This window comes from Phaseolus vulgaris, chromosome 10 (genome assembly GCF_051622355.1).
Source record: "Phaseolus vulgaris cultivar YP4 chromosome 10, ASM5162235v1, whole genome shotgun sequence".
Classification (NCBI taxonomy): domain Eukaryota; kingdom Viridiplantae; phylum Streptophyta; class Magnoliopsida; order Fabales; family Fabaceae; genus Phaseolus; species Phaseolus vulgaris.
Genome location: NC_143507.1, coordinates 12,530,529 through 12,602,617, shown reverse-complemented (window position 1 = coordinate 12,602,617; position 72,089 = coordinate 12,530,529). Strand labels below are relative to the sequence as shown.

Below are 72,089 nucleotides of genomic sequence, written 5' to 3'. Positions count from 1 at the left end.
AATATAAGGTTATTAGTAGAATATGTTTTTTAACCTAAAAGATAATTGTGCGTGGTTTTTAAGTTATGTAAATACATGCATATTGTTGTTGGTTGAAAAGATAAAGTTGTTAAATAAGAGAAGCACTGTGAGTAAGGGTGCACACGTAAACATAATATTTTCCTGCTGTTAGCACCTAAAGATAAGTGGTGCTCCGTTAGCAGGTGGTTTTTCTGTTATTATTTTATGCTTTCAGTAGAGATAAGATTCTCATGAGAGAAAGTTGTTCAAAAGTAGTTATAAAAGGGGCTTGAGTCCCCCGGTAAAGGTACGTTGTTTCTGAGACTGAAACTGAATACTTCTCTTGTTTTGTATGCTTTCATTGACTTGATCATCGGAGTGTGATCAACAGGTAGAGCCCCCTCTGTTTCAACGGAGCCACGTTCCAGTGCAACAAGAAGACGCAGAACAGATTCCAAAGGAGACAGATCAGAAGTGGAGCTTCTCACCAGAGTCAACCGGCGAGAACAATACCAATAGAAAAAAGTTTTAAAAATAAATACTTCTAACAATCCTCTTTAGTCCAATCATGAAAGACACACAATATTATCATTAAATAGTGAACCACATCACCTTCTCTTGATAAATTCACCACATTCTTCCACCATTGGGATGCTTTAGTAGAGCCAATATAATCTAATGGGGTACTAAGATCTCCATATTTTGCCTCAAGAATTTTCATACACAAATAATCCTTATCATGTAACGAGCTCCATCTCCATGTAAAAAAATAAGAGCCTTACTGAAGGACACAATTTTACATACCCTTAACCCACCATAGTCTTTTTGTTGCTACACAAAATCTCATTTAATCCATGTAATATGTTTTCCCTCTTCTTGGCACTAAAAAACATTGTCTTGCAACCTAATTATTAGTAAAACTACCTTCTTGGGAATTTAATAAAGGAGACAAAGAAAAATGGAATAAGCGATCAAGTAGAACTACTTAAGTATGTAAAAAAATAAAAAGATTCTTTTGACTCTAAGGAGGTAATATTTTATGCATCTTCTGAATCACCAACCTCCACACCTTTTTCGAACAAACATTTATACCCATTGGAATACCTAAATAAATCAGAGAGAAAGACAACATTGTAGTTTAAAAAGAGAGGATTGAATTGTGATTTAATAATTTTTTTGGAAACTTTTCGCAAGCATTGTCTCAATGTTCATCTTTAGACGAAATTTTCAATTTAGATATCAAATGTCAAGTGTTTGGTTTAATGAGCTTATGTTGATGCAAGTTTGAACTATGCAACTTTGTAGTAACAGACTAACTTAATGAAGTATATTTTGATAAATGATTTTCAATATGTTACATTTGATGAAATACTGATGCAACCTTAGTAATTTATAACAAATTTACTCAGACAAACATATTTGAAAACTTATTTTGTGCTTAGCTTTTTTGTCTTAAAGGTCAAGACAAATGCAAATAAGCAACTTATCTAGATCACTTGAGTATTCTTTACTCAAACTACTCCTAACTAACACCGAGTATTCCTTTCACATAGCAACTCCTAGCTAACCGAGTATTTTTTTTATTGTAGTCACCCCCTTCCTCAAGCCAATTTTGGTTAAACGACTATTCTTTGCCCTTAGCCACTCCTGGCTAACATAAAAAGGTTGAAGGTTTGAATGATTGTTTGATCATTGTGTCTGACGATAAGTGCAATGTTTAGGTTTTCTCTCCTAGTTTAGATCTTCTTGCACTCTAAGAATGGGTTACGTCTTTCGACATATACAAGATGGAGACTCACTCTTCTAGGTGACTTAATGAACACTTTTAGTGTTCTTCTAATGATCTTTTCTTATCCATAGATATGAAAACTACTTTACTCTCAACTCTAGAATCTCTTTTATGAAGCTTTGAAGATTGCTCAATATATGGACAACATTTTGGCACAACGCAATCTCTATTATATGTTTCTTCTTGATGGTAGGCTTTATATAGGCACTAGAAGAAGATAGTGGTTGAAATATCATTTGTATCGTTGAGCAACTTAAGTTTTGTTACATGTCCACCTTGCACCTAACGAGCTTTAACATGATTATTGCATTTAATGTTCTTCTTCTTCTTCTTCTTTACACAACATCATTGATAGCTGACAATGCTTTTCTCACTAGGTAGCATAACGTTTTTCATAAATTCATGGTTAAAGTGCACACCACACATCACATATAGCTAGGTCAGATTTGAAACGCTCTTTGTGTCAGAAAGATGATGAAGAAAGTTGTAAGAATTGATGGCTTAAACAAGAGGGGGGTGAATTGTTTTATCAAAGATTTTCGCAAACACTTGCTTCAGAATGAATCCTTAACAAATAACTCAGATAAGCACTTAAGGAAGGCAATCAAACAATCCAACAAAACAGTTAAAGAGTTTGAGAGAAAAAGAGATTTACACACAGATTTTATACTGGTTCACTCAATCCCTGAGCTACATCCAGTTCTCATCCAGTTCTCAATCAAACCACTGAGTTCCACTAGCAAAACACCTCAAGACAGAACACCCTCTGCCTTTATAGGATTTCAACAACAAACAATATGTAATATGAACAATTACAAGATATTAAACAAGATAGAAAGCACCTGGATTTACAGAACCAGAGATCCTATGTGATGGAAGAGTGCCTTCATCCGTTGAGATTTCATTGGTGGATAGGCGGAAGCTTCATGGATTGTAGCGGACAAGGAGCTCACTTAGAGCTTGGATTCCTTGAAGGTGAAGGATAGGTATGGAGAGTGATAGGTGAGGCCTAATCACTTGGTCTAGTGGAAAGTTGAAGATCAAACGTTTATCTTAGGGAGGATAGGAGACAAGAGTGTAATTGGCACAAATTTGGCAGCAATTCACTCATTGATTAATCTTGCAAAATGAGAGCCAAGAACCTTAATTTATAGGATAGAGGGCTGAACATTTTGGAGCCAAAAGTTTAAAATTCAAAATAAAACTCTCCAATAAGAAGGTGCCATGTGGAATCATGCTTTTCATGTCTAGCTCACACCTTCCATGCTAAATCCTCTCCACTCCTATGTTGCCATGTGGACGTCCATGTGCTCCATGCCAAGGTATTTTCGTTCTCCAGTATACCCTAGACGTTTTAGGGTTACATTGTGCTCAAAAAAGCCCAATTGTTACCCTAACTAGTCACTTTTATCCCTAACTAGTCTTATTTTACTATTGGCCCAAATACAAGCCCAAAAACCTATACTACTTGCCCCAAATATTTGGTCCAATTATTTTATGCTACTAGGCCCAATACATGGCCCATGAAATCCTAAACAACTTTATACAATTTATTTAAGCTAAAGCTTGACCCACAAAAAATGTTGACCAGTCAGCAGAAACCTAGTCTTCTTGTGTTCTTCTGGCCAAAGCTCTAGTTTATATTTTGATGAGTTGGAGGTCTTCTTGGATATGTTTGTACATTCCTTCAACCTAGAGTTTTCCTCTTGATTGGGCCTACAAAAATAAACAAAAGTCCAATTAAGCCAATATTTCCAATTAAACCAATAAACAACCTCTAGGTCTTCATCCTCCTTATTATATGGTTATGTGAGACTGGACGGTTTCCATCACTATGATCAACACTTGTCACCACACAGCAAATCTTGAAAGCACTCTTTCTTTTTAAAACTCTTTCTCAAATCTGAATGAATACTTGTTGTATTTCTTGTATCTTTTGATTTGAAAACGAAGCTATATTTATAGCCTTTGAAAAGCTACCGTTGTAGGTAGCTTTGTTTCACTAAATCAGTTTAAAACAGGTTTTCAAAATATTGTTATGAAAACACACATTTATCTGGTTTAAACCACGATTTAACCGGTTGAATGAGTCAAGCAGTTACACAACTGATTCAAAAAGCAGTTTCAAAACATCCAACCAGCTAAGTGACAAACAACCTGTTATTTCGACAAATCAATTGGTTGTTTTTCCTTTGCTTGAAAAAAAAAACATAGTTGTTTATAACATTTAATCAAGCTTTGTGTAGGCTTTCAAAGACTGATCTTACAAAGATTCAAAACACCCTAATCTAAGCCCAAACCTAGAAAGCAGCACAACTTCAGGCTTTATGTGGATTTGATATATCAAAGCTCCTATCTTCAACAATCTCCCCCTATTTGATGGAGACAAATCCTTGGGATGCTTCAGGAATGTTCTTTGTTTAGAATATGTTGATCCTGCATTCATTGAACAAACACGAGGTAATCTAATCCAAAACACGTAAGCACCAGAAACTAGTTCTCACTAAGTGACTTCTAGAAGGAACATCAACAAAATCATATGAGAAGCCAACACACATACACAAGTGCAGAACATATAAACAATCGGTTATTTCGCAGGAATAACCGGTTAAAATTTCGTAAACCAGAAATAACATACTTCAATTTTAAACCAGTTAAAGCAGTTTATAAAAGCAATAAAAGCACAAATAAGAACATTACAAATTCCAACAACACTTCTCCCCATATTTGTCTCATCAAATAGACAAATGGTAGGATTAAAAACATTATAAAGAAAAAAAAATGAAAGCAAAATAAGCTAGAATGAAGGACTATCCTCCCTTTCAAATTGAAGTTCCAAAATTTGTCTCTGGACTTCTTCAGTTTGCTCATCCAGTGAGGAAAAACGTGTGTCCATGTTGTTGAACCTTGACTCACACATGTCGTAGAGGTTCCTTTGATTGTCAGCAAAGGTGTCCATGCGATTAATCATCAGCCTTAAAAAAGGTGACATTGTAGTCCTCCTTTCTCCCATGTTGGTGTTATTTTGATCATGTTCTTAAGTTGCAGCAATTGATTCATCTTGCATTGTTGCCTCCTCAGGTTCATCACTTTCATTTGTTCCACTTGGGCCAGCTTGGTCACCATCCTTGCTCATCCATCTTCCACCAATCTTAGTAAATCCCATCTTACTAAGGGATCCACTGTTGATTTCACTAGAGGGCTTGATTACCTCAGGTAGCTCACCTTCTATGTTCACTTCAAAATAATGAAGAAACTTAGAAATCAAAATGGCATAGGGATAATGAAAGTCACAAAACCTCATGGCTTTTTGCATGTGTTCTTTGATTGTATGAATCCATTTGATCTTCACTTTGTTCATGATACAGTAGATCAAAAGAAGATCTTCTTCAGAGAGGGTTAAATGATTGCTCCCCCTAGGTGTGAGAATCCATGAAACAATGAAAGCCACAAGCCTTTCATCAAGCTTTAGTCCTCCAACAGAAAAATTCCTCACTTTGGAGTGGGGATTCTTGAGACAACCTTTGTAAAACTGGATTTTGTTGAACTCTTCCACTACACCAAGGTTTCCCCTATTGATCCCAGTCCAGAGGATTTCAGCCCCGTCACAGCAAACCATACATCACTTGTGATGACCATATCTACACCCTTGACATGTGAAATAAGTGAGTCATCACTAAATTGAAGGTTAGTGTAAAATACCTTCACTAGATGAGGATATATGTTCCCAAAGAGCTCTAGGAATCTCTTCAATTTCTGTTCCTTGAGGATACTTCTCACAGAATCCATCTTCTTCTGTTTCATCCATGTGAAGGAGACCACTTTTGGTGTGTTCACATTCGTTCTACTTGTTTCAAGTAGATACTTGTTGATGAGAGTAGCATCACCCGAAAACCATCCTTCAAGCTTTCCAGTGCTCTTAACACCCCTTGATTTCATCCTTTTCGCTGAGGGAGGAGTGACAGCCAATGTCTAATCCAAAAGAAATTTCTCCATAGAAAGCTTTTAGAGTAAAAGAGAAGAATAACCAGTTGTATGTGTGAGAATACAGTAGCTGTATGCATTTACTTTATAGCAGAGAAAACCTGGTCAAAGCTGGTTGTTTTCAACACAAAAAGCGAATCAAATCTGAACCATAAAACTGACATAGTTAGTCAAATAAGAAAAGTACAGATTCACATGTGATTTTCCTAAGCATTAAATGCAGTTTTGATTTTCAAGATTTGAAGGAATCCGATCCATTAATAGCAAATGCAACAGAGTTAAACTGTATTCAAAGATGCAATTAATATAATCTTGACCATACACGTCTGGGTTGAATAGAATCATAAACCAGAATTTTAAAAATTAAAAACAGATTTGCCCAGTTTTTGTCAGAGAGAAAACAATTGGTTGTTTCAAAGAAACAATTGGTTGAATTTCTGTTCTGATGAAAACACAAATAGATTTTCAATTTCTCATGTTGCATTCAATCAGTATTGCTTACAGGATATCAATTGTATATAAAGCAGATGAAATACACAGTAATTATGAATCAACCATAGAGTATAACTACTGAATTGAATTTAAGAAACAATTGTTCTTAACAAAGAAGAACTAAGAACTTCATTCTTAGATTTCAGATAAATGTATGTAGTTCATGAAATTAGCACAAGACATTGGTATGTACAGAAATTCTCTTAAGGTCCTGTCCTTAATGATCCTTCAAGTAAAGTCAGAAATCCACAAAACAACACTTTGTCAAATTACAAGGTTTGATCCCTTAATGAATTTGGGACCTTCTGTGTTAGATTTGTCTTTTGAACCAACAATACATCTAGGAAACCACTTAAAGATGCCCTTAGGTACAAGAATTTTACGAAACCTGCAGTACTTGACAGAGTGACCTTTCTTCATGCAATAAAAGCATGTTACAACCGGTTGAAACGACTTTTTAACCGATTGTTTTTGTGGAGCATGTGAAAAAGGTTTTGAAACTTTATTTTTCTTGCTCTGAAGGTAGAAGCCTAAACCTGATTTTCCAAAAACACAATTTTGAGATGCAAGAACCTCTTCAAAATTGGACTTTCCAGTTGTAAGCTTGTCCAAGGTTTTCAAAAGGTAGTGGATCTTCTTTTCAAGAAGTTCACAATTTTCACAAGCTTTTGTCTTACAACTACAAGAAGAATTTTTGTAAACTAACTCCAAATTTTCAAAATCTTTTTTTGTCTTGCTTAACTCTTCCTCTAGAGACTTAACTCTATTTTCCAACCAGTTATTCAGTCCTTTCAACCGGTTGAGAGAAAGTGCCAATCGGTTGGCTTCATCATGGGTTTCATTAAAGCATCAAGCAATTGATAGTAGGTGGTACCTTTACTTGATGAAGTAGAACTCATGCTGCTTGTTACTGATGCTAGAAAACACATATTAGTTTCCTCATCATCTAAAGAACTTGAGGATAAGACATCATTATCATCCCATGCTACATATGCTTTCTTAGCTTTTCCCTTTCTCTCCTTCTTGAAGTCTCCCTTTTCTTTGACTTCATTGTTTGGACATTCAGCATTGATATGATCATGTTCTCCACACCCATAGCAAGTATACTTATTAGAATTGAACTCACTAGGTTTCTTTGAACCATACCTTTTAAAAGCTTGTCTTTTTCTCAAGAATTTGCTGAATTTTCTTGATAACAAACTTATGTTATCTTATTCCCTTTCACTGGAATCTGGTTGTTGCTTGCAAGCCTTTAGAGTTATGCTCTTGTTGTGCTTGTCTTCACTCTCTTGGACAACAAGCCTATGAATCTCAATCTCATGCTCTCTAAGCTTACCAAACAGAGATGCCACAGACATTAAGTCGAGATCCTTCGATTCAGAGATGGTAGTGACCTTTGGCTGCCCTGTTCTATCAAGACACTTCAGTATCTTGATGTTAATCTCCTCTTCATCAAACGTCTTACCAAGACTCATAAGATGGTTCACAATGTAAGAAAACCTCTTTTGCACATCAAAGATAGATTCTCCCTTTTGCATCCTAAACAGTTCATACTCTTGAATCAAAGCATGCTTCTTAGCTCTCTTGACATCAGTTGTGCCTTCATGTGTAACATCTAAGATGTCCCACATTTCTTTGGCCGAGCTGCATTGTGAAACCTTGAAAAACTCATCACAGCTTAGAGCAAATGTTATAATATTTTTAGTTATCCAATCAAACTTAACTTTCTTATTTTCTGCCTCAGTCCACTCAGATGAAGGTTTATTAACAAAAACCTCATCTCTCTTAACCTGAGGTATGAAGGGACCATTTTCAATTGATTCCCAAATACCCTTATCAGTTGAGTGTATACAGATTTTCATTCTTACTTTCCAAAACTAGTAATTAACCCCACAAAATAGTAGTGGCCTGTTTATAAAAGCACCTTCCCCAAAAGGCATTTTATCATCCTTCAAAAAACAGAAACAATGACTTGAGTAATTTTCAAAAACCTAGCTCTTTTTGCCAATTGTAAGAATTGATGCCTTAAACAAGAGGGGGGTGAATTGTTTTATCAAAGATTTTCGCAAATACGTGCTTCAAAATGAATCCTTAACAAACAACTCAGATAAGCACTTAAGGAAGGCAATCAAACAATCCAACAAACAGTTAGAGAGTTTGAGAGAAAGAGAGATTTACACATAGAGTTTATACTGGTTCACTCAATCCCTGAGCTACATCCAGTTCTCAGTCAAACCACTGAGTTCTACTAGCAATCAATAACAGATTACAAGAAAACACCACAAAGAGGTGACTTTGAATCCAACAAAGCCTACTCACCCCCTTTGCACACAAAACACCTCAAGACAGAACACCCTCTGCCTTTACAGGATTTTAACAAAAAAACAGTATGTAATATGAACAATTACAAGATACTAAACATGATAGAAAGCACCTGGATTTAAAGAACCAGAGATCCTATTATCAGCACTTGTCACCACACAGCAAAGCTTGAAAGCACTCTTGCTTTTTAAAACTCTTTCACAAACCAAAACTCTTTCTCAAATCTGAATGAATACTTGTTGTATTTTGATGTGAGTTGATTAGAAGATGAAACATCATATGACACTTTCAAGATATGGATCAAGATTCTACAAGAAATTCAAGAACACAAATCAAGAAACCCATTAGAAACCCATTTCAAGAACAAAAATCAAGAAACCCAAGGGAAACCCATTTCAAAAACATGAACCGAATAGAACATTAACAAGTAATTCCAACCAATTGAAACAAGAACCAATGACAAAATATTGATTATAAACATTCATCAGAAACATTTGACCGATTGAAAATCAAGAACAAGAAATAAAACATGTTTTAGAGTTTTTGATATAGAATGGGTATGGAAGAAGAAGATGAAGAGTTGAAGAAACTTATGTGGTTTAAGACAATGGGAGTGATCACGCCACTTGGATTGTGGAAGGCTCCAAGATGAGTGAGAGTGCCACCACTTGAGGATTCCCAAGACCCACAAGATAAGACAAAGAGAAGGAGAAAAAGTCTCACAAAGAAACCACTCAAATTCAAGAGAGTAACTTCACTTTCAATTTCAATATTCAACTTGTGTTTACAAAAGCAAGGCTCCTCTTTATGTAGGCATAGAGGACCGGTCATGAAAATGTAAAAATACATGAAGAGTCATTTGTAAATGAAAAGGCAAGGCATATGAAAAGACAAGGTAAATGCTGCCCCTTTTCAAGTCACTTCCTTATTCTAGAAAAGTGACTTTTCCTACTACTTCCCTTCTAATGTTCTATTTAGAATCTATTCTAAAGATATTACAAAGAGATATTAATTGTCTTGGACCTCATCTTTTGAGAAGACTAATAAGAAGAACTTCAAATGCTTTGGCCTTTGTCCATTTCTCCTATTAATGAGGTCTTTATTTGCTTGTTGAGATGACCCTTCAAGTGTAGCATCCTTGGTTATCTTTATGTATTTTTGGATCACATCATGCCCTCCAAGTTGGAGAAAATTCGACCACGAATTTAGTACTCCTGCATAAGACAAAGAGATAGGCAAACTTGACTTAGCATTTTGAAACATTGGGAGTACAGAAAAAGATGTCCTATAGACAGACCATGTTGGAAAAGATTGTTTGGGAATGAGGATATTCTTTGGAAAAAATCCTCTTAAAAAGTGAAAACCATTAGGAGGTATGTAAAAATCATCCCTAACATTTTTTAACCAAGATGTTGTTGAATTAGGAACCTTGGGTAATGAAAAAGACAAAGAATAAGAATACCTTTGAGGTTCAAGTTGAGGCATAGCACGAGTCAATATGATTGATTTAGTGGATAAACTATTGTGACTCGGTTTAGTACTTACTTCTTTTGCTTTCTCATTTTCTCTTTTAGTTTTCGTTTTTATTTGGTCCTCATGAACCTCTTGGGGAGAGAGGGGTTTTAAGGTAACCTTGCGCCCTTGGAAGGAAAAAGACATTGTATTGGATAGGTCGTCATGTAAAACATGTTTATCATATTGCCAAGGCCTTCCTAAAAGAACATGACTTGCTTCCATGGGCACAACATCACATAAAACCTCATCTTTATACTTTCCTATTGAAAATTTTATGAAGACTTGTTTGTTAACCATGATTTCACCTTCGGCACTAAGCCATTGTAATTTATAGGGCTTGGTATGAGAGATAGCGGGTAAGGCTAACTTCTCCACAACTCTTGTACTAGCCACATTAGTACAACTACCCCCATCAATAATCAAGGAACATAACTTTTTGGTGATAAGACAGCGGGTGTGAAAAATATTTTCTCTTTGGGTATCATCCAAAGGTTTTGGAATTGTGCCCAACATTCGCCTTATCATCAATAAGTCACCTTCACAAGGTATTTCACACTCATATTCACTAAGGGTTTTTGAAGGGGAAGGGGAGTTAGATCTAGATGAGTTATCACTATGTTCACTAACTACTTGACCCTCCTTAACCATCATGGTTCTCTTTGTTGGACAATTTGCGGTTATTTGACCAAAACCTAAACATTTAAAACATTTTTTACTTGAGGTCTTGGTAGGTGATATAGGAGTTGAAGGTGAGGATTTTGAATCTTTTGGTTTGTAAGTGGACTCCTTTTTAAAATTGGAGGGAAAAGTTTAAGTAGAATTTTGTTTATTTGTCCAAGATGTGTCGTAAAAGCCATCATTATGAGAATTTTTAAAAGAGTTTTTCTTTGAAAGTTGGAATTATACCTTGATGGCAAGGTGAATCAAATTTTCTAAAGAAGAATATTCATGCAATTCTACCATATCTTGGATTTCCTTTTTAAGACCGCTTACAAAGTGAGCCATTTTGGACTCCTCACTTTCGTGCATGTTTATATTAGTTAAAAGCGTTTCAAGTTCCTTAAAATAAGCATCCACACTAAGCGTGCCTTGATGAAACCTTTGGAGTTTCAACAAAAGGTCTTTCATGTTAGAATATATGGCATTAAACGAGAGGGGGGGGTGAATTGTTTAAGAGCGGTTTTTGAAAACTTTTTCAGGTTTAACAAAATTCTTTGTGTGAATCCAGATTAAGAATCAAGTTAGCCAAGAATATAAGCAATTAAACAGCAAAGCAACAAAAAAAACAATCTTTGTTTATACCAGTAAAGCTAAAAACAGAAATTAAATGGGTTCATAGTAAGAGACAGATACACCAATAGTTTATACTTGTTCACTCTTAAGCCAAGAGCTACATCCAGTCCCCAGAAAACCACGGGGTAATCCACTAACCAATCAAATCAGATTATAACACACAAATCACCAAAGTAGTGACCTTGAACCCTTCAAGAAACACACTCCCTTTGGCAAAACACACCAAGAGTATTGATCTTGACCACCTCAAGAACACACAACACTCCTTGGCCACAACACACTAGAAATACAGAAGGTTTAGAAGGGATTACACTTGTTCACAGTACAAACTGAAATCAATACAATTGCAATCCTATTCCACTCTCTTTGAAAAACCAAAGCTTGATGTGAATTTTCAAATCTTAGAAACAAAATCTCTCAAACTGAAAAATCAAAATTGTTTCTCCTTATTGTTTGAAAACATAAACAAACCATTTATACTTTCAAAACATTGGTCAAAGCAATTAATGAAGGAGCGTATTTAGTTGAATAACATTTAAAGCAGATTCAACATTCAAAATAGAATTCTGTTAGGATTTTCAAAGAAACAGTCGGTTGAAACCACGATACAACCGATTGTTTGACTTAACAGTTAAGTCAACCAAACTAAAACAGTTTTCAACCTTTTCAAAACTCATAAGAATAAAACAACCGGTTGATTCGACAAAACAACAGGTTGTTTTTCACTTAGTTGGAAAACACTTGATTTCAAAAAGGTTTTAAAACACATCAGTTTTATATTCAACAAAAGAGTGAATCAGATTCTATTCTACCCAGATCCCACCAAGCATAGCAACAACACCAGCCTTTCATCAAACACTTTGGATTTGGATTCTTTAAAGCACTTGATCACTCTTGATCAACAATTTCCCCCTATTTGATGAAGACAAATCCCTAGTTGCTTGTGTTTTTCACCATGTTCAGCATGAAAACCACTTGAGGAACCACCTTGTTCACCACCCTTACTTACCCATTTTCAATTGATCTTTGTAAAACCCATATTGCTTAGTGATCCATTGTTCACTTCAAATGTTGATTTCACCAACTCAGATGTTTCATCCTCAAGGTTCACTTCAAAATATTTAAGAATTTAATTTAGAAATCAAGATAGCATAAGGATAATGATAATCACTTAACCTCATAGATTTTTCCATGTGCTCCTTGATGATATGAATCCAATTAATCTTGACTTTGCTCATTATGAAGTATATGTAGACAAGATCTTCCTCAGTTAGAACAGAATGGTTGCTTCCTCTTGGTGTTAGAATCCAAGTGACAATGAGAGTCAACAATCTTTCATTCAATTTCAATCCTCCAACTGAGCATGTTCTTACTTGTGCATGAAGATTCTTCAAACAACTTTTGTAATATTGAATTTTTTTGAAGTCTTCCACCACACTGATGTTCCATTTGTTGATCCTCAACCCATCATACTTTAGGCCAGTCACAGCAGCTCACACTTCATGAGTGATCTCCATATCCACACCCTTGACACGAGAGACAAGATTGTTACCTTTAAATTTTAAGTTGGTGTAGAAAACTAGAATGACATCTAGATAGATGTTCCCTTTCATCTCCAAGAACCTCTTCAGTGGTTGTTCTTTGAGAAGTATTCTCACATCATCCAACTTTCGACTCTTCAACCAGCTAAAAGAGACAACTTTTGGGTTGTTTATCACTTTTCTACTTGTTTCAAAGCGATATTTCTCAATCAATTCATTGTCTCCTGAAAACCAACTTTGGTTTTAATCCTTTTTTATGATGGAGGAGTGGAATCCATGAAACCAGAATGTGAGATATAGAGAAAACAGAGGAAGATATGAGATGCAACAAAAGATATGCCAATGGGTTGTTTTTGTGTAGAAAAACAAATGCAGAAGGTTTTATAACAAATTAGATATCCTCTTTGATCCTTTGGATGCATTGGGTTCCAGTCTTCAAAGAACAAGAATCTGGTCCAATCTTGCACAGAACCACATCAGCACACATGGTCAGCACATGTTGATTTGACTAGTCATAAAGGCACTTGAATTTCCAAGATATGGAATATATTCCTTTTATGACAAGAAGCAACTTTCTCCTGAACCAAATCAGACCTCATGACTGTTTTATTGACTCATAAACCCTTTGGAAAAGAAATTTGTAACAGATAAATATCATAAAGAGATTAAATCAATTTTATGCAGTGCTGTTAGAGAAGAAAAAATCAGTTGTTTTGAGAAAACAATCGGTTGTTGTTCCGTCCGGTTGACCGGGACGTCTTCGTGCACGACCTCAACAGTCAGCTGGGGACTCCTTCCCGCTGGTTGCCCGTGAATTCCTGCAAAAAAGAGGACAAAGAGGCGCCCTAGCGGCCGTGTGCACTCCGACGCTCAAGTCAGCCAGCAAGAAACACCAAAACTGTCCACCCACGTCTCTGAGCACCGCGTATGGCACACTGAGGGTGGTAAAAGAAACTGTGTATATGTGTGTGTTGTCTCCTTCAGGCAAAAATATTCTCCGGTCACTTGTACGTAACCTTAAAGCACGGGCAAGCCACCAAAGAGTTTCTCGTCAATTTGCCAAAGGTTCCAACCCTTTTTCCGACATTCCCAGCGCTATTTAAACTGCCCCAGCATTTAAAGCGCCTTAAAGCGCTTTTACACTCAAACGTAACGCACTCATTAAAGCGCTTAATTACGAAACGTAGCGCATTTAAGACGTTGAAACGCTTGGGAGCCATAATAGTACCCGAATGCTCGAAAGGGAAACTGTATTGAATATCTTTAATTACCTGGCACCTGACTAGAGGGTGTTTCTATTCCGGCATTGCTGTCATACACGTGGAGGGCCTCACGACGCCATGACCCCATCTGGGGGCGTTTCTGCCCATCTGGGGACGTTTCTACGTGTGGGTCCTCCTGTTTGGGAGTGCTACTGCGCTAGGGGTGGCTTTTTGGGTGCCAACTCATGCCCCCAAGTATCTAGCCACTTACTCTGAGAGCGTATCTGCCTTCCTCTCACACCCTGCACCCGGTTATCCTGGGCGTGACCTTCCTCTTGGGTCGTATCTGTCCCGAAGGCGTCTCTGGGGCAACAGGGGTACTTCGCGAGTCAGGTTGCCCTTCACTGGTACTATCACTATGGCCTTGAAGCCACCTTTTCCTTCTCTTTATCACTTTCCCGAGATATCGGGACCTGAGGCTTTCCCACGACGTCGCTCCCTCAATGGTCTTTCCTACCCATGGGTATCGGGGAACCACACCGTGGTTGCCTTGCTTTTACACTGTTTGATCTGGCGACGCCCTGGTTGGGCGACGCCTCCACCCAGGCGACGCCTTGCCTTGGCGACGCCTCCACCCAGGCGACGCCTTGCCTTGGCGACGCTTCCTCTTGGCGTCTCTACACCTGGGCGACACCTTGAGTTGACTTTGACTTTCTAGTCGTTGACTTTGACCTTGACTTAGTCAACGTCCTGATACGAGACGGTACAGTTGTTTTTCTGCAGCAGCAACAATGTTTGAGATTTAAGCAAAAACATAGAAGAGTTTAAAATACAATTGTTCATATGTAGATGAAGAATTTAGTATGAATTCATAATAGAAAAAGCAAAGATAAAGAAGGTTTTATCCTTTTGTCATGAAGTCCCTTCAATAAGTCATTATTTATGATCAAGAATGCTTCTTTTGGCTTTCAAGACACCTTGAGCTGGCACATACCTTTAAGTTAGTTCCAGACACACTTCTTTTCTTCCAAAAGCTTGATCAGATAACTCAAGACTTCATGCTTCTTTTAGTATCCCTACAACACAATAAATTCAAGCAACAAGATTTGGTCCCCTTACAAATGTGGGTCCTTTTGATTCAGCTTTATCATTAGAAACCTCACAGCCTTTAGGAACCCATTTCAAAATACCATTAGGAACATAATATTTCCTAATTTTACAGAATCTAACTGAGTGGCCTCTCTTCATGCAATAAAAGCATGTAACAATCGGTTGTTTTGATCTTTCAATTGGTTGTTTTTCTAGCACATTTTGGAAAAGACTTTGAAATCCCATTTTTCTTGTTTTGAGGATTAAACCCCAAACCAGATTTTCCAAAAACACATTTTTGGGATGCCAAGACAGTTTCAAAGTTGAATTTTTCCTTTAAAGTTTATCCACAATTCTTACAAGATAGTGAACCTTACTCACAAGAGTTTTACAATTTTTACAAATCTTGGAGTCACACAAGTGAGAAGAATTTTTGCAATGCATTTCAAGTTTTTCAAAATCTATTTTTGACTTTTCCAATTCTTCTTCAAGAGTCTTGACTCTATTTTCAAGCCAGTTATTCAACCGTTTCAATCAGTTGTTTGAGAGAGTCAATGAGTTTCTTTAAAAGCTTGAAGTAATTGACTATAGTTTTTAGCATTTAAGGAAGCACAAGAACTTACACTGCTTGAGTTGCTTGAATCATCATCTCCTTCTGCCATTAAACACAGATTGACTTTTTCATCTTCACTTGATGAGGAGCTTGATGAGGAAACTTCATTTTCATCCCAAGCAATATAGGCTCTTTTTTATTTCCCTTTCTTTTTCTAATTGTTTGACTTATTTACCTTGCCTTCTTTATTTGGGCAATCAACTTTTATATGCCCTTGTTCTCACAACCAAAGCAAGTATAATTGTTAGAATTGAAATCACTAGTTTTCTTGTTTCCATACCTTTCTTTATTGGATTCCTTGTTGCGGTTTCTCTTCAAGAATTTGTTGAACCTTTTTTACAGCAAGCTAAGATTCTCTTCTTCACTTTCATCACTTGAGTCTTTCTTATTCTTGTGCTTGGTAGCTTTCAAAGAAATGTTCCTTACATGTTTGTCTTCACTTTCTTGAACATTGACTCTAGTCATCTCCAACTCATGTTCTCTAATCTTTCCAAACAAGGAGGTTGTAGTCAAAGATGTCAAGTCCTTTGATTCAGAGATAGCCATGACTTTAGGAGACACTTAAGAATCTTGATGTTTAACTCCTCTTTGTCAAAGGTTTTTCCAAGACTCATTAGATGGTTGATGATGTGAGTGAATCTCTTTTGAACTTCAGCAATCGATTCTCCTTTGAGCATTCTAAACATCTCATACTCTTGTATTAGAGTATGTTTCCTTGCTCTCTTCACATTATTTGTTCCTTCATGGGTGACCTCTAGAGTATCCCACATTTCATTAACAGATGCACATTGTGAGATCCTGAAAAATTCATCCGAGTTTAAAGGAGAGGTTATGATATTCTTGGCAATGCAATCAAACTTGGCCTTTTTATTTTCAGCATCAGTCCATTGGGACCATGGTTTTTCAATAGAAGATCCATCCTTTTCAAATTTAGGAATAAAAGGGTCATTTTCAATTGCATCCCAAATTCCTTTATCAAGAGATTCAACAAAGATTTTCATTCTAACTTTCCAAAACTAATAATTCAAACAACAAAACAAAGGTGGCCTGTTAATTGAGGCACCCTCCCCAAAAGGTAGTTTTTCAGCCATAGAAAAAATATTTTTGGATCAAACTTGAATATTTTTCAAGTACCAAGCTCTTGATGCCAATTGTTAGAATATATGGCCTTAAAAGAGGAGGAGGGGGGGGGGGGGGGGTTGAATTGTTTAAGAGTGGTTTTTGAAAACTTTTTCAGGTTTAACAAAATTCTTTGTGTGAATCCAGATTAAGAATCAAGTTAGCCAAGAATATAAGCAATTAAACAGCAAAGCAACAGAAAAACAATTGGTTGTTTCTTCGAAACAATCTTTGTTTATACCAGTAAAGCTAAAAACATAAATTAAATGAGTTCAGAGTAAGAGACAGATACACCAACAGTTTATACTGGTTCACTCTTAAGCCAAGAGCTACATCCAGTCCCCAAAAAACCACTGGGTAATCCACTAAGCAATCAAATCAGATTACAACACACAAACCACCAAAGTAGGGACCTTGAACCCTTTAAGAAACACACTCCCTTAGGAAAAACACACCAAGAGTATTAATCTTGACCACATCAAGAACACACAACACTACTTGGCCACAACACACCAAAAAAACAGAAGGTTTAGAAGGGATTACACTTGTTCACAGTACAAACTAAAATCAATACAATTGCAATCCTATTCCACTCTCTTTGAAAAACCAAAGCTTGATGTGAATGTTCAAATCTTAGAAAAAAAAATCTCTCAAACTGAAAACTGAAAACTCTTTCTCCTTATTGTTTGAAAACATAAACAAGCCATTTATACTTTCAAAACATTGGTCAAAGCAATTAATGAAGGAGCGTATTCAGTGGAAAAACATTTAAAGCAGATTCAACTTTCAAAACAGAATTCTGTTAGGATTTTCAAAGAAACAATTGGTTGAAACCACGAAACAACCGATTGTTTGGCTTGACAATTAAGTCAGCCAAACTAAAACAGTTTTCAACCTTTTCAAAACTCCTAAGAGTAAAACAACCGGTTGATTCGACAAAACAAAATGTTATTTTTCACTTAGTTGGAAAAACACTTGATTTCAAAAATGTTTTAAATCACATCAGTTTTAGATTCAACAAAAGAGTGGATTACATTCTAATTCTACCCAGATCCTACCCAAGCACAGTAGCAACACCAGCCTTTCATCAAACACTTTGGATTTGGATTCTTCAAAACACTTGATCACTCTTGATTAACATTTCCTATAATGTGGAGGCACAAATCTAGCGTGCATGCATTCTTTTAAATTATCCCAAGAAACCACGGGTGGTCTCTTGTTTAGCCCAATGTCCATTACAAGTTTATGCCACCATTGCATGGCATAGTCTAAAAATTCTAGGGAGGCTAACTTTACCTTTTGGTCATCTTGGACCTCATGTACATTAAAAATTTGTTCACATTTAGCCTCCCATCCTAAATACACATTAGGATCACCATCTCCATTAAAACTAGGTAATTTTACAAATGGAAAATAAGGTTTTGCCACATTTTGACGTCTATCTTCATAATGGTGGTGCCTCCTCCATTCGGTTTCTTCATCAAAGCCACCATAAGTGTGAGAACTTCTTTATTCATATCTATGATGATGCCTTCTTTGTCTTGGAGGTCTTTCATTCATCATTTCTAATCTTTGAAGTCTTTCTTCCATTTGTCTCATTGCTTCATCCTTTTGGGCAATTGTCCTTTTAGCTTCCTTCAATTCTCCAATTAGAAAAGCTTTTTGAGGAGAATGTTGTTTAGAGGATTCTCCACTAGAAATATGATCCATATTATCAAAAAAACACGAAACACAATTGAACAAACAATTAGAGAAACAAGGTATATACCAAAAAAAAAAAATGCTCACGGCCTAAATGAAAGAAAAGGGAAGAATCACTCAAGAAAAAAATTCTTTCCTTAACCAAGTCTCCTTGTGGATTGGGTAAAGCTCAAGTGAAAGATGTCAAAGCAAACCACACTTACTCAAAGCCAAATCACCACTAAACTTTAAGGAAGAAGAAAAGACAATCAAGAAAAAGTGTAAACAAGAAATAGCTAAACCAAATTGGAAAAAAAGATATGACAAAACTTGGAATAGAATATTCAATGAAAAGGACAAGCAAAGAAAATAAGGCACTCAATTAAAGATAATCTGAATGAATACTTGTTGTATTTCTTGTATCTTTTGATTTGAAAACGAAGCTATATTTATAGTCTTTGAAAAGCTACCGTTGTAGGCAGTTTTGTTTCACTAAATCAGTTTAAAACAGGTTTTCAAACTACTGTTATGAAAACACACATTTAACCGGTTGAAACCACGATTTAACCGGTTGAATGAGTCAAGCAGTTACACAACTGATAAAAAAAGCAGTTTCAAAACTTCCAGCCAGCTAAGTGACAAACAATCGGTTATTTCGACAAATCAATCGGTTGTTTTTCCTTTGCTTGGAAAAAACACTTAGTTGTTTAAAACAAATTTAATCAAGCTTTGTGTAGGCTTTCAAAGACTGATCTTACAAATATTCTAAACACCCTAATCTAAATCCAAACCTAGAAAGCAGCACAACTTCAGGCTTTATGTGGATTTGATACATCAAAGCTCTCATCTTCAACAAAAGCAACTTTAGTTTTTTACCCAAGAGATAATTTGATGTTGACTTTACCTTACACCTTTTAACATATCTCATTGATAAACGAATGTAGTGGACATTTCCTACATCCAAATAATAAATACGCATGCACACACATATACACAATAACTACATTTCCTACATCTAAATAATATATATGTTCAAATGGTACAATTGTATCTGTACATATTGTTTGATCATATAAACATTTTATCAAACTTAAGAGAAATGTTGCGTTGTATTATTTTGTTTTATATTATATATTTTCCGAATATCAATCGTCTTACAAATGATACATGATCATATTTTATATGCTTAGTAATTTTTAGCATTTAATCAAAATTGTAAAACTTACACTTTTTTTTTAATCGAAACCAATAATATTATGATATTATTGACACATTTTCGATATTAATATGTAACTAATCTCTCCTTAGTTGGACCCTTGTAGTAATGCCAAAGTAACTTTCTTAAACAAACCTCCAAGACCTTAAACCACCAATAAAAATAAAAAAAGTGACGAAGAGCATTTGTATCGAGCACTCATCTATCAAATTACCATTCACCAAGACAAAATAAACATAAAATCTGCTTATTTAATCCAGTTTTCTCGCTAAGACAAAAAGTCTGTCTTTATTATAAATAAAGAAAACTCCAACTTACAATGTAATATAACCCTTCTCAAAGTTCTAAAAATTAGTAAAAACTTTTTTAAATTGTTTTATGCTATAAATAACTTCACTCCCTCCTAGAATATTGTAACCAGGTGTTGAGCCAAACAGACCAATTAAAAAACTTTAATCAAAACAAAATAGGACGAATCTGCAAAGGATAAACCTTTGCAATAATATTTTTATTTTATTTTATACAATAAATAGTTTTAGGAATTGAAATTTATTTATATTTTGTTTGCTTTTACATCATTAACACTTGGTAGCATCTGAAATGAATTATTTTAAAAAGAACTAATAGTAGAAGGACGAGGTTGATTTTATCCCATAGTTGAGCAACTTTTGTCACATCTAGTGTGACCCCATGGTTGTTCGTGAAAGCATATAGTGCAATGGTGAAGGCTAATAGAGAGATACACGTGAACTTAGGTCATCAATCAGACACTGAAAAAACAGACCAACCATTCAACTGTCACACATTAAATTCACGGTGGATAATAACTGTACATCCTTCTAAATTATGTTTTTGGATGTATCTTATTCTCAATCCCCCATCACATAATTCAGAACCTTCCTTGTATTTTCTGAAATAACTTTACCACCCCTTTTACAGATTCTTTGATTCTCTTTCAACTTTTCGAATTCACATAGAAATCACCATTGCACCCTTTTGATAACCATATCCAAATTTCAGCTTCTTCTTTAGCTTCAAACACCATCAGTGGACCACCATGCCCAGCTTTTCTTTGTTGGTGTTTCTCACTCTCCCTTTTTCCATACTTCTCTTTTTCTTCAGCAGAAAACGACAAGTAGGTTTGGAGTATCAATTGAGAAATTAAAAAATGGCACTCATATTTTTCAACACTGATATTTAATGAGCTTTTCTTAGTATGAAGTATATCATGTCGGAAAAATAAAAATGTAAATCTTGCAATTGAGGTTGATTTTCAGAATTTTATGATTTTGAGTTTTGTTTTCTTTTCACTCTGCCTAGGATGCAATGTTTTGGACATTTGTTTTCCTTACTTAAAGGCTAAACAATGTTAGGTCAATTTCTCCTTGATTTTGCTTTCGATACTTTTAGTCACGTGGGAGAAAAGTCAAAAAGACTGCAGGTTATGCCTACTAACTAAGAAAGCTATTCAATGACACAAACACTTTAGATAATACTGCACAATTTTCAAAGCTAATGAAAAAAAAGGAACATTTTTACATAAAGAACCAATAAGGTTGAAAATAGACTTAAATTTGATTAAAATATCATACTAATATTTCAAGATATTTAGATATATTTAAAGAATTGACATTTTCTGATACAATTTTTATATAAAATTGAAAATTGAATCTTTGATTATATATTTAAAACACAATTATCTAAGCATGTCCCATCATTTTAGTATAAAAGTACATGGGATGCTAGCAGATCTATAGCTTAAATATTAAAATTAATAATAATAATAATAATAATAATAATAATAATAATGAAGTTACTTTCTTTTGTGTAAAGTGTAAGAGTGAGCTTGTTGTACTCTTTGTCCAGTTCATAATTTTTATTTTAATATGAATGGTTCTATTATAACCTTTGACATACTATCAAATTATTCATTTCAATAATCAATAATAAGACACATTAGTCACGAGATGAGGAAACTGTACCAACTGGCATTTTGTTATTAAATTTAGCACCACAAAACAACAGAATCAAACTTCAATTGGACCACCCAATTTGGCCTAGCTTACATTCCTCTTTGTTTTTTTTAACACGATTTTGCATGCTACTATTGACATTTCACACAGGACGTTTGAATGGCATAAAAAAACACAAATCGATTAATCATCTAAGAGACAATTAATGCCACATGTATAACCTATTGAAGCTTAGGTCATTCTCACTGATCAAACTTTTTTTATTTCCTCATGAAACTGAAATAATTACAGAAAAGTTTCATTGCTTTATGGATATTGATGTAATTATGTAAACTTGGCTTTCAAGTTTTTGACATTGCTTTATGGGTGTACCCTTTTTTCAATCCCAAAATTAGATCAAGATCAACTTCAGGTTTTGAGGCAACATGTGTTGGTTGATCAATGTTAATTATGTTACATTTGATTGAATCCATTTTGTCACTTTTCTTAACCTATGCTTTTATGTTGTGAGTTTCTGTGATTCATGGTAAAGTTTGTTAGTGGATTCAGTTAAAAAAAACTGCCATTCTCTTTGGTTGTAGTGTCCCACAAACATGCTTGGTTGGTGGTAGGTGACCTTCAATAATATGGTATTGCCAACTTCCAAGGACTGGGTTTAGGGCTTCTGGACCCACCAAATTAACTTTCTTTTTGTCATATACTGTGTTATAAGCATAATTGTAACCAGACCAAAAAGGTGAAAGATGATTGGAAGAATGAGTTTTTCAAAAAGAATTCCAAAAATAATCATGCCACTGGTTAAAGCGAGCATTTACTTAATTTAATTTTTAAGAATTCCTACTCAGATATGCAGGAGAGATTTTAAGTGTTTAAAAAGTTACTCTTAATAGATTTGATTATTATTACCTGCTAGATCCTGCAGAAATAATGCAAATTATAGCAGTCTAGAAATAGCTTCATTAATTAATTGGCTATGGTCATTTATGCGTCAGAAAAAAAAAATGAAAAGTAACTTCATCAATATTCTCTTGTAACAATAAAGCTAAATTATTTTTCCTTTTTGAGTACACATTAATTATTTTTTTCTCCATGAAACCTAAATAATAATAACAATAAGTTTTCGCTATTCGCTGGCAAATCGCCCAATTCTCTCATTGAATGTAAAATTCAATGACCTTTACTGAAACATGCTAATTATTTTCTTAACTTTTATAAAAAAAAATGTGATAATCCAATTTTATCTACTTTTTTTCATAGTGAAGCGACATTGGGCTGATTCCGGCCCATTTCTCTTTGTTTTCTATTTCCTCGCTTCTTTAACATCAAATTGGGCATCTGAAGCCCATTTTACAACTTTGGATTTCCATTCTTGGTTCAGTTCCTTAGCATGTAAGAGTCCAACACTTTTTTAAACCAGTCACCAATGGCAGCCGAAATCGATTTAGTGATTCTTAAAAATCCTGACATAAACAGAAACTATTTTCTGAGGCAGTTTCTTCTTGCATCTCTACATTTTTCTTCTTGCACCCCACAATGTTATGCAAATATAAAAATATCCCTATTATGTTTTTGATTTTTTGGATCTGCAATTCCATTTTTTCTTTGGACTTTCATTTTCATAGTTGATACATATTATTCCAGACAATACAGTCGGACATTTTTATATAATAAAGAATTTATAGTTTTTTTGCATTTCAGATTACGGAAACCAAAGAAATTTCGGATTGTCGCTTTCGTTAAAATTTCAGATTGACGCATCTGGTAACATTCCGGATTGGTGCTTCCAGTAGTACATCTCTAAATGGCAGTGTTAGGGACTTCAGTAATAATCTTTGATTCGGTTAAAGAATATCCCACTTTCACCTTACCAACCAAAAATAAAGAATAACATAATTCCCACCACACACTCATTTATATGAAAACATACACATAATTACTCTGAATTTTAATAAATTTGGAAACATAAGAAATTGTGTTAATCCAAAAAAGTGTGTTTAAGAATACTGGTGATCATTTCTTAACGCTAATGGTGTGTGTAAAAACTCAAGCTTTTAGATCATCAAATTTATTTTATTAAAAAAAATCCACATTCTTGATATGTTTCTGGATTTCCAAATCCATAATGTAGGTTTTGTAATTTGATTTAACTTGAATGATGTAATTGAATATAAATGGTGACGCTCCACAGGTGCCTTAGATGAATGAAGAAGATGAACAATGCCAAATAAACTGCACCATGGTACCCTTTTTCAAATAAAAGGTCAGTTTCGGGATTTAAAAAATTGTGGGGGTGTAGAAAGAAAAACGTAAGGGTGCAGGTAAAAAAGCCATTTCCTGAAGGGTTTTGGGCCAAATTGCCCACCATCATTTCTTATTATTTATGGAGATTTCTTTTAGCACCCCATGGTTCCTCCTACATTCTATTCAATCTTCCTATCTCTTTTGTTCTTGTTTGGTTTGTCCAACTATGTTGTTGTCGTTGTCATCCTTGCCATCGTAACTCCATTATTGTCACCACCAACCGACCTTTTTGTCACTATTGGTGTATAAGGTATGATATTTATGTTTATGCTTTCATTTTTATAAGTTATCCACATATTCATTTTCTTGAGTTAAGAAAATTTAAAGATTGTAGAATATGAGAATGACTTTTAGATTATAGTATCTTTTAAATTGTGCATTCCAGAAGTGACTTGTAAATCTAAAAGTTTATTCTAGATTGGACAATTCAAAAGTTATTTTTTTTTAAAAAGTGATTTTTAAATTGTGAAATTCATAATAGACTTTGAGATTGTGCTATCTAGAAGTAACTTTCACTTTTGGATATGAAAGTTATTTTTAAATTGCACAATTTGGAAGTATTGCGGATTACACAATCCGAAAGTTATTTCCCCCTAAAAAATTGACTTTTGGATTGAACAATAAAATAGTCATTGAGTAAGTCTATTTTAGATTTCACAATCCATATGTCATTTTCATTACAATTTCAATTCTAATTATGCTCAGATTTCTATTTCAAGTTTTTTTTTATTAGACGTGCTATTCTTAAATTGTTTACAAATTTCAAGCTTTGAAAAATTCTATTGTTTACAATTTCTATTTTAGTTCCTATCAATTTAATACCAATTTTATATTTATGTCTCTAGTTTTCGTTTAATTCTCTTACACAGCCTTTTTTTTATTTTCAATTTCTATATTTTAATTGCTAGATGGTTTAATAGATGATTGTCATTAAATAACCTACTTTTTTTTACTTTGTTTTTTGTTTTCATTTGTGTTGTTAACTATTTTTTATTTTAAACTTCGTCCAAAACCCCAATCTTAATTTGCAAAAGGAAAAATATCAAACAATGAATTCAATTAACATGTGTTCTCAGATTCAACATAGGTTAACATCTATATTACATTAAAATGAGTACTTAGTTTTTGTTTGATACACTTGGTACGATGAAAAAGCTTTATCATTTACCACAACTAAAACAAGTAAAGTCAGATGAACCGTGTTTAGTTTTTCTGAAATTATACTTTTTAGTTGGTCGAATCTTGTCTTTGCTCTTTTTTTTCATAAATTTGGTAAAATTTCTGGTCAGCATATTCAAGGTTTCAACATCACTGCACTGACTAGGATCATTTCCACTATTCTCCTTTCTTTGGACTGAGGATTTAAATGCACTTCCTTTGACTTTTTTGTCCCTAATTTCTTGTTCATTTAATTGATCCATCTCAAGCTCATGTTCTCTTAATTTACCAAAGAAAGCATAATAGTCAAAGTAGTCAAATCCTTTGATTCTAACATGACCATGACCTTGGGTTGCCAACTTTTATTTATACACTTCAAGATCTTGATGTTCAACTCATATTTATCAAAGATCTTTCCTATACCAATAAGATGTTCAACACATATGTTATAGCTCATACTCTTGAATTAAGACATGTTTCTAGCCCTATTCACATCTGAGGTACCTTCATGTGAAACTTCAAAGATATCCCACATTTCATTGGCCGAAGTGCACTGAGATATCTTGAAAAATTCATCCAAATTTAAAGTAAAAGTTATAATATTCTTTGGCATGTATCATATTGTGCTTTTTTATTTTTAGCTTCAGACCATTCAACCCATGGTTTATCAACAAGCTCATTATTTATCACATGTTTAGGCACATAAGGTCCATTAATGATTGCATCCCAAATATCTAACAATTGATTTATTGAAGATCTTCATTTTAACCTTCCATAATTGATAGTTCGCACCTCCAAACATGGGTAACATATTCATGAAAGCATCCTTAACAAAAGATAATTTGTTTTCAACCATTTTCGAAAAATAGGATTGAATCTTGAGTAATTTTTAAGAACCATCTCTCATTGTAAAGAATGTAAGCCAAGTTAAAGAGGGGGATTGAACAATCAAGTTTTTCTTTAAAAAATTGAGGTTATAATGAAGTAATTGAGAAAATCAATTGATTAAAATATTTAAGAACACAAAATAACACGTTAAAAAACCAATGACAGTTCAAAGCAAAAACAACCAATTAAATTGTTTATGGTAAAGTGATTAATTTGTTAATTTTTTGTTCCAATCAAGAAACCTTAAAGAACAATGTGTAGAAACTAAAGAGGAAGGAAGAGAAAGATCACACGTTCAAATTTTATACTGGTTCACTCTTCTACAAGAGCTACATCCAATTTCTCAGCTACACCAACCACGATTCCACTAAAGCAAGTCTTTTACAACGCATAAAGACTCCAAGAAAACCACTCTTGAATCTTATAAGAGTATTTATTAAAGGATATGGATACAAGCGTTATAGAAAAATGTTAATATTAATTGTGTCTTTTCTAATTCTTAGTTGTTTCTCTTTATAGAGGTGACTAACATTTATTTTGTCTTTGTCTGTTATGATTCTAGTATTTATTGATTGATTATTTCTTTCTTTGGCTAGACCTAGAATGAGTGTACAACTTGTATATATTCAGACTATTCGTTCTGATTTCATAACATTAAAGAGATATTCATTCTCATATCATTTGTCTTTCTTTTACTCTTTTGTTCATATCTGTTCTATTTTATAATAGTATTCTATCCAACAAGTAATTTGTAGTTTTCCTAGAACAATTAAACCTATCCAATTACAATTTAACACAATAAACAAATGAAACAAGGAACAATCACACCTACATCACTAAAAAAACTATAAGGTTCAAGGATTTATGATACCTCTCTTAGTTAAGAATCTATGATCCAAATAATTCCAAAGAATTTTTCTAAGAAAATATTTCTTACTCATAAAATAATCTTTCACAGAAAGTTTAAATGTTTGTCCAAATTGAATTTCAAAAGTTTTTTTTTATAAATTCTCATAAAAATAGAGTTATGTAGTTTATTAGGTTAGTTTTAACATGTTGATTTTACTTAAAGTGAAAACATTAAATTAATTTGTGTTTTCAATTTGTTAAAACTTTCAATTTGTTAAAACTAAACAGACAAAGAACCTCATGAAAACAAAGTAATTTTTAATCTATTAAAAACTAATTTTAATAAATTAAAAATACCTTCTTAAAATCACTTGATATCTAATCAGATTTTAAAAATAAGTTTTTTTTAGTACTTCAATGGATTAACAAACTTTCTAATAGAAGAAAAACATAATCATACAAAAAATTAAAATCACACAATATATATATATATAATAATAATAATAATAATAATAATAATAATATCTTCATTGAATCTCTGTTCAAGAATGTGATTCCTCAAATACCTCAACTTAACTTCAAGTGTGTCTACACTTGTTGCAAAACAACTTCTTCATGGACCTTAAGGATACTTATAATTTCCTCTAGTGTAAGATTGTTGGGGTTCTTAGATGCACATAAATTAATTTCTTGTTACCTCTAAGGTGTAGAAAAACATCTTACAACTTTATCAATATTCTCATAGTTATCATGAACTTTTCCTAATGAACATGACTTGTTTGATGATGTGAAAGCAACAAAACACGATTTGGATGTTTTCATCTTTACCTATGCTTAACAACTTGTACCGCGACAAGTCAAGAACTTTGTTTGTTTCTCTTAACTTTGATGAATCCTTTATAGGCAACTATAAAATAATTTAGAGAGAAGGTAAAGAGAAATTTTAAGTAAAAGAAAGATAAGAAAGGGGCGTTACACAAATTAATTAATTTTTTATTATTATCTAATTTATTCATATGATAATTGTTTTCGCTTATATGAAGTAAAATGGAAATGCCAATTTGTCACGTCTGGGGAACAATATTATCTTTCTTAACATTCTCCTCATATGCACAAGTTATACTTGAGGAATCAATTATCATTACCTATAAATGAAATAATAGGATACTAAGAGAAATATTATATATAAATAAAAATCATATATTTTTTAAAATAATATATGTATATATATATATGTGTGGATATAATTTTATAACTGTAACTTTATTTTAGTAGATTATAGAAAAAAAATCTACATCAAAAAACATTGAAAATATTTTACTTTTTTAATTTATTAAAATATAATTTGATTAGTAATCACATATTAAAAAAGAGGTGAAACATTTTCAAGTTATCATGAATTATTTAGAGAGAATACTTGTGAGAGTGTAATAATCTTGTAAGAATTACAATATGGGTATGGGTTATTGATAGGGATGACAAATTAGTTTGTCCCGTTGGGTATTGTCTAAATATGTCCCAATTTTGATAGAGAATTTTCGGATTGAGTAGATACAATACAATTATGAGTAATATCTAATTTCTTAAATTGAGATGAGGAGGAAGATGAGTATGTACGTATCTGTCCTCTCTTATACACGTCCTAATACCCATCCTTATCCTTATACATGTTACCGTTTTAAATTACTAAAACACATTTAATTTATTAGGTAACCTTATATTAACTTTTTTTTAACTTATTTTTACCTCATACATTTGATTATTTTACTTTTTTTTATAATTATTTAACCTTTATCAAATTGGTATTATATTCATACAATTATAATTTCTTTCTTAACATTTGACATTGGAGAAAAGAAAATATATATATATTTTGACATTGAATACTTGATTAATATCTTGTTTCTTTTATTGTGATGTTTATAACAAATTTATTTATTTAAGTTTGGAACAATAAGGGCTGGTACAAACACAAATACAAGTATAGATGTTCTTTAATGAGGATGAGACTGGAACAAAAAATGCATACCTGTTGAGTATGAAGATGAGAATATAGATCAATTTTTACTTCATAAATAAGAATGAAATGGTCAAACCCGCTCTCGTTATCATCCTTAGTTATTGATTCACGAATCTAGTTTTATTTTAAATGATTTTTTCTCAAAATAGTAACCTTTTGTGACAAAAAAAAAATGCTTGTTTTCAAAATCTTATATTTTTAAGATTCTTTATTCATCGCAATAAAAAAAATCATATATTATAATTACTTCTTTTAGATAAATATATATTATATATAAAGTTTAACAAAAGGTTATCTCTCCTCTAAAAGGGTTTCGGTGTGGCTAGGGTTTTTGTGGGTGATCGTTCATTCTCCAGCTTGGTGGTGGACGGTGGTGGTGCAAGGGTTGTGGGTGCTAGTCGGTGGCGGCGCAACAGTTTGTCGAGATGCTGGTGGTGGCGCAACGACTCTCTATGTCTGCATCCAAGGTGTATTCTTTCTTGAAATTTGTTCTTGGAAATTCTATTACACACAACCAAAGTTACCACCTTTTTCATGTAGCCAGTTCTAATTTTTGGTAAAGTCACGATTTGTATAAACATTTGTGGTAAAGTCAAGATTTTTAGGTGGTGCGGCCAGTGGGAGGGTGGCGGCTGGCATGGGCTGGTCGTCATCTTGTTATCCTTTGAGAATGGCGGAGGGCTCTACAGATTTTCTCATCCCATGGGCTTGTTTGATGGATCGAGAAGTGTTCCCTAATAAGAAAGCGTTTACTATGCCAGGCCAAAGGAAGACTTTTGCTAAGGCTTTGGGAAATACATGTGACATTCCTTTGTCCCAACTACCTACTCCTTGTATTAAGGGAGACATGGTTGTTGTTCAGGTTGATGAGGCCACTAACACAAAATGTATAAATAAAGACTATTTATTTAATGCGTTTTTAGGGTTAGTCGCTGTCATTCAAAATGCGATGACATTTTTTAAATTAACTTCATTTACGAATGCGACTATTTGTAATAGCCGCATTCTTAAATCAAAGTGCATGATTTACGAATGTGGTTATTTAAATAGTCGCATTGTTAAATAAAGCGCATGATTTATGAATGTGGCTATTTAAATAACCGCATTCTTAAATCAAAGCACATGATTTAAGAATGCGACTATTATAAATAGCCGCATTAAAAAATCAAAGTGCGTGATTTAAGAATGCGGCTATTACTAATAGCCGCATTCTTAAATCATTTTTTACCCTAAACCCTATTTCTAACTTTTTTTTCGTTTCACTTATTTGTTTGTTTTCTTGCATTGGCAAAGGGTTCTCTAGCGCTTCATTTTCTCTTTTGTTTCTGCTCTCATGCTTCCTCTCGTTTTCTGTGAGCCTTCATTGTCTTCTATGTGCCATTGTAAGTTTGTTTCGAGTTCTCTTTCTTCTTCACCATTGGTTTATATAATTTTTGTTTCTCTTATCTATTTGTTTTCTTGTATTAGCGAAGGTCACCACTGCTTCATTGCCTACTGTTTGGGTTTTTGCTATGCCGTATTTGCTCTGTCGTTGCTACTGCCGCTGCTGTTGCTGCCTTAGGGTTTAGGGTTTTAATTTTTTTTTAAAAATTTAAATAAGAATGCGGATATTTACCATAGCCGCATTTACAAATGCGACTAAATAGTAGCACTTGTAAATCTTCGATTTAAGAATGCGTGCTGATCAAGTGCGGCTATATAGTCGCCTTATAAATGTAAAATAGCCGCACTCGTTTTGCCTTTTTGCATTAGTGGGATGATTACTTGGTTGGTTTTGAGGATTGCAAGACCCATTTACATGGTCAGATTATTCTATCTAAGGGGGATAAACCTCTCACACACCTTCATTTAACTAAAAAGTTACAACTGGTGTGGAAGGCTCTTGGACCGTGGAAAAACAATTCCTTTTGGGAAGAGTTTATATGAGTTTGAGTTTGCTTCTTTAGAAGACATGCAATGGGCCCTTGGGATGGGCTCATTGTTGTTATCTCCTGGTTTCTTGAGATTGTTTGCCTGGACAAAAGACTTTGTTCCAGCTACTATGAAAAGTACTAAAACTCAGGCCTGGGTTAGAATCTACCATTTGCCTTTGGAGTATTGGAGACCAAGGGCAATATTTCCCATCACCAGAGGTCTTGGTACTCCTTTGTGATATGAGTTGATTTTAGGATTGTACACTTTTATTGGTTGCTCTTGTTTATGATTTTTGATTTTTAGCAATGCAAGGTGAGACCACCAAAGAAGATCCCCATTGGACACAAACTTAACCAAGTGGTTAAGTAAGTGTGAAGGTTCACTTCTAGAGGGAAAAAGGAAAAACACAAGTATATGGTGACTATGATGAATGGGGCATAAATTAAAAAACAAGGAAGCAAAGGATGAATGAAGATGACCAAATGATAAAAACATAATCAAGAACATAGAAAGGAAAGGTGAATGGCGTAATGAAAGGATGGAAAAGAGATAAGGTGAAGGAAGCTTATGGAGAAATGGAGAGAATGATCACGCGACTTGGAGGGTGGGAATCTCCAAGATAAGTGAAAGAAGAGCTGCCACTTGAGGTGCTCACACACTTAAGATAAGACCTAAAACCATTTAGGAGACTAAGCTCACTAATAACTCAAGTAGAGTTTCTTTACTATATGCAAAATCAAGTGAAAATACATGAGGCAGAGAACCCTATTTATAGGAATGGGTGCCTTAGTGGGCAAGATGGGGGAGGGTAGAAATGGAATAAGAGAGGGGCGGCCTAGGAGTTGACCTAAGTCAAAGTCGCCCCTAGTCCTATCTTCCATAAGCTAGGGCTACCTCCTAACCCTAATGGACTTGGCACAAGCCCAATTTGATAAATACACCCCCATATTTTACTATTTGGACCTTACTCTACTGAAATTAAAAACAAAGAGACTAGCTGGTGCTCAACTTCCATGACTTGGGATCTACTCCTGGTGATCCTCTGAGGATTGATGGGCTCTGAAGCATTGGCTTGTGGTGGGTCCTGACCTAGCCCTTGATCCTGTGTCTTACTTTGGGTCATCCTTCTAGAGGGTTGGGCTTGGTCAGGGGATGCTCTATCTCCCAAGTCTTTATCACTTTGTCTTTCGATCATCATACCATGATAAAGAATAGAGGTTTATTTGCTAGAGTGTTGGTGGATATTGATCTGTGTTCCCTCGTCTTGATCACCTCTTGGTTGAACGTCCAAACTTTGCTTTTGTAGCTGATGTGGAATATGAATGGCTTCCTCCTTTTTACTCTCATTGTAAGATGATTGGGCATAAGCTTGCTCAGTGTCGCGTGATTCATGATCAGGGTCATTTACATGGACCTCAACATAAACCTTTTAAGAAGACAACTCTTGATGAACGGGAACAAGGGAGGGTCGCAGTTCCTAAACAACATAAAGAGTATCGAAAGAAAGATCCACAACCGAAGATCGTGGAAGGCCCTATTGATAAATTGACAATTGATGCTCCTGGCAAGGCTAATGCAGAGTTACTCTTGGATTACCTTGCTTCTGATAAAACAGATGGAGGGAAGAATGATTTTGTAGATATGCCTCCTCTCGAGGATGCCTCGGATCATGATAGGTCCTCACCCAGGCAGGGGTTGTTCACTCCCACTTCGGATATTTCAGAACCGGGGATGGTAAGGAATTCACCTATTGTTATGCAAGCAAAGGGCTCAGAGTCAGAACTTGTAGTACATTCAGTTACGACTCCTACTGTTGATCATCATGTGGAGGTCTATGCTCCTGTGGTTGTACCATCTCCATCACGTCCTACCTCTCCTTGGAGGGCTAAATCACCTGGGGATACTAAGGCAACAATTAAGATTACTATTGATGGTCATCATGTGGAGGTCTCTGCTATTGTGACTGTACCATCTCCGTCGCATCATACCTACCCTCGGAAGGCTAAATATCTTGGGGATGTTAAAACACTAGTCCTGGTAATGATACATTGGTCCTACAAAATCAATTTTCCTCTCTTGATGGTTTGGAAACTATAGATGTGGGAGGTGATCCCCATATTAGTGCATCAATTATTCTGACAGCCATTGTTGAATTTAATTATGACCATATCATTGTTGAAAATTGGGTCGTCTCCAAATTTTGGGTTGTTCCTAATGAGATGGAGGAGCATGCAGTGATACTGGGGAGGAAATAGTCTGCATTAAAAAAAGACCAGGGAGACCACCTATGGGGACTGGTAAATCCAAAAAAACTTATAAGGAAGTTCTCTCTACAACGTCACAATGAAGGTTTTTTCATTTTTCTAGAATGCTAGAGGACTGGAAAACAACAAAATTGTGGAGATGTTGTTAGTTTACTTAAACTACATAAACCCCTCCTGGTTTTTTTGCTGAACCTATGATGTCGTACACTGATGCTTTCGATATCCTTTTCAAATATGTTAATATGCATTTGGTGGCTATGTCTCCTATTGTTAATAAAGCTGCTAAGCTTTGGTGTTTGTCGGATCCTAATCTTGTCCAAAATTTCTTGGTCAATGATCAGTTTTTTTTGTAACTGTCCTTCTGCATGATAAATGCTTTAGCTTTGTAGGCGTTTATGGTGCTAACACATACTTGGTTAGATGGTTTTTGTGAAGGGATCTTAGTTTCTTCACAGGGCCTTGTTGTATTCTGAGAGATTTTAATGTTGTGCTCTCAACGAATGAATGCAAAGGGGGTGGCTCCTAATCAGGTTTCTTGTAATGAATTCCTTGATAGGTTTAATACTAATGATATTTCTTGTATACCTTTTACTGGATCTTGTTTTACCGTGTGTAATGGATGGAGAGGATTGCAAAGAATTTATAGAGAACTGTATAGGGCTTTATGTACTGTAGTGTGTTTGGATGAATGGGATTCTTGTACTTATCAGGTACTTGTTAAAAGTTGTTATGATCATTCCCCTATTCTTGCTAGTCTTGCTAGTAATTCTTTAAGGAAGGTTAACAATTTTTGTTTCTTTTCTATGTGGCCTTAGGACACTTCATGTATGAACCTTATTCATGATTATTGGGCTAATAAGGTTGTTGGTTGTCCTATGTTTATTTTGCAACATAAGTTAAAAAGGTTGAAAATTGAGCTCCGAGACTGGAATAAAATTTCTTTTGGTAATGTTCACAATGCAGTTCTTTTTAAGTAGGGTCTTCTTCTTGGTATTCAACGAAACTTAGAGACTACTAGTTTGTCTGATATTGATGGGCTTCTCTATCAAGAAAAGATTGCTAAGGAGGAGCTTGATCATGCTCTTCATTGTTAATATTTGTTTTGGAAAGAAAGGGCTAAGATGTTATGGTTTAAAGATGGGGATCAAAATACTGTTTTTTCAATGCTGTGGTCAATAAGAGAAATAATTCTTGTGGGATTCATCGTCTACGGATTGATAAAGAGGTTATTGAGGATCCTAAACTCATTGAGGATCATATTTTGGACTTTCATAAAAATCTTTATGCTAAGTCTATTTCTAATGTTCTGGATACAAGGAATATGGAAGATTTTATTGGTACTCATATTCCCGAGCTAGTTTCCTCTAAGGAGAATATGATGTTTATTAAATGTTCTGATCTTTTGGAAATCAAGAATGTTGTTTTTAATCTTAATGGTAATAGTGATCCTGGTCCTGATGGTTTTGGTGGTGTTTTCTATCTTTCTTGATGGGAAATTATTGGGACAGATGTTTACAATGTTGTGTTCTCCATGGAATGAACAATAATGTGGTATCTCTTAGTCCTAAGATTCAGGGTACCGACTTATGACTTTTTACGCCAAATGCACCGCGTTGTTAGAAGGAATAATGTGTCCCTAAGGATGGATATCGATCCCACAAGGAACAATTGACTATTCAAGTAAAAGATTCGCTAAATATAAAAACATAATAATAAAAGTGTGTTTGAGAAATTTTATGATGGCAAAAATTAACAAGAAAACAAATCAAAGAGTTATTGCTTCAATTGGAAAAATAGAGATTAGGTTTTATCTTTCTCACTCTCATGTATTTTGATTAGAATGGTAACATTATGTTCTTTGATTGAAATTGATGCCCGTATAAAATTAATTTATATCGATTTCTCGCATATAAAATTATTAAGAATATTTTCTAAATATCGATTCCTTGCATGTTTATAAAAACAACTTAGAATCAAGCTCAAACGTTGATAGCAATTAATATTTCAAGTCTATTTCTAGCACTCGAATATGTTAAGTATTATTGTTTAAGTTAGAACCATAAAAATAATTTCCAATCATATTTAAGATTATAGATCAAACATTAGAAATAAAACAACAATACCAATAATCAATCAAGAACAAAATATTACATAATATTTAAAAATCACCTTAATACATAAGAGATTGAACAAATTACTCCCAAATCCACAGGGTAGAATTAGCCACACATCTTTTAGAACCTTTTATTCTCCCAATTGTGTTACAAGTCACTCAATGGTGTTTTGCTCTCAATCTTGCCCACTAGAGTTGAACCTTAAGCCCCCTATTTTACCTAATTTTCTAGGGTTAGGTAACGTCCCGCGTCGCGCTAATGGGTTTGTTGATTAAAACATAAAATGGCCCAATTTTTGTGACGCATTCTCGCTCAAGAGAGATGTAGTTCGCTCAAGCGAGAAAGGCGTCGATTTTCGAGAGCATTCTCGCTCAAGCGAGAGCGAGATTCCCTATTGCTGAGTTGGGCTTTTTGGCACTTTTATGCATTCTAAGACCTTCTAGCTTTCTCCTTTTAGCTTATATTATTCTCTTTAGCCCAATCATTTCCATTTTTCCCTAGAAACTTGAAATTAACACCAAATTTGAGAATAAAATGCTTTTATTCAAATAAAGATCATAAAATATGTAAAAAGGTATAAATTCATAAAGTAAGGATTATTTAATATGTAATTTAACAATTAATACTCATAAGTGCCTATATTTTAATATGAAATATTACTGAAATTAGGCACTTACCACTGACTCCATTAAAGATTACATGCCAGTTGTTGTTGATAATTTCAAATTTAAGATTATTTCCAAGATACTAGAGGATAGGCTTGCACTTGTGGCTGCTAGAATCATTTCTCCTAATCAATATGAGTTTGTGTAGGGTAGACAAATTTAGGATTGCTTTGCTTCTGAAGCTATTAACATGCTTTCTGAAAAGGTTAGAGGAGGTAATGTGTCTTACAAAGTTGATATCCATAAAGCCTTTGACACTCTGAGTTGGAAGTTCTTATTATTATTTTTGACACGCTTTGGTTTTCACCCCTCGTTTGACGGTTGAATTAGTACAATTCTTTGTTCAGCTATGCTTTCTATCAGAATAAATGGCAGTTTAGTGGGTTTTTTTCCTTGCAGTAGAGGTGTCAAACAATGTGATCCTTTGTCTCCTTTACTTTTCTGTTTTGCAGAGGAAGTTCTTAGTATAGGTATCTCTAAGATTATGAATGATAAGAAAATTCTACATATGGCTAGTCCACAAGTTTATCTCACTCCCTCTCATAATTTATATGTTGATGACATATTTATTTTTTTGTAGGAGGGATAACAAGTCTCTTATAAATTTGAGTATTTTTCTTAAAACATATGTTGACTTTTCTGGTGAATATGTTACTAATTCTAAGAGTAGTTTTTTCACCATGGATAATTCTACAAGATTTGTCACCAAAATTCAGCGTATTGTTTCTTGTAATCATGGTTGTTTGCCTTTCAATTATTTAGGAATGCCTATCTTTGTTGGTGCTCCAAAGTGTCGATTTCTTCAACCTTTGGCTGGTAAAGTCAAATTGAAGCTAGCATCTTGGAAAGGTAAATCTCTTAACATGATGGGTTGGATTCAGTTGGTCAATATGGTTATTACTGGATTTCTAGCTTATAGCTTTAATATGTATAAATGGCCTGTTTCACTTCTTAAGCAAGTTAAGCACTGGTGTCGAAGTTTTATTTAGACTGGTGATATTTTGAAAAACGACATAGTTACCGTGAATTGGGGTACGATTTGTTCTCCTCTTGAGAATGGAGGTTTGAATATTATTAATCACCGTCATGAAAATAATGCATATCTTCTTAAGCTTGCTTGGAACTTTGCTTATAGCAACAAACCTTGTCTTTTCACTTGAAAGCCAGGGTTCTTAAATCAAAATGAGTTTAGAATGATTTATAGATCCTCATCTCTTTGGCCTAGAATTAAGAAGTTTTATTCTACTATACCTGATTGTACTTGGACTGTTGGTACAGGTACTTTTATTAATTTATGGAATGATAAATGATGTTCTACTACTTCTTTTGCAAATATTGCAGGGTTATCTGATGGTGCTAGCATTCTGGATACAGTCTCTAAATTTTGGACAGGTTGTCATTGGAATATTGTTGTCATTGGAATATTCCCTTGTCTTTACAGTAGATGCCTCATTGTTTAATCATATCATGGTTAGGGAGGAACAAGATATTCCTAATTGGAATCCTGATGAGTCTGGTCGTTTCACTCTTAAATCGGCTAGGAATTTTTTCTTAGAGCGAGGAGTTCCCTGTTGTTAGGGTAAATTCATTTGGTCTTCATCTATTCCGCCTTCCAAAACTCTAGTGCTCTGGAATGTTTTTCATGGGCGACTTCCTATAGATCAACATATTCAAAATAAAGGTTTGCATATGTACTGGACCAAAGCGCTCAGAGCTTAGCACTCAGTGGTCGGATTTCAGCACTTGCCATAGACAAGTCAACTCGGCTCTTAGGCTAAGTTGGCGGGCCATGTGATTGAGCCCCAAATATATATATTAGTCTCTTTTCGTATAACCCTTCATGCATAAGGCCTAGGCGGCTAGTGAGGGGTAGTTATGGACCTATGGGTGAACTTAGTGCGCATAGGGTCTAGTTCAAGTAAAACATTTTCTTTTTAAACCTAAACCCATGTGTGTTAGGGCATGCAAAGGTTAGGTTGCATGTATGCAAAAGAGGAGTGTAGCGTCAGGTGGAGTGTGCCTACGTAAATAGATTGGACCCCTGATGCTAGTACACGAGTTTGTACCCTGGTGGTTATTCTATTATTATTTTATGTACTCCCTGAAGGAAAGATTTTGTTATGTTGCAGCACCGTGAGAGTGTGCCCTTGGACAAAATATTTTCCAGTTGAGTATGCTTTCAGTTGAGATTAGATTCTCATGATAGAAAGTTGTTGCAAGAGGTAAGCTATAAAAGGGGCTTGAGACCCCAGGTAAAGGTACAAGAATGAAACTGACTGCTTCTTAAACTCTTATAAGCCCTGTACTGACTTGATCGTCGGAGTGCAATCAACAAGTAGGGGACCCTTCTATTTCAACAAAGCTACGTTCCGGAGAAGCAATAGATAGGACAAACTCATGAAGAAACAGACGGAGTTAAAGCTTGTCATAGGAGTCAACCGGCGAGCAGGTCAACTGGAAAGAACAACATATATGTTCTATGTGTACGCTTTGTGAAAAGTATGAGGAATCTATTCAACATTTATTTTTTTAATATTCTAATGGTTTGCATATTTGGAGTTAGGTTCGATAGTTTTTTCTTGCTTTTTATTTCTCTATTAAGGATGATCTTTTTCTTTATTTAAGAGTGATGTCAGTCCTCTGGTTAAATTGATTATGCTTGCTATGATTACTTTTTCTATTTGGATGATATGGTGTATGAGGAATTATGCTAGATTTCTAGATAAGTTTGACGTTTCTAGGGCTATTTCGGTAATTAAAGATTTAACTTGTCTAGTGGGAAATTGGTCTAAAGCTTCAATGAAGAATGATATGTTGGATTTAAACGTGATTAAGTTTTTTGGTATTAATAATCATATTGGTAAAGTTCTTCGTCCTCTCCTCTTAGATGAGAATTCCCTTCACCAAGCTGCGTTAAAATTAACACTAATGGTGCTGCTAGGGGATATCCCGGTCTTGCTAGTTGTGGAGGTATTTTCTTTGGGAGTATGAGGGAGTTTATTGCTGCTTTCTCTGCGTTTCTTGAAGTTCAGAAAGCTATGGTTGCTGTGTTTTATGGAGTTATACATGCTATGGAGGAAGCTCAAAAGATGTGGCTTACTAATGTATCGTTTGAATGTGATTCTGCGTTGGTTTGTGGTTCGTTTACTGCTAGGACTAATGTTCTGTGGATGCTTCGTAATCGATGGAATACTTGTCTTAATTATTGTGGGAAAATCAGGTTTAGGGTTACTCATATTTTGTGTGTGCTGATAAGTTGACTAATTTAGGATTTAGTCATAGAGAATCATTTCATTAGTATAATAGACTTCCATCTAGTCTGTTCTTAGAATTCATTATGAATAGGTATAATATAACTATGTATCGTTTTTGTTAATATATGGAGTTTGGTCTCCTCCCATACTTTTTTTTGTATTTTCTTTCTTTGTTTCTTTTTTTAATAATATCTTTTTTCATGTGATGGCAGATGATTGTTGTTACTTGAGATATCAACTTAGATGAGATGTCAAGTTGTATAGTGATACCTAACTTGAAAACTTTTATATATAAAAAAAAGTTTAACAAATCAACCGTACAGTAAATCAAATATTTTAAGTAAATTGTATATTTCAGATAACCAAGTTAAGTTGTAAATGATAATTGTGATTATTCGTTTATATATTTTATTTTACCATAACTTTTTAATGTCATAAGATCAGTAATAAAAAATAGTATTATTGCTTAAAATCTATTACTATAATAATAATAATACTTAATAATAATAATTTATTATCTAATTTTAGATTATTGTATACAATATAACTATAAATTCCTGTAATAATTATTTTTAAATTACGTATATAATAAATTCTAATTACTCTTTTTTATAGCAATAATTTTTTAATATACTTCTTTTACGCGGAAAACTAAATATCTCAAACATAAAGTTTAGGAAAGAACAATTTCAGTTAGCCCCTTAACAATTCAGTCAACGTAATAAAAATGGTTAGAATACATTTTAATATACTTTTATAATTTAGATTTTGAGCTAATCTAACTCTGGAAAATTGATTTATGAAATGAGAGTTATGCTGTGTACATACTTAAATTTAAATTTGAGTTGATATGATATCTGTAGCCCTAATCATATTAAAATTAAACACTTTCTTCAAAAGTTGCACAACTTGTACCATTCTGTTTTTAATGGTCAAAATTGGAGGAAAGTTCTTTTTAGTAAGCAAATATAAATAATCATGGGTTAATTTTACGAATATTGAAAAAAAAAAGAGAGAACCAAGATAAGGATTAGAATATAATCATATAGAGTCAATAACAGTAGGCATTGTATGAAACATTAACAAAATCTAAAATTAGAAAAGGCATACCTTTAGATAACTAAACTTGCCATATGCCACTACCTAACCCAAATATTGATTTTGTTAGTGAATAAAGTAATGTCTTTCTTTCAATATTTTCATAATTTATAAAAAATAGTAAATAAAAGAAAATATACTTAATAGTTTTAAACATTAATATTTTCTTCTATCATTAACTAAGACATTTGAAATTGTATAAGAATTAATATTCTCTAATTAACATATTTATGCAATATTTTATTGACGATAGCCATTCAACAATATCTAATGTTTAATTATTATTTCAACTTAGATATATTAAATAATCATCTAAACTTTTAACCTTTTTGAATAAAAAAATAATTAACGTAATTGCACACTATCTTTTTGGAGATATTAATCATCGACATTTAATAATCAACACTATCTTTTTAAATTTTAATATGTATAATCTACCTATGTTTTCTTTTTGTTAACGTATGGGTTTTGGTCTAGCCTTTTTATGTATTTTTTTTTTTTGTATTTCCTTTCTTTTTTCTTTTTTTTTTAACAATACTTTTTTCATGTGATGACAGATGATTGTTGTTACTTGAGGTGTCAGCCTAGCTGAGATGTCAAGTTGCATAATGATGTCTAACATGAACGCTTTTATATATATAAAAAAAAATGTTATGGTTCAAAATAGGCAGCAGAAGATCACCATGAACTGGATGCATGACAACAATCTGTTTGTGATCATTGTTGTCCTCATTTAATAATTCATCATCTTCATCATTCCTAAATAATGGCAAATGTTCAGACTCGCTGAAAAAGTGATTTAGAGCTTGTTGTGGACATGGTTCCAGTTTACAAACTTCATTATCTCCTTCTCCCATATCATACAAGTCTCGTGGTTTCAAGTGGACGACAATTTTCTAATCCTTGTTAACTTCATCATTATCATAATATACCATTTCAGCCTGTGAAGCTTCAATATATGGATCATGCTTTTCATGATCTTCCATGTGTATTAATCTTGAAAAATTAACAGAAGTAAAAGCCCACAGATCCTTTCTAAGCCCCTTATCCCTTGTGGTGTCAGCCCATTTACATTTGAACAATGTCACTTTAAAATGACCATAGTAATTAAGCTCAATTATATTTTCTAATTTTCCATAGTATACCAAATTTGCTTTCCTAATGTTTTGATATGACCTACTTGCAACACATGATGTTGATGAAGTTAAGTAAACTTCTCTGTTTTGGATTTTTAACCCATGTTCTCGACTTTCGATCCTAAACTTGAATCCATTTACATTGAAGGTAGAAAATCTTCTAGCATATGAAGTTGGACCTTGAGATAATACTTAAGATCATTTGACATTGTTCTTGAAATGTCTGGGTTATTAATCTACAAAAATAAGGATTGAATGTGTGAATATATGTTACAAACTTTAATCAAACAATTATAAAAACATATTTTGTGTACCCTTTGAGGAAACCAATTAATGAAATCCTTATTAACACTCCTTTCTATCTCTGTATTTGAAATTCTTCTCCCTCTAAACCTCTTTCGCAAATGACCTTTAAACTCCCTAAGAAAATAATCATAACCAACATGTTACTAATGATTCCTTTAAGGAGACATTTTGAATATAATTAAATTTATAGTTGTGTTAACACTCACTTAATGAAAGGGGTAACTTCAAGGCAATTAAATAACACATATTGATGTGCTTGAGTTCTTTGCATGGTTAACATCTCAAAAGTTGAAGAGGAACTTACTACTCTACCAATTGGTTGGAAAATGGTACTCAATTGTGGCATACCTATATTACAAGAATCATCCACACGTCAAGGTCTATTACTTCTTGTCTCGACCCCTTCCATATATTCAGAGCTAAAGGTCACAACCTCTTCAGCTAGGTATCCTTCAGTAATGGAACCTTCAGGTTGTGCCCTTTTTCAAACATATGATTTTAAATGTCCCAAATACCTATAAATTAATTTTGCAATTAGGATAATCAAACATGAAGCTTAAAATACTTAAAAAATCTATATGCGCCATAAGCATTTACCTTTCTATGGGATACATCCAACGATAATTAACTAGGCCTCCAAGTTTGTCCTCACCAACTAACTGACAAGTTAAGTGCACCATAATAGTAAAAAAGGTAGGAGGGAACAACATTTTCATGTGGCAAAGAGTTTCAATAATGTGGGACTGAAGTTTATCAAGATCAGTTTAACTTAAACTTTTGTAACATAATTTTCTGAAAAATGAACATTGTTTTACTACCACTGCAATCACATTGTTTGGTAAAACATTACGTATGTCAATGGGTAGTAAATGTTACATAAGAATATGACAATCATGACTCTTGAAGCCAAAAATCTTTCCAACTTTCAAATCAATACACCTTGAAACATTACTTGAGTATCCATCTGGCATTTTGACATCTTTCAGTGTTTGTAAAAACTTTTTTTTCTTTGGTTTTGACAATAAAAACAAACTTGGCCGAAATCTTACTCTTTCATCTGGCCAAAGTTCCTTCCTTATACCCATTTCTTTAAGAACCTTTCATACTTTTAAATTATCTTTTGATTTCTTAGGGTCATTAAGTAACATATACAAAACATTGTCACAAACATTTTTCTCAATATGCATGACATCTAGACAATGGCGTAACAAGTTCGTCTCCCAATAAGGAAGGTAAAAAAATATACTTTTCTTTTTTCCATTGTTCTACTCCAACAACTTCAACAACATTCTTTCCCCGAACCCTTCAACAACAACATTAGGTTCTAATGGTTTTCCAAATGTAACATTGACACCCTCAACTTGTTATAATATGTGTGACCCTGACAAATGTTCTGGTGCTTCCCTTAGTTTAGTTCTTCCGTCAAAAAGAGAACGACCCAGTCTGAATCTATGCCCTTTGTGTAAAAATCGACGGTGTCCCATAAAGCTGTATTTGCCCTTTTACAACAACGAAGACTCAGTGTCAAAGTTACAAGTTGGGCAAGCAAGACCAGTGTGCGTGTTCCATCCAGATAAATTGCCCAGGCCAGGGAAGTCATTAATTGTCCACAACAAAGCCGCTCGCAATGTTAACATTTATTTTTTCGAATAATCAAATGTTTACAATCCATTAAACCAAAATTCATTTAATTCTTTTATGAGTGGTTGTAAGTATACATCAATGTCGTTTCCCGTCATTTGTTTTCCACGAATTATCATGGATAGGATGAAAGAGGTTTGCTTCATATAGTCCCAAAGAGGACGATTGTATGAGATGAGGACTACTGGCCATAAACTATAGCTTGTACTCATGGTTCCAAAAGGGTTGAAGCCATCACTAGCTAAGCCCACTCGTACATTTCAAGGATCATTTGCAAATTGTGGATGTAATAGATCAAATGCTTTCCAAGCCTTAGAATCTTTAGGATGCCTCATAAACCCATCCTAGTTATCCTCTTATGCATGCCATGTCATAGATTCAGTTGTATTAGAACTCATAAACAATCATTGCAATCTTAACTTTAATGGAAAGTAACGCAAGATTTTTGCATATTGTTTCTTATCTTGATCTTTCCACTTAGACGTTTTGCACCGTTTACATTCTTCTAAGCTTTCATTCTCTTCACCCTAATGTAGCATGCAATCTTTTCGACAAACTGGTATTTTTTACATAATTAAGATTTAGTTTGTTAATCACATTATTGGCCTCATAAAATGAAATAGGAAACTTAGCATGTTCAAATGCGTCCTTTAATAAGTCTAGAATCATGTTTCATTGCTTTATCACTTATTCTACACATTTATTTTATATGATACAACTTCAACATGAATGATAACTTTGAATACTTGGTACAACTTTCATATAATGGTTCGTTATTGCCCTTCAACAACACATCAATGTTTGTATTTCCTTCACCATGCAGTATATCATCTTGTGCACCATCATCTCCAGTACCCTCATCAATGTGATCAACGTCGTGCCCCATAAACCCAAATGCATCGTTCAACATGTCTTCCATTGGATTACGAGATTCTATGACATCTTCAATGACATGCACACTTGTAACAACCACAAACTCATTTCCACTTAGTCTTTTACTGTGCATATACCAAGTTTGGTAGTTTTGAAGAAAAGTGCTACATGTTAAGTGTTCTTGAACTACATCCCTTGTTTGCCACTTATTGAAACCACACTTTGATAAATGCGTTAACTACAAAAAATAGTTAACCGGAACCTACATTTACCAAACTAGCTTTTGGTAAATTTTATGGATCATACAAACAAAAATTTAATTTTGCAAGAACTTGGATCCTACAAGCAATCAGTACCCTTGAAAACAGATCTGGATGCTTGAATATAAAATTAGATCCAAACCAATTTGCATGTTGGTTTGGTTCGATTGTTGTCTCTATAAATTTCTTAACCATTCTATAAATAACCATTATCAAATAGAGAACATGTTGATCATGCAAATAGTTTTTCAAGATTTCAGCAATACTAATCACTGTAGCAATAGTTGGACAAAAAAACAAATAAAAAAAAAATTCAGGGGCAGAACTACAAGGTAGTCAGGAGTTATACAGCTTGGTTAAACAAAAAGCAAGCAGTTCATCATAACTCCAATATTTGTTATGCTTACCTAGCAAAATCAAGCAACCTTTAGCTTATTTGGGATTTCAAATGGAGCATAAATCTACGTCGAGCATTACAAGTAAATTTTCAAACAAATGTGAAATAAATATTATATAAATAACCATTATCAAATAGAGAACATGTTGATCCTGCAAACAGTTTTTCAAGATTTCAACAACACTAACCACTATAGTAATAACTAGACAAAAAAAGCAAGTGATGAACAATAAGGTCCTATCTAAATTCTAAGTGATGAAAGTTTTAATTTAGTATGCCTATTGTTGTCTTTTTGGTAGAAGTGCGACTGTATTTAGTAATTTAATTGGCCTCTCTATATAAATTTTTATGATTTGATGAATTACAAATTATAATTTATTTGACTTATTTTTCAAGATTGTAGTTTATTTGATTTTTATTTTGCTTATATAGCTTCTGGTATTGCAGGGAACCACTATTGAATTATTGTCCTGTGTGTGGTGAGGTTCTTCAGATTTATGACCGGTTGAACAACATGATCTACTTAATTCTTTGTTTTGATGAAGGGACTGGTAACCAGGTGATGGTTGAAGGATTCTTGACAGATAAGCAGACTTCTTCTGGGTAAATTTTTGCAAATTGTATCTAATTTAGGCATTAATGAGATAGTGTAGAACATGATCTTTATTGACCTAATGGATTATACCCCAGTTTTGTTGACTATGGCTATGTATTTATGATTTGTATCATATAACAATAAAAAAAATCATTTGTTTATTTTTTGTTTTGTTTATATAGGTGGTTATTCAAACTGATCGAATGCATCAAGTGCATCCCATATCCTAGTATACGATATTTTCCACCAGCTTCTGTTTTCTTTTTATTTAACAATTGAAGTACATTTATATGATATATTAGACATGGGTTTATGTTTCAAGTCATATCAGGATGTACAAACCTCTTTGAAATTTCTTCTTTGCATTGCTAATTATCGGGTTTGCCCAATCACCTCAACCAGAATTAGAAGAAAAGCTTCCATTCTTACTTACTAACATATATCAACCTAGTACCCTTTTCAGCTATTACCAAATATCAACCCTTTGCTTTAGTTTCAGTGAGGAGTCAAAATAATTATTCTATAAACGGATTAGGGTGCCTTTCTTTTTTTCTATTTTGTACTTTAGTTCTTCATCTGTTACACTGGTGTTTCTATAGTTACCCCCTTATTATAAATGTAACTATTGTGTTGTCTGTAGGATCAAATTAATTTGGCTGAAGTCAAATATCCACTGGAACATTTTAAGGTCGGCGAAACTTTGTAATTAGTTTTAGTTGATGTTATTGATGCATAATTCCTTCTGAAAACACTTTTTGACTCTGTTCGTTGTTTACTACGCTTTGCTATTCAGTTCAATTATGCTAAAACTAACGTTGTTTCATCATATACGTACAATCTTATATCTTAATTTTATGAAGTTAAACATTATATGCTGCTAATTTTTTCAACAAACATTAACCTTCTCTCGTGTTTCCTTAAAGCTATTGCCATGCTTTGCAGCATAATTCTCATGTCTATTTTAAAAAATAATCGCAATGAACGAGTAGGCTATATAAGCCATTGAGTTTAAAAAAAAAAATGGACCAAAATTAAAGACTAAATTTGTCAAGCACTTGGAAGCGTAAAACACGTCTGCAGAAATGAAAGGGAGAGCCACAATCACAATTTTCAATCAAATAGATGGACTTTTATATTTTCTCTTCTCAAATCTTGGATTAATTTGGCACCTTTTGCAAATGTCGTGTACCATGATCTAAATGTTTTCTGTATAGAATATAGTGGATAATTTCAGTTCTATAATTTAAACATACTTATATTTAAAGGCCTGTTATATCATCAACTCTGTTATATTTAAAAGGTTTCATTCATACATTTCAACTTCCATTGTCAAGCAAGAATCTAAGGATCTTAAAAACAAAATCTAAAATTACAGATTAAAATATTCATACACAAATAATATAGATGGATTATAGAGTTAAATTTTAACAGTTTTAAGCTTGTCACTCAAGCATCACCCAAACTATATTATAGGCATACAACCAAGAGCATTTAAGCAGCAGTTTAATAGAAAGATAGATAATAGCTTAAGTAATACATACAATAACTACATACTTGAACGTTCTTAACAGTAGCAGTGACGTCTTTGCCTTCACTATGAAGGGATTCTGGTGAGAGTGACAAGATAATGGTTACGGTGATAGTAACAAGATAAGGGTTACGCGAACGATTTTCGGGTGAGAACGACTGCAGGGAGAGTGATTGTGACTGAAAACCCTAAACCGAGAGAGAAGGGGAATACGAAATGGAGCGGTGAGTGAGGGTTTACGAAATACAACTGAGAAGGGAACGATTGCGGTGAGAGTGAGGGTGAGGGTTTACAATACAACTGAGAAAGGGAACCATTGCAGTGAGGGTGAGAGTGAGGGTTTACGAAATGGGGCTGAAAAGGGAAGGATTGTGGTGAGGGTCAAAGTGAGGGTTTAGAGGTTCAGTGAATGAGGAATGTGAAGACTGAAAGAGGATGAGGGTGAGAGTGAAGGCTTAGAGGTTGAGTGAATGAGGAATGTGAAGACTGAAAGAGGTACATTTTCAAGAGTCAAAGAGGTATATTTTCGAAGACAGAAAGAGGGGAAAACGAAAAACAAAAACTTTGGGAAAGATGAAGGTTATGGAGGGAACGAAAAGCGGGAGAAATTTTATTTCGAAGGTTAATTATGGTGGTTCTACATGCCACATTTCGAAGGAAAATTATGGCGCCTAAGAAGTTGTCGTATTATACAACTAATTGTGACGGTTGTTAATAACCACCATATTATAACCGTCACCATATACACATTTTTTTGTAGTGTATGCTTTTTATGTTATGATGAAATTAAATGGAATTATTTTATTATACTATGATCTTAAAAAATTTCAAATAGTTTATCATTTTTTGTTGTTGTATATATGGTGAATTACTATAATTATACTATGCACATGAACAAACGTAAGTGCAAATTATACCTGTGTATCATTGTAGTTGTACCAATCAGGTAATCAGAAGTGATGACGTGGCAACAAGCGATAATATAGGTGTGTTAAACGGGACACCTGACTGACAGAAGGGAAGTACATCGGGAAGTCTGTGTAGTCGCCAATCGTTGATTTGGCGCTCTCCGATCTCTAGTGTGTGTAATTGGCGGTCGCCAGAGTTGCGCCATAGTCGCCATATATGAGTACTAGGAGATCAGGTGGTTAGAGACCGCCGAAAGGGGCACATCGCCGAAAGATCAGGAAAGCTTGCCTAAGGCTTTCAAGGGGTACAAGTACGAAGAAGGCGCCAATGATATGCTTATCACGCAACAGTGGAGGATGAGGTTATCAGATGATCATTCCCTAGCCAGAGGTCGAGGCAAGGGAACCGTTTCCCAGAGCATGCATGATGTGCAAGTGAAGCAGATCGTGATAGCGGCAGGCGAGACCACAGAGAAGGTGTGCAGGGTGACACCCCGTACTCGCCACTTAAGGGGTCGCGCTCCAAGGTAAGCTGTGCACCAAGTTACTCCTTGTATGGGTAACTTAGTCGAATGGCTTGAAGAGTAGAGGTGACGCTCAAGTGGAGGGAGCTCCAGATGGTGACACGTGTACAGCTGGATGCGAGCCACGTGTCCAGAGGTGTAACCGTCAGGAGAGAGAAAGTGCTCAGGTATATAAGGAACACTTAACAAACTTTTGAGGTACGCTTTCAGAATACTTTCTAGTACACTGAGATTCACTGCGCAGGGTTCCTTGAGTTGAGATATTCTCTCTGAGTTTTTGGTGATTCCGTCACTGACTTCAGCGTCGGAGCGCGATCGGCCGCAGCGGCGCCACTTTGTTTTCTTCAGGTTCTTGCGAGGAATTAGGGCGTGAGGAGCAAAGGCTAACGTGGTGCGAAGCTGATCAAGAGGAGAGACCTTTGACGTGGCAAGACTCTTGCACCCAGGTCAACCGGCAGGATCATCAGGCGTCCACCGTGGGGCCGTGTAAAACGTGTTTCCCATCCACAACGTGAGTTTCTTGAAGTTTCTACAGTTCTTGTGTGGTTGTGTGCTGGTGCAACCATTTTTTAAGTTCTTCACCGTTTGTTTAAGTTTTCGATCGGTAAATTGAAGCTTTTCACCGTTTGTGGGAGTTTCAATCGGTAAATAGAGGTTTTTACCGTTCGTTCGAGTTTCTGATCGGTGAATCGGGAATTTTAGTAGAAAAGCAGGAGTTACGTGTTGAGATTGCGAGTTTCTGTGGAGGTTTTGGCATCCGAATTAGTTTCTTGAAGTTTTGACCGATTGGTTGTTGGATCGACCGTTCCGCTGGTGAAGGTTCTGGTCGTTGGAGTTTGATCTGTTGATTTTTCATGAGAAAGATGAGAAGTGCGCGTCCAAGTCCCGTTGTGCCAACTGCTGAAGAAGGCGCCATGACCATGACGCAAATGATGGAGATCATGCGCGCGTTGCAAGAGAATGTGGAGGCGTCGCGCGTCCAGCAGGCGAAGATGCACGAAGACCTGGTCGCCTCTCAGGCCAGGAACGAGGAACTCAACAAGGTCACTGAGGAGCTGCGTCAGGCTCTTCACGAGCAGAGAGGACGTGCAACTGTTGAAGAAATTACACCGTCATCGCCGCCACGTGTCTTTCCGATGCCGTTTGCTCAGGCGATCACGGACACAGCGATCCCTGCGAGCATGGTAGCCGTGAAAGCTTCTTTCACCGGCGTGGAAGATCCTGAAGCACATCTCACTGCGTTCCACACGCAGATGATGCTGTCAGGAGGCTCAGACGAAGTTTATTGCAAGATGTTTATGAGCAGACTCCAGGGAACAGCGCTGAAATGGTTCGTTAGCCTGCCTACAGGTCACATAACCAGTTTCCAGCAGTTCTCGAAGCTTTTTGTCGACCAGTACATTGAGAACAAGGCGCCACCTAGGGTGTCTTACGACCTGTTCGACGTAAGGCAATATCAGGGAGAGTCCCTCAGGGACTATCTGAATCATTTTGGAGCACAGATGGTCCGCTCGCCTGCCAAAGACGAGGAGATGTTGGTATACGCCTTCATAAAGGGCGTACTGCCTGGACCTTTCAGTGAGGCGTTGATTAGGGGCCACCCCGCCAGGTTTGCTGAAGTTCGGCAACTTGCTGTGGCCGACATCGCCGACGAGAGCGAGGTTGCAGAAAAGAGAGGGAACGTGGCTCCTGCTAGGCCACGGGCCCAAACTAGGATTCAGCCGCAGAGGGTGCTGGAGACGGCGGCGGCTAAGAAGGATCAAAGGACTCGCCATCCTTACGACCCAAAGAAAAACAAGGGAAGGGGCCCAGGGCGCCCTAGAGAGTTCAATCGCCCACCCAGGTACAAGTTCGTCATGGGGTTGGCGGACCTGATCGCCATTCCCAACATAGCTGCCAGGCTTAAGGCGCCTGAGAAAGTCTCAGACAAGGTGTTAGGACCAAAACCGAATGCATGGTGCGAGTTCCACCAGAGTTTTGGTCACTCCCTTGATTCATGCTTGGCCCTGGGTTACCAACTCGACGATTTGGTCAAGAGCGGCTTCTTGAATGACTACCCGCTGGACAAGAGAACGGGGCAAGCGTCGAGCTCTCAACCAGCGAGCAGTGAGGGTCAGCAGCATGAGATGCCCACTCACGGCGAGATCCACACCATCGCTGGAGGTTTCTCAGGTGGTGGATGTACCGCATCACAGAGGAAGAAATATGCAAGGTCTGTGATGGCAGTAGATGTGTTCGAAGATCACTCGCCAAATGTAGACATTACGTTCACAAAGGAGGATCTTAGGGACGTTGTGCCTCATGACAACGATCCTATAGTTGTCTCGCTAGTCACAGCGGGAAGGAAGGTCCACCGGGTACTGGTGGATCAAGGAAGCTCGACAGATGTCATGTTCTGGCCGACTTTCACCAAGCTGCAATCACCCCTTGACCAGTTAACCCTACGGAGGATGCTTGTATGGGTTCGCTGGCGACCAGGTGGAGGTCAGGGGGTACATTGAGTTGAGAACCACATTCACAGACGAGGCGGCCTCGAGGACGGAGAAGATCAAGTACCTCATTGTGAATGCCCCCTCGGCGTATAACATTCTGTTGGGAAGACCGACCCTCAACAGAATAGGAGTTGTGCCCTCAACCAGGCACATGAAGGTTAAATTGTCGTCAATGGAAGGGGTGGTGATCACCATAAGGTCTGAAAAGATAGAGGCAAAGAAGTGTTACGAAAACAGCCTCAAGACCAAGAGGTCGGTGAGCTACGTCACCACGACACCACCTCCCGGTGTGAAGCCTGGGACAGCAGAGAGGCGAGTTGTCGATGCGGCGATGGAAGTGACCGCCGGAGGCGATGTCGTCATGGTGGACGCGGAAGCAGGGGGAGAAAATGTCGGCCGGGAGGAAGAAGCAAGAAACCGCCCAGAAGAGGCTAGGGAGTCGGGAATCGCCAGGGCGGTGATCGCCAGTGAAACAAGGCCCAAACCCGTCGAGGAGTGGCTTGAGAGGGAGATCGGGGGCAAGGTCTTCAAGTTGGGAAGATCTTTGGAAGGTGAGATGCAAGACCAGATCGCCAAGGTGATAGAAAGGCATCTGGATGCTTTTGCATGGTTTGCTTCAGACATGCCGGGAATCGACCCCGATTTCTTGTGTCACCACCTAGCAATGGACACACAGATCAGACCAGTGCGACAGAGAAGAAGAAAGTTTAATGAGGAGAGAAGACAAGCGATTAGGGACGAAACGCAGAAGCTCCTCGCCGCGGGTCATATCAGGGAAGTCCAGTACCCTGAATGGTTGGCCAATGTCGTGCTGGTGAGGAAGAGTAACGGGAAGTGGCGCATGTGCGACGACTTCACGGATCTAAACAAGGTTTGCCCAAAGGATTCATACCCTTTGCCAAGTATGGACGCCCTGGTCGACAGTGCAGCAGGGTGCAAGTTGTTGAGCTTCCTCGATGCCTTCTCTGGGTACAACCAGATTAAGATGCATCCTATGGATGAAGAGAAGACCGCCTTCATGACTGAGAGATCGTGCTACTGCTACAAAGTGATTCCCTTCGGGCTGAAAAACGCAGGGGCCACGTACCAAAGGTTGATGGACAAGGTACTTGCACCGATGGTGGGAAGGAATGTGCAAGCGTACGTAGATGATATGGTCGTGACTTCGTTAGAAAAAAGCAAGCACATCTCAGATCTGGAGGAGCTATTTACCACGATCGCCAAGTACAAATTAAAGCTAAACCCCGAGAAGTGCATTTTTGGCGTAGAGGCAGGGAAGTTCTTGGGTTTCCTCTTAACTGAAAGGGGGATTGAAGCAAATCCTGATAAGTGTGCTGCCATCTTGGCGATGAGAAGCCCGGCTACCGTGAAGGAGGTGCAGCAGCTTACAGGTCGGATGGCCGCCCTATCTCGTTTTGTGTCAGCTAGTGGAGAGAAAGGCCATCCGTATTTCCAATGCTTAAGGCGAAACAATAAGTTTGTCTGGTCGAAGAAATGCGAAGAAGCTTTCGTGAAGCTTAAAGAGTACCTGGCGAGCCCGCCGGTTTTGTGCAAGCCTTTGGTAGGAACACCTCTCAGGTTGTATTTTGCTGTAACTGAGAGGGCGGTGAGTGCGGTGCTCGCCCAAGATCAGGATCAAACTCAGAAACCTATCTACTTCGTTAGCAAGGTGTTACAAGCCCCAGAAGTAAGGTATCAGGCCTTGGAGAAAGCTGCCCTGGCAGTTGTATTCTCGGCGAGGAGGTTGCGCCACTATTTTCAAAGCTTTACGGTGCTGGTGATGACCGACTTGCCTATCCAGAAAGTCTTTAAAAAGCCTGATGTAGCTGGGAGGATGGTGAAGTGGGCAGTGGAGCTGTCAGAGTTCGACATCAAATACGAACCCCGAGGACCGATCAAGGGGCAGATTTTCGCTGATTTTGTGGTCGAGCTCTCGTCAGAAGCAACACGAGTTGAGGGGGACGATTTTCGTTGGGTACTTTCGGTGGACGGATCGTCTAACCAGCAGGGCAGCAGTGCTGGAGTCATTCTAGAAGGGCCCAACGGCGTGCTGATAGAACAGTCCCTGAGGTCTGCCTTTAAAGCTAGCAACAATCAAGCAGAATATGAGGCGTTGATCGCAGGTATCTTGCTGGCTAAGGAGATGGGAGCTAGGGTGTTGATGGCCAAGAGTGACTCATTGTTGGTCACGGGACAAGTAACAGGCGAGTTCCAGGCCAAGGATCCACAAATGGCGGCTTACTTGGAGTATGTGCAGGAGTTGAAAGGTTCCTTTGCCTCGTTTGAGGTGGTGCATGTACCCAGTGAGCAAAATGCCCGAGCTGACTTGCTAGCCAAGCTCGCCAGTTCAGGCAAGGGGGGTAGGCAGAGGACAGTTATTGAAGAAACTCTGAAGACGCCCAGACCACCAGGTTCTTCAGATAAGTAAGTCGACGGAGAAAGAGGCGAGGAGTCATAGGTCCTTGACCTAGGAGACCTTGAGATTGCCGAGAATAAGAGCATGTCGAGGGGAGAGGGTGAACATGGCACAGGTCTGCGCTACGCATAAGCCAGACACATGGATAACGCAATACCAACGTTGCCTAGCAGATGGCGTTCTCCCGCTGGATCCGACGGAGGCTAGGAAGATAAAGAAGAACTCTAGCAAGTTCACCTTGATCGACGACGAGCTGTACAGGTTTGGGTTTACGCACCCACTCCTAGAATGTGTGCACGGAGAAAAATGTATAAGAATTATGGCCGAGCTCCATGAAGGTATATGTGGGAGTCACATCGGGGGTCGAGCTCTGGCTGCAAGAGCTCTCCGTGCAGGTTATTACTGGCCAACGATGAGGGAGGACTGCAAGAAGTATGCTCAATGTTGCAAGCAATGTCAACAGCACGCCGATTGGCACAAGGCACCCCCAGAAGAGCTGAAGTCAATTTATAGCCCCTGGTCGTTTCACACTTGGGGAATTGACATTCTGGGACCCTTCCCATTAGCGGTCAGGTAGATGAAGTACTTGGTAGTGGTGATTGAATACTTCACCAAGTGGATCAAAGCGGAGCCAGTAGCCCAGATCACCGCACATAAGATCGAAGGCTTTGTGTGGAAGAACCTCGTGTGCCGGTTTGGTGTGCCTAAACGCCTGGTGTCGGACAATGGGACTCAGTTTGCAAGTCACCTGTTGAAGAAGCTGTGCGAAGAGGTGGGAATACAACAGGTGTTTGCATCCGTTGAGCACCCACAAACGAATGGCCAAGTGGAGTCTGCCAATCGGGTGTTGCTAAGAGGTTTAAAGAGAAGGCTCGAGAAAGCTAAGGGATCGTGGGCTGAAGAGGTACCCCACATAGTTTGGGCGTACCATACCACTGAACAGTCAGGAACCCACGAGACCCCGTTTAGCTGGTTTATGATGTGATGCGATGATTTCAGTTGAAATCCAGGAAAGCTCGCCGAGATTCCAGAACTTTGTGGCGGAAGACTCGAACAAAGAAAGAAGAATGAATCTGGATTTACTGGATGAGGTCAGGGAGGAGGCAAGAGTAAAGGCCGAGGCAGTAAAAAGGAGGATTGAGCGAAGGTATAACTCTAAGGTAATGCCAAGGCAGTTTAGAGGAGGCGACCTGGTGATGAGGAAGGCCCATCAGTACGAGATGGAGAACAAATTATCGCCTAAGTGGACGGGACCGTTCAGAATAACCGAGGTGCGCAGGAACGGCGCCTACCGCTTAGAGACGTTAGAAGGAGGGGCGATTCCTCGCACCTGGAACGCCACACATCTCAAATTATATTACAGTTAAAGCTGTGTAAGTAAAAACGAACATGAAGAAATTTACATGCTTTCTGTTAAAACAGTTTCAAGGGGGCACTCTTTTTTCCCTAAGGAGGGTTTTTAATGAGGCCACCCAATAAAGAAGAGTTTTCAAGCTTAAAGTTTCTATATTGCATGCTTTCTAGTTAAAATATTTAAAGTCCCCATCGTTTTTAGGCGATTTGCGGCATCAGTTAAAAGTTTTAAAGTCCCCATCGTTTTTCGGCGATTGGCGGCATCAGTTAAAAGTTTAAAAGACCTCATCGTTTTTCGGCGATCGGAGGCACCAGTGATGATTAAAGACCTCAACGCTCTCGTGTGTCTTGAGGCAACAGAAGAAGTCCTCCTCGCCCTTGAGCGAGTGCAGGCAAGAACAGAAGAAGTCCTCCTCGCCTTGAGCGAGTGTAGGTGAGAACAGAAGAAGTCCTCCTCGCCCTTGAGCAAGTGCAAGCAAGAACAAAAGAAGTCCTCCTCGCCCTTGAGCGAGTGCAGGCGAGAACAGAGGAAGTCCTCCTCGCCCTTGAGCGAGTGCAGGCGAGAACAGAGGAAGTCCTCCTCGCCCTCGAGCGAGTGCAGGCGAGAAAGTCCTCCTCGCCTTTAAGCGAGTGCAAGCAAGAACAGATCGAAAGACCTCTTTGCATAAGCAGACTGAGGCAAGATTAAAAGTCCTCAATGCATCCAAGGGGGAGGAGATGTACACCCTGGGCAAACTGGGGCACCAGAAAAAGTCCTTCTCACCTCGGAGTGAGTTCAGGCAAGATGAATTGAAAAGTCAGAGGTGTTCGAGACCTTAAACGGCGGGAAGGGAAGGTTGATGGAAAACGCCTTTCCCCCTTTAAGTGAAACATCGATATTGGCCCAGTAAGACCAGATAAAGCTTCCACGCTTGCAAGCAGTGCGAAGGTAGGTAAAATCCCTCTCGACTTAAAAAAGTTCAGATCATTGTTCTAAAACTCAGGGAGGTAGAGAAGGATCCGAAAGGCGCCTCTACCCCAGATGAGGGCACAATGATCAAGTTATGAAAGTAAGAAAGACTGCATCGCCAGAGCCCTACGGCGTGAAGGTTGAGATAGCGAGTGGGCTGTACGACGATCAGTTCTAGGCGATGACAGGAGTAAGAGGTCACCTCGCTTGGCAGATCAGGTAAACTGTATTTTAATACTAGTTTGAGTTAAAACCTGCTGCCTTGTAAGTGATTTATGCTAAGGTTTGTTGCCTTAAAGTTCACAAGTTGTGTTAAATATCATCGCTTAAAGAGTTAATAGTTGCTCAAGTTTACTTAGAGTTAACAGTTTGATAAATTGTTATAAGATTAACAGTTTACTCAAGTTAAAAGCAGTGTATGAAGGGTTGAGCCCGAGTATTGCTAAGTTAATGCAGTTGAGTGAGTTTCACCGGTTACACTAGTTAACCCCACAGCAAATAGAGGCAAAAACATGCAAGGTAAGAAGAAAGACGATATTTAGGAAATGAAAATTATATAAAGCAACGTCAAAACAAGTCTATACACAAATAGCTATTACAAACAAAATATGAACGACAAGTTTCAAAGAAGAGGTGATGGGGAGAGGCAGTTAGTCTTCGGAGGGTACAATCTTCCCATCCACCACTTCGTTGCAGATCGACACCATGGAAAGGTCAAGCTCAGGGTATTGGCATGCTACTTGCTCCAGAGCGGCGTCGAACCCGGCGGAGAGGACTTGAGAAGCGCTCTGCTCGAGCTCATGAGTTTGCTTCTTCAGACCTTCTTTCTCCTCATGAGATCGAGCAAGTTCTTCAGCAGCTTTTTTGCTCTCGTCCCGAGTTTGGGCCAGCTCTGCAGCGATCTTTTTGGTCTCCTCGCGAGTATCGGCGAGCTCGGCGAGAGCCTTGTCCCTTTCATTCTTGACCTTCCCCAGGAGGACCTCTCTATCTACCGACCTTTTCTCAAGTTTTTCCACCAGGGAAGCTTCAGCTTTTCGTGCAGCCTCCATATCCGCAACCTTGACCCTGTATGGAACTAATTTGCTCTCCAGGTCGATTTTCTCTTGAAGCTGGGTGTGCAGTTTTTGGCGCAGATCGAAGGCTTCCTTGCGTGAGTTCCTTAGCTCGGCATCCATGACGTCCTCCAGTCTTGAATGTTCGATCTCCACCATCATCAGATTGCAAGAAAGTTTTTCAGCCTCCGCCCTTATCATAAGGTTTGACTCCTTGAGCGCGGAGTTCTCCTCTTGGAGCTTCTTGAGTGAGTCCTTCACAACTCTTGATACAAGCAGGGGAAGATCTTCCGCCATAGCCTTCAGTTGGGCTGTGAAGGGCCTCAAGGTCTCTTCGAAGGAAGCTGGGAGGCTTGAGGCTGATGCTTGAGGCGCTGGTGGAGTTTGATGTTGGCTTTTACCACCACCCTCTTGAGCTTGTAAAGCAAGGGGGGTTTCTAGGCGTGGTGGTGAGGTCGGAGATTTTGTTATGAGGATTGGCGAAACCTGAGCGCCCTCATCTTCTCCTAATGCGACCCCAACGATGGATGTGGTCGAAGGAGGATCCTCTCCGACAGATACGAACGGTGTTGAGGCGCTCAGAGGGTTCTCTACATAGTTAGGGCCGCTACTTTCAACCACTTGGGGTGCGACGGCCAGGGGTGTTGCTTGGACTGGTTGTAGTAGAGCTGGAGGTGAGGGCGGTGTTGGTGTTTGGAGTGCAGGTGGTGAAGAGGTGGCCACCCTTTTCCTCTTAGCGACGAGGCCATCCTCGGTGTCTTCATCATCATCTTCTTCCTCTTGCACCACCTGAGGAGTTTTCCTTTTGGGTCTCCTCAAGATTAGTTTTTTCCTTTCTGGGGCGGGTAGTACCCCAGAAGAAGTTGGACCTCGGGGAGGAGTTTTGCCTTGGGTAGCGGCGATCGCAGCCACCGGGTTGGGCACAGCTTGGGAGCCCGCCGCGAGCTTGTGGGATCGGGTGATCGCCCTCAATTCCGCCAGTTTCCCTTTTCCCAACATGTTATCTGCACAAGGTAAAGGATAGATGAGCAACCAAAACAGAAGCAGAACATACAAGTATATTTATACAGAGATAACACAAGCAGCACATGGATTAATGATCAAGGCCTATACAGAAGGGTAAAAATGCTAAGTCAGTTTAACACGAAGCAAGAGTCTTGGTACTGGAGTAGGGGCTAACCTATGTGTATTTCGAGTTGGCTCTCGAAGAACTCGAAGGGAATTATTGAGGCAGTAGGGAAGGTGATGTTGGCAGCAGCCACACTCTTCCAGAAGAGACAAAGATCTTTTTCTAACTCCCCTATGTTGTCAGGACTTCTTGGTCTCCTGAAGCTGTCCTTGGAGTCCTTGTTCCCCTTGTTTACCCAATACAGGGGGAAGCCGTCAAGCAGCGAGGGGTCTTGATCGTTCTAGCACACCTTCACGAACTTCCCTTTCCAGTCTTTATAAGATTGCTGGAAGATTGAGAAGATTGATCTCCCAGCAATCCCGTTCAAGCTGACCCAGGGGCGATCTCCGGGATTCTTTGCCTAAAAAAGGAAGAGGAAGACATCGACTGAGGCTGGCAGCAACAAGTGCGCACAGAGGATTTGGAACGCCCTTACGAACGCCCAGCTGTTGGGATGAAGCTGGGCAGGGGCGATGTTGAGCTCGGTCAGTAACTCTCTCTCGAAACGAGTAAAAGGAAGCCTAAGCTTCACTTTCTTGAACAATGTAGCGTAGATGAAGCAGAACAACTCGCCGTTGTTCCCCTTATCGTCCGCGCAGATCGGTTCTCCCGAGAGGCAAGGCAGCACGGTCACTTTGCTATCATGCTCCTTGTGAAATGAAAGGTCGGGGTGATCTCCTTTCCTCAGTCGGTGCACGCCCAACTCAGTATTTATTGAGGAGGTCTCTTTCAACAGAGTTGGGGTGGCCCAAGGATAAAGCTCTTTATAGTCTTGCGGAGGAAGGGAGGCTCCTCCGGCGAGTGGTGGAGTTGCCTGGGTAGGGTTGGCATGAGAAGAGCAGGCCTCTCAGCCTGTGTGGAGGGAGCACCAGAGGCTCGTGAGGGGTTGCGTGTTGATGGAGGATTTGTCCCAGGGACAACCCTACAAGTTTTGGGTGGAGGTTTTCGCGATGAAGAAGGAGGATTAGCGGTGGACTTTGTGTGAGCCATCGTAGGAACTGCAAAGGAAAGAAAAGGGATGAAATGAGGATAGCAGAGAAAGACTCGATTGAGGACGAAGAAGATAGAACGAACGAACAAGGGTTCGCTGGGATAGATGTTGTCAAGGACGAAACCTTAGGTTACGAGAAAAAGAGATACAACCCACAACGTATGCTTCAGACAGTTAATGGATGATGCAAACCGATTCAAATGCAGTAAGTATCAATAGGAGGAGTAAAAGGGTTACCTTTTTATGATCGGATGAACGCTGAAGAAAGTTGAAGATTGAGAGAGACGAGAAGTTTTGTGGTTCGCAGAGAAAATGTTTGAAATGCTTGAGGATGAAGAAAGATGATGAAACAGTGAATAGCGAAGGGTTTAAGGGTTTTCAAACGTTGTAGGAAGCGCAAACGACGATTAAAAACGACCGTTGATGAAGCCACGTGTCGTTTGATTAAAGAGGGGGTTGGTGGAGCGTCAGAGAGGCAAAGGGTACGAACGTACGGAGATCCGTACAAGCGCCACGTAGATTGATCATGATTTGACTTCTTAGTCTTTTCGCTGGTCAAAGTCTCAGCTTAAGACTGGGGGGCTTGTGTACCGATCAGGTAATCAGAAGTGATGACGTGGCAACAAGCGATAATATAGGCGTGTCAAACGGGACACCTGGCTGACAGAAGGGAAGTACATCGGGAAGTCTGTGTAGTCGCCAATCGTTGATTTGGCGCTCTCCGATCTCTAGTGTGTGTAATTGGCGGTCGCCAGAGTTGTGCCATAGTCGCCATATATGAGTACTAGGAGATCAGGTGGTTAGAGACCGCCGAGAGGGGCACATCGCCGAAAGATCAGGAAAGCTTGCCTAAGGCTTTCAAGGGGTACAAGTACGAAGAAGGCGCCAATGATATGCTTATCACGCAGCAGTGGAGGATGAGGTTATCAGATGATCATTCCCTAGCCAGAGGTCGAGGCAAGGGAACCGTTTCCCAGAGCATGCATGATGTGCAAGTGAAGCAGATCGTGATAGCGGCAGGCGAGACCACAGAGAAGGTGTGCAGGGTGACACCCCGTACTCGCCACTTAAGGGGTCGCGCTCCAAGGTAAGCTGTGCACCAAGTTACTCCTCGTATGGGTAACTTAGTCGAATGGCTTGAAGAGTAGAGGTGACGCTCAAGTGGAGGGAGCTCCAGATGGTGACACGTGTACAGCTGGATGCGAGCCACGTGTCCAGAGGTGTAACCGTCAGGAGAGAGAAAGTGCTCAGGTATATAAGGAACACTTAACAGACTTTTGAGGTACGCTTTCAGAATACTTTCTAGTACACTAAGATTCACTGCGCAGGGTTCCTTGAGTTGAGATATTCTCTCTGAGTTTTTGGTGATTCCGTCACTGACTTGAGCGTCGGAGCGCGATCGGCCGCAGCGGCGCCACTTTGTTTTCTTTAGGTTCTTGCGAGGAATTAGGGCGTGAGGAGCAAAGGCTAACGTGGTGCGAAGCTGATCAAGAGGAGAGACCTTTGACGTGGCAAGACTCTTGCACTCAGGTTAACCGACAGGATCAGTAGTTTATGTTTATTTTGGTTGAATGTATATGGATTTGTGAATTTTATAATATTTTAAGGGTATTACATACATATTGTAAATGACATATCAATAATACATTATATTATAAAAAAATAAAACAATTAAATTTGTTGAGGTTAATCTTCATGTATAACACATATCTTAATGTCAAATAAGAAAACCAATATATAACTTCATTTTAGTAAGTCTTTTTTTCTCTTACTATATTTTATATGGAGAATTTTATGATATAATTTTAATAATCAAATCTCGATAAGAGTTAAAGATTATTTAATATGCATGATGTAATACCCTCACAATTATATACTTTACTATAAATCCAACATAGAGCTTGTATAAAGCATACAGTTTTTCAAAACGTAAATTAAACATATCGAAGTATATATGTGTGTAAATACAAACTTTTAAAAAATATAGATACAATTAAAGCTCTAATCTCTTCGAGATGTTGTTCCTGCAGTTGTACCTATATTTGCTCGTGTACAAACAACACATACAAGGGTAAGCTATTGAAATCAATTTTCAATGAATATAATGGAAACATTGTAATTGGTAAACAAACAAAAATTCAATTCAATTCCATAAACACCAACATACAAAAGCTATAAAGACCATACATAGATCTATACATAAGAGATATTCAATAAGCGAAGTATCAACTAACGCATTCTAGAAGACTCATATTAAGTACATCATACCAAAGCCTAACATCTAATCCAATCCAAGACTTAAATTAACAAGTGAACCCAAGAGTAAAGGATTAATGTAAGTTTAATACAAATCAAGTCGCATATCCACAAATGTCAATGTGTGCAAGGATATCTCTCTTACAACGTAGGTATCAATACATAATACACAAAACAAACAATGATTCACATATCATCCCATATTTATAACCCTAAATTCATACAATTTTTATCACTCTTAAAAACTATTTCCATAAAACATACATCATTTAAACAAAGTCACAATCAATTAAATATACAAATTAATATTCATTTTGCATTTATAATAAACATTCCCATACAATCCATTAATGAGACAAGAAAAAAAAATCGCTTGAGTGAAAATTTCTTTGTTTAATTGAAAATCTAGCTGAGAAGTAAGGTTGAGTTGAAAGTCTATTTTTACTTGAACAAAAAATCATTCACTTGAGTGAAAATAGGGTCGAAAACAAATTTTGGATCTCTATTCTATTTTTGCTTCAGCGAAAATTATCCACTTGAGCAAAAATATTAGAAAATCAACCTCATGCAGCAGAACCATGATGACTTTTCTACGACAAGTGCACCATGTTGTCAAAAGTAATAATTTGTCCCTAAGGACGGATATCGAACCCACAAGGAATAGTTGAATAATCAAGTAAAAGATTCACTAAATAGAAATAGAATAATAAAGTTTGTTGGAGTTTGTTATGATTGGAATGATTAATAAGCTGCTGAGTTTGACATTTTAGCTATTTTTGTGTGTTCCATGCCTTCCAGCTTTCTCCTTTTAGCTTATCTTATTTTCTTTAGCCCAGTCATCTCCATTCTTCCCTAAAAACCTAGAATTAACACCAAATTTGGGAATAAAATGCTCTTGTTCAAATAAAGATAATAAAATATGTATAAAGGTATAAATTCATAAATTAGGGATTATTTTATATATAGTTTAACAATTAATACTCATAAGTGTCTATATTTTAATATGAAATATTACTGAAATTAGGCACTTATCACTCTCCCTAACTTAGAATATTGCTTTTCCTCAAGGAAAGTAAATGAATACATTTGAATTTAAATATCAAACAACTTAATTCACTAAACAATAGATCAAATTAGAAACTTATGATGCTTCCAAATTCAAATATAGAAAAATATAAACACAATAAACTTTCAGGATCAAATAAAAACTAATAAATGACAATTTATCAAGAAATTTCTTCAAATATGCTCACTGGTAAGTGTTTCTCTCTATTTTCATTGAATCATAACTAATCACAGTTGCTTTTCATTTCATCTTCCTATCACAAACATATTAGAAACATGAATTTTTAGGTCTTTTCTAGGATTTTAATGAGGTTGGGCTTCCAAAAAGTATTGTTTTTCAGATAAAAAAAATGCACATCTTAAAGGAGAAGAACATACCTACAATCCAATTATCGAGAACATATATGTTATCTAATCACAATTTTCTTTTGAATTCACACTTTTCCTTAATTTATTGTATTTTTCACTTATTCATGATTTTCAACATGAATTTTTCTTTTTTTTTCTTTGAGAATATTTTTTTTTTTCATCAATAGGAATAGATTCTTCCTATTTTCTACTTTTTGAAGTTTGACAATTAGAACCAACAATTCCCTTGTATATGTATATTGCATCTATGTCCTCCTTCCTTAGACATGCCAAAGGGTATAAAAATATATCATCAAAGGTTTAGGGTGCAATAATAACAAAAAATTCTTAGCTTCAAAGGGATATATATATATATATATATATTGATCCTGCCGGTTGACTTAGCGCCAAAGCGTTGCCTCGTCACAAACCTCCTCACCAGCTTGACTCCACGTGCCCTTTAAGTCCACACCACAAAAGCTTCCACAAGGAACCTGAAAACACAAGGTGGCACCTCTGCGGCCGGTGGCGCTCCGACGCTCAAGTCAGTAACAAGAACACCCAAAACTCAGAGAAAATATGCTCTGTAGAACCGTACTAAAGGCACACAACCCTAGCAGAATGAGCCGTAATGAAAGCATACCTCTGCAGATTCTGTTAAGTTTACCTTTATAGCTAGGTTTCTTCTCTCTCCAGGCCGTTATGCTTTTGGACGCGTGGCTCACATCCAACCTTGCACATGTCGCCATCTGGGTTGGGATAGCAGGTAACGCCCATCCCTACACGTGTCATCATCTGAGCTAGGTTAACTCGAGCGTCACTTCTCTATTGCACCCAACCCTGCACGTGTCATCATCTGGGTTGAGTAACAGATAGCATCCAACCCTACACGTGTCGTCATCTGGGTTGGGGCAACTTGAACGTTATTTCTGTGTAGTAACCAGCCGTGCAGCTAAGTCATCTACTCATGGAGCAAGCTAACACGCAATGTGCCTTAGAACACCACTTGACCAGGCAAGGTGGCGCCCTTCTTATCACTGCGCCATGAATGTTCTTGGGCTGAGGAGACCTTGTTACCAACGAATGTCCACTCTGGGAATCTTGTCCCTTTCAACCCACACGCCCTTCACGCCTTATGCTGGCGCAACAATCGCCTCACTGGAATTGTACACTTGAACTTACACTTCTGAGCCTTCATCAGCTTCAACTGAGCTTACTGGGAGATCCGGCGATGTGCTCCTCGCGGCAGCGTCAGACCACCTGATCTCCCATCGTCAACATGTCGACGTTATACGATCTAGGCGACATCCGATCATGTACGTTGTAGCACGCCGCTTCCACAAACGAGGACTACACTAGCTTCTGAACCACTCACCCTTCTTTAGCCACGTGCTCTGCTAAACCCGCCTCACGTGGTCACGTGCTAGACACGTCATCACACCCGATGACCTGGCCGGTACATACATACATATATATATATATATATATATACAATAAATTCTAATAAGATAAAGGTAAGCTATTTGGCCCTAGTTTCTTAATTAACACCAATGCCTCAATCATCTCATGCTCTTTTAGGATGTAACAAAAATATAAAAATTAAGCAACCACAACTGTTAATTCATCAGTAAAACTCTCAAAATTGTTTAAGGTTCACACACTCACTTGGTTTAATTAGTCTCATTCCTTTTTGTTTTGTCATTATCTGTTCTAATCAATCATTCTATTAAATTTTCATGTATCACAATTTCAACTAAATTTGAATAGGGATACAATCATATTTTATTTTCTAACCTATGTCTAATACATCTCACTGTTTAATATTTAAACACAATTTTTTTTTTCCACAATTCAAAATTAACATTTTAGTTCTTTTTTATTTGAGAAAAATAAACTAGAAAACAAACAAATTAAAACTTAAATTTATTCAAGAAAAATAATTCAAGACATAAAACTAACAAAATAGCAAAAACAACAAATTTATTCAAAATATAAAACAAGCAAATAAAACAAACTAAGCAAATAAACAAAAAACAAAATAACTGAAAACTAAAATAAATAAAAAACATAAATAGAAAAATAAAACCAAATTCAAATAACTAAAAAGAAAAGAGTTAGAAAGATAAAACCATATTTTTGCTCAATCCTCTCTTCCTAAAAAGTCATCCAGCTCTTTGTTAAAATCTTCTTCTATAGTCTTACTTCATTTGCTGGATCTGCCCCCCCTGAATAATAGAACTTGTCCCCAAGTCAAAATACATAACCTGCAAACTGATTGGGCATATAGGGAGTGCCTTACCTTTTAGAAAGGAAAGAAGAATTCTTTTTTTTTTTTGTAGAAATTTTACTCGTTTCAGCAAGATTCCCTGAAAGAAACTCAATTTTTTCAACGTAAAACTCGTTTGAGCGAGATTCCCTACATAAAACTGAAAAATTAAGTTGTCAAACTCGCTCAAGCGAGATGACTCCAAAGACCACCCTTTTTTTCATAATCCACCTCACTTAATCGCCTGGGCAATAATCCCTACAAGAAAACATGATTTTTGAATGGTAAAATCAAAACAAAGATAACAAAATAACATAAAACTAAAATGTGGACTGGGTTGCCTCCCAGCGCTTGTTTAACGTCATCTAGCTTGACGCCTATTTATTTCAAGGTGGACAACTCCCTTTGTTACATCCTTTTGTACAAATTCTTCCCCTGCATTAAAATTTTTTAGACCATAAAAAAGATTAAAAGTTACCTCCTCATTTTGAGCTCTAAGTTGATGTTCTCCTTTGTCAACATCAACTATGATTCTAGCAGTCTTCATAAAGGGTCTGCCAAGTATCAAGGGAACCTCCTCATCTTCTTTTGTGTCCATTATAACAAAATCCAAAGGGAATGTGAACTTATCCACCTTCACAAGAACATCTTCAACCACACCATAAGGATATTTGGTTACTCTATCAACCAACCATAAGGTCATCTTGGTGGTTTTAATCTTCAAATCTTCTATTTTCTTCATCATTTCCAAAGGAATTAGATTTATGCTTGACCCCAAACCCAATAAGGCATTGTCCACAAATAAAGCACCTATTGACACGGGAATATTAAAACTTCCTGGGTCCTTAGATTTTTTAGGTAAGCCTTTTTTTAATAATGGCATTGTATCTATCCTACAACTCTATATTTCTCTCTTCAATATAGCTCCTATTCTTTCGAAATCTTTCAAATGTTGAATCATGCTTCAGATTTCCTGCAAAATAATTTCTGGGGAGCAAATTGTAAAAAAAAATTCTTTCCATCTTGTTCTTTGAAGGAGCATGAGGATATGATAAATCTTTTTGAAGAACACCTCTCTCCTTATATTCACTTTTTTTCTTTAATTTTTCCTCCTCACTTCTTTTCTTTTCTCCCTCTTTCTCATCTCTCTTCCCCTTCGTCTCATCTTTTTCTTCTTTTTCAGTCACTACATTATTGCAATGCTTTTTTGGATTGGTTTTGCTGTTGACTGAAAAACTAGCCACTTTGACTCTCTGCAATTTGTTTGGCCAATTGTCCCATCTGAATCTCCATATTCCTAATCGTTGCCATATTATTTTCTTGTCGGACCACAAGCTTTGCCAGGGCGTCTTCAACTTCACTCATTCTTTCAGACATGGATGGATCCTCAACTTCAAGTGAATTGTTATGATAAGTACAATGACCATTAGGATGATCACCTTCACAAAAATCACACCTGATTGATTGAATCTGGCTTTGAGATGAATGAACAACATGTAATTTTGGGGAAATTTAGCCATTTGTGCGGTTAGTTACTCAATCTACTGTGTCATAATTTTATTTTGAGCCAAGAGTGCATCTTCTAACAACCTTTTCTTCTGAATACGTTGTCTGTCATGTTGGGCTTGATAATCAGTTGATGCCAATGCATCAATAATCCTTGTCACTTGTTCTACATTGAGAACCATGATTGTGTCGCTAGTTACAACATCTAGGAGCATCTATGTATCAGATCTGAGACCACTAAGAAATATGCTCAGTCGACAAATATGTTTAAACCCATGATTTGGTCATTTTCTAAGCATGATTTTGAATCTCTCCCATGTCTCACATAAAGATTTATCTGCTCCTTGTCTGAACATAGAGATTTCAATCTTTGGTTTGATGTAGAGAGAGATTGGAAAAAATCTGTGCAGAAATTTTTCCTCTACATCCTCCCAGCTAGTGAGGCTCTTATTTGGAATTGATTTGAGCCATTCCTTAGCTTTTCCTGCCAATAAAAAAAGAAACAAGCGCATATAAATATTTTCAATATCACCTGATTGAAAGCCCATTGTTCCCATCAGTTCTTAAAATGTAGACAAATGTGAATATGGATCCTTATGATCCATTGCTGTGAATTGATAGGCACTGATCAGAGTGAGAAAAAAGGGTTTTATTTCCAAGGCCTTGGCGGTAGTAGGTATTGCAATACTAGAAAAATTAATTGGCCCTTGGTACATGACATAATCTCTAGTGTCCTCCTAGGAGGTGGTGCTTGTTCTTCTACCATGTTACTTTCCACCTGAAAAATATTGTTAGTGGGAAAAGAAACAGAGTATTTTTTTTTCTTTAAAAAAATAAAAAACAAATAAAAGAAAATAAATTCAAAATAAATTTGAAGATAAAATAAAAACAAATTTAAAACAAATCTACAATTAAAATAAAATAAACAAATCTTCTATTCCCGGCATAGATCCTGACTTCTTGTGCCATAGACTTACTATGGATGAGAAAGTAAGGCTAGTAATAAAGAGGAGAAGAAAAGTTCAATGAAGAGAGACGTTTGGTCATCAAAGAAGAGACCCAGAAGCTCTTGAGAGCTGGCCACATAAGGGAAATCCAATACCTTGAGTGGCTAGAAAATGTGGTATTGGTAAAGAAGGCCAATGGAAGGTGGAGCATGTGGGTCAACTTTACATACCTAAATAAAGCTTGTCCCAAAGATTCATACCCGCTGCCCAGCATTGAGTCCTTGGTGGACAATGCTTCAGGTTGTCGACTTCTAAGCTTTCTAGACGTGTTCTCGGGGTACAATCAGATTCGCATGCACCCCCGTGATTACAGCAAGACCGCATGTAGAAAATGAAGCTTTGATAAAACCAAATTAGTGAAGAGAGCTTGATGTTGTGCTACTTTGATTGAAGATTAGTTCTAGGATGTCTATAATTCTTGTAAAAAAATCATTCTTAGTCATATGCACAAGCTGAATCAATCTGTTTTGAAAAAGAAATGTTTTTCACGGTATAGTTGGTTGTTTTACACCTAGCTTGTTTGAGGTTTTTCAAAACTGATTTTGACTTGGTTGACTAACTGTCAAAACCAATTTAGCCGGTTAAAACAACATTTCAACCTGTTGATTGTCATGTTTCTTAACAACTTTTCAAAAACATGTTAAACCTATTTTCAATTGATTTGAATTTGTTTTGGCTCATTATTAAAACTGCCTAAAATAGCTAGATTTGAGAACTGTAAATCTGATTACCCTACATATTCAAAATATACAGAAAGTGAGATTGAAAACATTTTTTAAAAGAGATTTGATTCAAAGTTTTGCAAGATTTCGTAGAGGTTGTGCATTGATTCAAGATTTGATCTTAGGAGCTCTGTGATTTCCTAAAATACCTGGTGTAATCTGTTCTTTTTTATTTTTGTAATTGTTTTTCTTACTTTACTTGTAAGTTTTTAAATCTGTAAGTCAGAGGTTGTTCTGACAGTGGTTGTGTGAAAAGCAAAGAGAGTGAGTGTTCTTGTGTGGTCAAGATCACCTCTTTGTGGTGTTGAGTGTTTGCAATCTGATTGATTGATTGCTAGTGGAATACCAGTGATTGTCTGGGGACTGGATGTAGCTCAGGTGTTGAGTGAACCAGTATAAATTGATTGTGTAATCTCTCTCTTTCTCTCACTCATTATAAACTGTTTGATGTGGTTTTTGCCTCTGCTGCTATAAACAACCAGTTAAAATGAAATTTCAATCGATTTTTTTTTTCTGCAAACAGTTTTAATTGCTTTGATTGTTTGGCTTCCCTGATTGCTCTTTTTGTGATTATTGATAAAGCTTCATTCTTAGCCAATCTTTGCGAAAATCTTTTGACAAACAATTCATCCCCCTCCTTTTTATCCCATTAATTCTAACACCGCATTCATGACAAAACTCTCCAGTTATTGCTATAAGTTCATGCCTTTTGGGCTGAAGAACATCGGCGCTACCTATCAAAGGTTGATGGACAGGATTCTCGCCCACATGATTGGGCGAAATGTGTAAGCATACGTGAATGACATGGTCGTCACCTCAGAAGAGAAGAATCAACTCGTCGCTGATTTGGAAGAGTTATTTATTAAAATAGTTAAGTACAATCTAAAATTGAACCCAGAAAAGTGTGTGGTTGGGGTAGAGGCAGGGAAGTTCCTGGGATTCCTGCTCACTGAACGGGGGATAGAAGCGAACACGGACAAGTGTGCAACAATCATAGGAATGAAGAGCCCCGCCACTATGAAGGAAGTGCAACACCTGATTGGACGGATTGCCGCCCTGTCCCGATTCCTATCAGCAGAAGGAGATAAGGGGTACCCTTACTTCCAGTGTTTGAAGAAGAGAAATCACTTCACATGGACTTGCAAATGTGAAGAGGCGTTCCTCAAGTTGAAGGAGTACCTAGTCAGCCTGCCTGTCCTTTGTAAGCCACTATCAGGTACTCCCCTTCGTCTCTATTTTGCAGTCACAGATAGGGCAATCAACTCGGTCATTGTGCAAGAACAGGATCGGACTTAGAGGCGAATATACTTTGTGAGCAAGGTGTTGTAGGGGCCCGAGGTACGATATCAGGCCATTGAAAAGGCAGCCTTGGCAGTAGTGTTTACAGCTCGGCGACTCTGGCACTATTTCCATAGCCTTATTGTGATCGTAATAGCCGATCTTCCAATCTGCAAGGTCCTCCAAAAGCTTGATGTAGCAGGTCGGATGGTACACTAGGCAGTCGAGCTATCTGAGTTCGACGTACAATATGAACCCAGAGTGCCTATCAAGGGTCAGGTATATGTTGACTTTGTGGTAGAGCTATCCTCAGAAGCCACCCAGGTAGACGCTGGAGACTTTCAGTGGGTCCTTTCCGTAGATGGATCCTCTAATCAGAAAGGTAGCGATGTTAGCATCATTCTGGAGGGACCTAATGGACTGTTGATTGAGCAGGCCCTTAGATTCTCTTTCAAGGCCAGCAATAACCAGGCCGAGTACAAAGCACTGGTAGCTGGGATGCTGTTGGCCAAGGAATTGGGCGCTCGAAGTTTGTTGGTTAAAAGAGACTCGCTGCTGGTAATCGGGCAAGTCACGGATGAGTACCAAGTCGAAGATCCACAATTGGCTTCGTACTTGAGATATGCAATTTTTCCCAGCTTTAGATTAATTGTTCTGATAAGAACAGTGACCATTAGGATGATCACCTCCACAAAAATCACACATGATGAGTTGATTCTGACTCTGAGACGAGTGCATAACATGTAATTGTTGGGGCAATTTAGCCATTTGTGTAGTTAATTGCTCAATCTGCTATGTCATAATTTTATTTTGAGCCAAAAGTGTATCTAAAGTATTCAATTTTAACAACCCTTTCTTTTGAATACCTTGTTTATCATGTTGTGCTTGCTAATCAATTGACGCCAATGCATCAATAATCCTTGTTGCTTGTTCTACATCAACAACCATCATTATGATGCCAACTGTAACATCTAGGAGCATCTTAGTATCAGATCTGAGACCATTAAGAAATATGCTTAGTTGAGGAATATCTTCAAATCCATGATTTAGGCATTTTCTCAGCATAATTTTGAATCTTTCCCATGTCTCACAGAAAGCTTCATCTGCTCCTTGTCTGAACATAGAAATTTCATACTTTTCTTTGATGCAGTGAGAGATTTGAAAGAATATTTACTGAAATTTTTACTCTACATCCCTTCTAGCTAGTGAGGCTTTGATTTGGATGTGATTTGGGTCATTCTTTAGCCTTTCCTGCTAATGAAAAAGGAAACAAGTGCATATAAACAATTTCAATATCACCTGATTGAAAATCCATTGTCCCACTAATTCATAAAATATAGCCAAATGTGTATATGGATCCTCGTGATCCATAGTTGTAAATTGATGGGTACTGATGAGACTAAGGAAAACGGGTTTCATCTCCAAGGCCCTGGTGGTAGCAGGTATTGCAATACTAAAAACATGCCTTGGCTCCTGATGCATGGCATAATCTCCAAGTGTCCTCCTTGGAGGTGGTGCTTGCTCTTCTGTCGTGTTGCATCCTCTTGAAAAACATTAGTGGGAAAAGTGGTTGAGGATTCCTCTCTAATGTCTCTTTGCCTCTCTTTTGTCATTGTCTTTTTTTTTTTTTTTAAAGTTTTCATGTTAGGCATCACTATGCAACTTGACATCTCAGCTAGGCTGACATCTCAAGTAACAACAATCATCTGCCATCTCATGAAAAAGTATTATTAGAAAAAAGGAAAAAGAAAGAAAATACAAAAATATGGGGAGACTAGACCAAAACCCACATGTTAACAAAAACGATACATAGGTAGACTATACCTATTCATAAAGAATTCTAAGAACAGATTAGATGGAAGTCTATTATACCAATGAAATGATTCTCTATGAATGAACCCTAAATTAGCCAACTTATCAGCACATGCATTTCCCTCACGAAAAATATGAGTAACCCTAAACCTGATTGACCTACAGAAATTAAGACAAGTATTCCATCAATTACGAAGCATCCACGGAACATTAGTCCTAGCAGTAAACGCAGCACAAACCAAGACAGAATCACGTTCAAGCCAAACATTAGTAAGTCCCATCTTTTGAGCTTCCTCCATAGCATGTATAACTCCATAAAACTCAGCAACCAAAGCAGTCTGAACTTCAAGAAACCCTGAAAAAGCACCAATAAATTCTCCCATACTCCCATGAAAAATACCTCCACAAGTAGCAAGACCAGGATAAACCCTAGCAGCCCCATCAATGTTAATTTTAACCCAGCCTGGTGAAGGAAATTCCCATCTAACAGGAAGAGGACGAAGAACTTTCCCACTACGAGTCTTAATACCAAAAAAATTAATCACGTTGAAATCCAACATATCATTCTTCATTGAAGCTTTAGACGAATTTCCCACTAGACAAGTTAAATCTTTAATTACCTTTGAAACTTCAATCTTATCCTGAAATCTAGCATAATTCCTCATACGCCATGTCATCCATATAGAAAAGGTTGTCACAGCAAGCTTAATCAATTTAACTAAAGGACTACCATCACTCTTAATAAAAGAAAGAAGATCATCCTTATTAGAGAAATGAGAAGTAAGAAAAATTTGTCGAACCCAACTCCAAATATGTAACGCATTAGAACATTCAAAAAATAGATGTTGAATAGATTCTTCATGCTTTTCACAAAGCGTACACATAGA

The 72,089-nt window shown here is 37.0% G+C and overlaps 1 protein-coding gene and 2 pseudogenes across 1 annotated transcript; 2 read left to right on the top strand and 1 right to left on the bottom strand.

The window, feature by feature from the left end:
- Window positions 1-65,285: 65,285 nt before the first annotated feature.
- On the bottom strand, window positions 65,286-65,760 carry LOC150024235 (uncharacterized). The gene is made up of 2 exons (XM_090296068.1): window positions 65,356-65,760; window positions 65,286-65,312 (listed from the first exon to the last, which is right to left on the bottom strand). Exons 1-2 carry the CDS (start codon window positions 65,758-65,760, stop codon window positions 65,286-65,288), a joined length of 432 nt encoding a protein of 143 aa, XP_090152194.1.
- An 893-nt stretch (window positions 65,761-66,653) lies between these two features.
- LOC137819904 (small nucleolar RNA R71) lies at window positions 66,654-66,759 on the top strand (annotated as a pseudogene).
- Window positions 66,760-70,426: 3,667 nt separating this feature from the next.
- LOC137819901 (small nucleolar RNA R71) lies at window positions 70,427-70,533 on the top strand (annotated as a pseudogene).
- The last annotated feature ends 1,556 nt before the right edge of the window (window positions 70,534-72,089 follow it).

Excerpts from the sequence above, each read along its gene's own strand:
- LOC150024235 (XM_090296068.1), bottom strand. The coding sequence starts at position 65,760 with ATGCCATTATTAAAAAAAGGCTTACCTAAAAAATCTAAGGACCCAGGA. Across the intron at positions 65,313-65,355 it reads TTAGAGCTCAAAATGAGGAG|GGGAAGAATTTGTACAAAAG; the intron begins GTAACTTTTAAT and ends ATTTTAATGCAG.